This window comes from Salvelinus sp. IW2-2015, linkage group LG35 (assembly GCF_002910315.2).
Source record: "Salvelinus sp. IW2-2015 linkage group LG35, ASM291031v2, whole genome shotgun sequence".
In the NCBI taxonomy this organism is placed as follows: Eukaryota; Metazoa; Chordata; class Actinopteri; order Salmoniformes; family Salmonidae; genus Salvelinus; species Salvelinus sp. IW2-2015.
The window spans coordinates 9,563,947-9,636,035 of record NC_036874.1 but is presented as its reverse complement, the minus strand read 5'-3'; the positions used below and the strand labels follow the sequence as shown (position 1 = coordinate 9,636,035).

The following is a 72,089-nucleotide window of genomic DNA, read 5'->3' as shown; positions in this document are numbered from 1 at the left end:
AGGTGGGCCCGTTAAGGGACAAAACAACTGCACTGCCCATTGGCACAAACATGCTAGGGCCGGTTGTTTTTTTTTCACAGATGAGGGAACTGAAATTAAGGGTGTTTTGTTCACTCACGCTAGGGTCCGAAAAAGATTATGCTGGGACTTGCAGAGACAGCTGGATAGTAAAAAAAAAAAAAGAAAAGAAAAGAGGAAAATCCCCAGAAGGAAGCCTGGTCTTAATTACAAAAGGCTGATGGGAATGGTTGAATAGAGGAGCTTTGGAGAACAGATATTTGCAGCGGGATCAAAGGAGAAATGAAGGATGACAAATAACCCCCGGCCCAAGTCTGCTGGAATCCAACTGGTAGACAGTCTAACCCCAGGGATAGGGAAAGAGAAGGAGAGAGAGTGTGGAAGGGGAGATGCGGATTGCATCCATCTATTTGAGTTTGCCCTTTTCTAGATTTTTTCCAGCAACGTTTTGGCATTATTTGTATTCAGAAAATAAGGAGCAGGTGGACCTTGCCAGTACTATCTTTTAACCAATTGCAATCCCCTCGAGTTATACCAATATGGTACTGTTTTACAACTTTATTTTGCAATCGCAGCATTTCAATGACGTCATCAACAAACGACAGCAGAGTAGGAGAGTTTCTTTCAGCTCTTGTTGTGATGTGTATTCAATGTCCAGTTCAATGTTTCACCAGCGCTGTCAATGGAACTGTCACTTTAGGCAAGCTTTGGTGAATTGAGTGCGGGTTACAAAAACAGGAAATAAAGTCACCCGTTTTTCCTCTCATTCCGAACATGCAATCTCCTCCGGCATTTGGAGAATTCCCAGCCCAGCCACACTATGAGTCCCGATTGTTTACACACTTCCTCTATTCAACACCAGGCCGACTTTATGAGAGGCTTTATTGTGTATTTGTAGGCTGTTCTTAGACCAAGAGTAGGGATCAAGACTAAATGAAAGAGGATTGCCAATAATGTGACAAAAGGCAATCCTTTTTGTTTGACATCTGTTTCCACTGCCGAGTGGTATCTTGAGTCATAGTCGTGGGAAGTAGGGGTGCTGAGGACGCTGCAGCACCCCTGAAAACTGCGAATATTTTTTGTTGTTTCCCACGAAAGTAGTATACTTGGCCTTTAATAGTTCTGTATTAGTGGACTGACATAGCCGTCTGTAGCGCAAACACAATTTAAAAGGATTCCACCTGATCATCTACTGTACATACCTTTGAAATTACTGTAAGATGATTCAAGTACTGAGCTAACGCAGTATATTTTTCTTCCTGTCCTGTTCATGTAACTAACTGAGCCCATTGCTTAAAAATCACCCATACAAAGGATTGCAAAACCGGTGTCAAATTGTTTCAAGGGGTTCGACAGGAAATCACATTCATCTACGGTATATCATTATTGTTACAGGTTTAAAAAAGAACCAAAGTAATCTTCTTCTTCAATAATTCCAGATGTCAGTATGGTGGTAGAAGACATACCCCAGTACCAACCCCATTCTAAAACACACCACAGGAAAGAGAAGAGTAGCATTACAAAACGGTCCGTAGGGAATCTCAAGTTAGTCTATATAAAATAAAGCCGTCTGGTAGGGGAAATGAGCGAGGAACCTGCATTAAGTTACCTAAGAAGTAATACCTTCATCCAGTCCATTGATTTAAAGTGGTGGCTAGTACTCTATGTCACAGTAATTGGCTTTTTAGATAACAAAACAACTTTAATAGGTTTGTGCTGACTGGCTGAGCAAGCTTGTTGTTATCAGTAGTGCAGTGCACTTTGGATGATGGATTAAGTGAGTGGTCTCAGTCACAAGACAACCGGGTCTTTGAAAATTTTACCCTTATCTCGCTGATGTCATCAACGAGAGACTGTTGTCATGACTCATGATACAGCAATCATACATGTCTGGAATGTACAATCACAAGGGCAAGGTAATTACTTTTCCTGCGAGATATTCAGGACTATTTCCTTACTGATTTACTGGAGTAAAGATACTTGACATTGGTTATGAATTTGGAATTCAAATATGCCACTTGTATTACAGGATAGCCATAGTCATTGGTCTTAATTTGGTGTAATTGGGAAAAAAGTTGAAAGCACACAGAGAGATTTTAAGGTGCTAAAACATAATTGCTGCGGTGAAGGAGAACTAATGAATGCCGGCCAAACAGTTTCCACCCTAGAAAAGAACATGGTTAACTGAATCTCTGCGTGCTCCACTGTATCTGAGGCAAATGAAATTCTAGAAGCGCTGTAATGTATTGTGCTGTCTGTTATTGTATTGTGCTTTCAATATCCGCCTCAGCTGGGGCAATACAGCCCTTCTACTCAGTGCCAAAGTTGCCGTTAGCCCAGTGAAAGTAGCCTGTTGCTTCCTCCCTCAGTTTTTTCTTTAAAATTTGATAAAGCCAAAGTTGTCCAAGTTGCTTCAATATGCTGACCCAAAACAACAGAGCAGTAATGGGAAGGCAAGTTTGTCGAAAACACATTGTTATTTGTGTGATTTTTTCATTTTGGGGCGTTTTGCGATCCAGCATGTAAATCCATGTATGTAAAATGAATAACCACTAACCAGTTATGAATATCTATCGCACATCAGATGTTGCCTTAAGTTAATATTATGTCAAGTGGTTATTTAAAGCCCATGTTCCTCAGACACAAAGCAGACCCTTTAATTCAGAAAGTACAAAATGATGTCAAACTACACTTTTAAAACTTCTCTGGGATATGTGGGACGGTAGCGTCCCAACTAAGCAACAGCCAGTGAAATTGCAGGGCGCCAAATTCAAAACAACAGAAATCTCATAATTCCTCAAACATACAAGTATAATACACCATTTTAAAGATAAACTTCTCGTTAATCCAGCCAAAGTGTCTAATTTCAAAAATGATTTACGGCGAAAGCACACCTTGCGATTATGTTAGCTCAGTACATAGCCACATAAAAACACAGCCATTTTTCCAGCCAAAGAGAGGAGTAACAAAAAACAGAAATAGAGTTAAAATGAATCACTAACCTTTGATGATCTTCATCAGATGACACTCAGAGGACTTCATGTTACACAATACATGTATGTTTTGTTCGGTAAAGTTCATATTTATATCCAAAAATCTGAGTTTAGGCGGGACGCTACTGTCTCACTTGGCCAAAAGCCAGAGAAAATGCAGCGCGCCAAATTCAAATAAAATACTATAAAAAATCTAACTTTCATTAAATCACACATGAAAGATACAATATGCATATATTATCTTCTGGGGATGAGTAGCTGGCAGTTGGATTTGGGTATGCTTTTCATCCAAATGTGAAAATGCTGCAGAGTCCTCATACATATTAGGACAAATCATTATCATTGTCTGCTTAATTTTTTATCAACCAGCCAGCGAAAAAGGATTATACATGAAACATACTAAATTGATGTGTGGTCGGGTTTTCAACCCCAGTCAATCCTTTGTGGCTTAGTTATGGAGAGTTTCAATGAACATTATTGGATAAGTTAATTACTTGCCTGTCATCTTTGCTGCATCTTTGCCCAAAAAGAACATTAGTAACATTAAAGAGATTCTCTGGTACTTTTGTTTACTTTTTAGCCAGTAGTCTTGAAAGTAGCACTCACATATGTACAGATATGTGCACCCTGTCATTATTCTCATTCTCACTCTGCTGTGTGTGCATCTTGCTAGCTGTCACTCAAATGGTGAGGGTATGAAGCTCATTGGCTAGAACTCAAATTGCTAGGGGGGTGGCCCACGTGGGAGAAAATGTAAAGAAAATGGCACAGCACAGCTTACAGAAAACAGCCACTTTCAAACTAGGGACTTTGTGGCTAATTGAGGTAATACAGTAATTCTGCTCATAGATTTTGCATGTAGATGAGCTACATACACATTGACCCGTTCAGCCCAAAACAGAATCCTTTAAAAAAGAGTCAGTAGTCGCCAAAGATCCAGAGCATTTCTTTAAATGAAATCTGTGGAAAGGATCAGGGAGTCATCATAACACATTATAAGCCCTACAATAAGACATTATAAAGGCGCATACATGCTTATAACAAGTAATAGCATTATAAGCAGGTGTTAAAGTGGAACTAACAGCATTTTAGCAACATGAAATGTAAATATCTTCATTTACACCCCCAGGAAGAATATGATGCCTTTTTTTATTCTGAGAAGCGAGCACTTAGCTATGACCATTTTCACGTTTTCATACTTCCATAGCATGGTTGGGAATGAAGTAGAGTAAGGGATTTGTGAAAACTCTATAGAGTGTGAAAGCAGCCGTGCGTTTGGACAATTGATAGACACTGCAGTAAATACACACGATACCCGATAATGACAAAGTGAAAACAAGTTTTTAGAAATGTTTGCAAATGTATAAAAAATAAAAAAACAGAAATACCTTATTGACATAAGTATTCAGACACTTTGCTATGAGACTCAAAATTGAGCTCATGTGCATCTTGTTTCCATTGATCATCCTTGAGATGTTTCTGCAACTTGATAGGAGTCCATTTGTTGTACATTCAATTGATTGGACATGATTTGGAAAATAACACATCTGTCTATGTAAGGTCCCACAGTTGGCAGTGCATCTCAGAGCAAAAACCAAGCCATGAGGTCGAAGGAATTGTCCTAGAGCTCCGAGACAGGATTGTGATGAGGCACAGATCTGGGGAAGGGAGCCAAGAAATGTCTGCAGCATTGAAGGTCCCCAAGAACACAGTGGCCTCCGTCATTCTAAAATGGAAGAAGTTTGGAACCACCAAGACTCTTCCAAGAGCTGGCCCGCCCGGCCAAACTGAGCGATCAGGGGAGAAGGGCCTTGGTCAGGGAGGTGACCACAAACCCGATGGTCTCTCTGATAGAGCTTTAGAGTCCCTCTGTGGAGATGGGAGAACCTTCCAGAAGGACAACCATCTCTGCAGCACTCCACCAATCAGGCCTTTATGTTAGAGTGGCTAGACGGAAGCCGGTTTGGAGTTTGCCAAAAGGCACCAGAAGGACTCTCAGACCATGAGAAACAAGATTCTCTGGTCCGATGAAACCAAGATTGAACTCTTTGGCCTGAATGCCAAGTGTCATGTCTGGAGGAAACCTGGCACCATCCCTATGGTAAAGCATGGTGGTGGCAGCATCATGCTGTGGGGATGTTTTTCAGCGGCAGGGACTGGCGAACTATTCAGGATGGAGGGAAAGATGAACGGAGCAAAGTACAAAGAGATCCTTGATGAAAACCTGCTCCAGAGTGCTCAGGACCTCAGACTAGGGTGAAGGTTCACATTCCAACAGGACAACGACCCTAAGCACAGAGCCAAGACAATGCAGGAGTGGATTTAGGACAAGTCTCTGATTGTCTTTGAGTGGTCCAGCCAGAGCACGGTCTTGAACCCGATAGAACATCTCTGGAGAGACCTCAAAATAGCTGTACAGCAGCACTCCAACTTGACAGAGCTTGAGAGGATCTATAGAGAAGAATGGGAGAAACTCCCCAAATACACAAGAAGACTCAAGGCTGTAATCGCTGCCAAATGTGCTTCAAGAAAGTACTGAGTAAATGGTCTGAATACTTGGGGTATTGTGTGTAGATTGATGAGGGAAAAAAACGATTTAATCCATTTTAGAATAAGGCTGTAATTTAGCAAAATGTGGAAAAAGTCAAGGAGTCTGAATACATTTCGAATACACTGTATATGAACAGATTTTAATAAGATTTCATGTTGCTAAAATGCTGTCAGTTCCACTTTAAAGTGTGTTTTTATTTCACTTTGTCAGTCTCTTTGGTCCAGTGGAAAAATAACCACCTTTTAACTTTGATTCTCACAGCTGGCGTCAGTTAGATTTGTTAGGTGTGGTGTGAGCACGGCAACCGATACATATGTAAAAGTGGAATGCATTTTAAGTTCTACATGGTTCATATGCAAGCATGACTTAGGTATATATCAGGTTTCTGTTTGTGTATTCATTGGATGGAAGTCACAGAGTCAACATTGAAGTAGCGATGGTGTTGTTATGCAGTGCTTCCTGTAGTCAGGGAAGTTGAGGGAACCATAGAGGCAATCAACTAGGAGACAGACATCATATTGAGTTCTGGATGCTGGTTGGATGTTTGAAGATACTGAAGTTGAGCAACACTGTTTGGTGTATGTCACTGTGTTAGATAAGGGCTCAATGAATTGCTGGGTTCATCACATTGAAGTGGATGAAATTAGATGTCTCATTGGCCTGCTGGTAAGTGCAGATCTCATCAAAGCAGAAAGGTCTGTGTTCTGAGAGCTTTCGCATATCTACAGCAAGACCCCCCCCCCCCCCCCCCCCCTTCTTCTCTCATCGCTGTGTTAATCTCTTCATACTATGACACAGTCCTGGTGTTTCGTATAATAGATCTCACTATAAAACAGTTAGTCCTGGTTGCAGACATTTAAACATTAGTCCCCATGTTAGTTTTAGGATGGGAAAGGCCTGTGTTTTGGTTCAACTGAAGTTGGTCAGACCCTGAATTATGCACTTAGTTCCTAAGAGTCAATTTAGTATACTGTATGTACCCATTTACAGCCTTCATACAGGTGCACTGTAAATTAAAAAAAAAAAGAAAAAGTGGGATGGCACTGTCATCTGAAGTGCTTTTCTGATCGGTAAGGTTGCTAGATCGAATCCCTGGGCTGATAAGGTAAAAAAATATCGTTCTGCCCCTGAACAAGGCAGTTAACCCACTTTTCCTAGGCTGTCATTGTAAATAAGAATTTGTTCTTAACTGACTTGCCTGGCTAAATAAATACAAATAAGATGACAGCCTTGCAAACTCTTGGCATTCTCAACCAGCTTCATGAGGAATGCTTTTCCAACAGTCTTGAAGGAGTTCCCACATATGCTGAGCACTTGTTGGCTGCTTTTCCTTCACTCTGCGGTCCAACTCATCCCAAACCATCTCAATTGGTTTGAGGTCGGGTGATTGTGGAGACCAGGTCATCTGATGCAGCACTCTATCATTCTAATTCTTGGTAAAATAGCCCTTAAACAGCCTGGAGGTGTGTTGGGTCATTGTCCTGTTGAAAAACAAATTATTGTCCCACTAAGCCCAACCAGATGGGATGGCATATCGCTGCAGAATGCTGTACTAGCCATGCTGTTTGAGTGTGCCTTGAATTCTAAATAAATCACTGACAGTGTCACCAGCAAAGCACCCCCACACCATTACACCTTCTCCTCCATGCTTTACGGTGGGAACCACACATGCGGAAATCATCTGTTCACCTATGCGTCTCAAAAAGACCACGGCGGTTAGAACCAAAAATCTCAAATTTGGACTCATCAGACCAAGGGACTGATGTCCACCAGTCTAAGGTCCATTGCTCGTGTTTCTTGGCCCAAGCAAGTCTCTTCTTATTATTAGTGTTCTTTAGTAGTGGTTTCTTTGCAGCAATTCAATTATGAAGACCTGATTCACGCAGTCTCCTCTGAACAGTTGATGTTGAGATGTGTCTGTTACTTGAACTCTGTGAACCATTTATTTGAATATCCAATAAAGTGCATCTTTCCTCACTAACCTTGACAGAGGCTGGGGGAGGATGGAGGTTGCGTCCATTTATCTTGCAGTGCCTTGGCGGCCGGCACATTTATTAGGATTTACGTGTCACTCGCTGACAAGGTGCACATTCTTTCCGTACATTATGGGCTGGATGATAGCGGTTCTATTTATTGAGTTATATATTGTGTCGAATCTACCGATTGGGACGAGGCCCACAGAGAAAACGACACAACTACAATGTCCAAGGGAGTGTATAAGGATGTGTAGAAAAATATCTGTTTTCCAGGGGGGGTTCTTGTTTGGCTTGTATCATGTCAAATGTTATGAATAAATTCATGCCAATACCTGGACGTGTCAGAACAAATTCATTCTGAGTTAAATTATGTGCACTCACACTGGATTGAAATAGCTAATGTATGTTCACACTATCTATGAATACAATAGTAACGGTATAGCACATTTGAACTCTGTGAACCATTTATTTGGGCTGCAATCTGAGGTGCATTTAATTATCGATTTCTGAGACTGGTAACTCTAATGAACTTATCCTCTGCAGAAGAGGTAACTCTGGGTCTTCCTTTCCTGTGGCGGTCCTCATGAGAGACAGTTTCATCATGGCACTTGATGGTTTTTGCGACTGCACTTGAAGAAACTTTCAAAGTTCTTGAAACTTTCCGTATTGACTGACCTTCATATCTTAAAGTAATGATGGACTGTTGTTTCTCTTTGCTTATTTGAGCTGTTCATGCCATAATATGGACTTGGTCTTTTACCAGATAGGGCTATCTTCTGTATACCACCCCTACCTTGTCCCAACACAACTGATTGGCTCAAACACATGAAGACAGAAAGAAATTCCACAAATTAACCTTTAACAAGGCACACCTGTTAATTGAAATGCATTCCAGGTTACTACCTCATGAAGCTGGTTGAGAGAATGCCAAGAGTGTGAAATTCTGTCATCAAGGCAAAGGTTGGCTACTTTGAAGAATCTCAAATATAAAATATATTTTGATTTGTTTAACACTTTTTTGGTTACTACATGATTCCATATGTGTTATTCCATAGTTTTGATGTCTTCACTATTCTTCTACAATGTACAAAATAGTAAAAATAAAGAAAACCCTTGAATGAGTAGGTGTGTCCAAACTTTTGACTGGTACTGTATTTTCTTAAATATTAGGTTTTATCAAAGAAAAGTAAGTTGTGTGTTGAAGAAGTAGGTTGCAATTTGAAATATAGGTTTGTTAATAATCAAATACAACAGTTGGCATTGAATCATCTTGGTTTCAACAAATGTAGTAATTGTTTTAGATTGAGAAAACCCAGCTCATTTGCTTGTACCAGTTGACACCATTTTTTTAGGTTGACCCAAAGAGTAATTGTTGTATAAAGTGGTTGGTGAACATGTCTTTTTGCAGCTAAGTTTTTTTCCAAATTGTTCGGCGCTGTAGTCACGTTTTTTTCCTTCTCCTCTCTCCATCTGATGTGGAATTTATTTGTTTGCCTGATGCCGATTGGACAGTCTTGGAACCAGGCTCACCTCAAAGCCAAGATGTCAGCACTGTTTCCAACCCTTTGGCATTACTCAACGACGGTCGAGTCAGTGTCGACTACAAGCTCTCCTCCATTCAGCTCCCTGACGGGTAATTACTGCATTGTGATCTGTGTGTCCGCCTAACAAACAGCCCACCGCTCATGATTGGCCAGCTCAAGGGCGACCGGGCGGCCCAACCTGTCTGCTGCCATTGCTCAACTGTCGGTCCCGGTTCACCGCCGTTCATGCACCCTCCCAGATTCCATGATTCGCCTTCCCTGTGCTATCCTCCTTCACCCTGCCAGGGACGACACATCAGGATGTTTCCACACAGATATCTTGGTGATCGAGTTGGAGATGGAAAATAGGTTTGAATATCCAATAAAGTGCATCTTTCCTCACTAACCTTGACAGAGGCTGGGGGAGGATGGAGGTTGCGTCCATTTATCTTGCAGTGCCTTGGCGGGCCGGCACATTTATTAGGATTTACGTGTCACTCGCTGACAAGGTGCACATTCTTTCCGTGCATTATGGGCTGGATGATAGCGGTTCTATTTTATTGAGTTATATATTGTGTCGAATRTACGATTGGGACGAGGCCCACAGAGAAAACGACACAACTACAATGTCCAAGGGAGTGTATAAGGATGTGTAGAAAAATATCTGTTTTCCAGGGGGGGGTTCTTGTTTGGCCTGTATCATGTCAAATGTTATGAATAAATTCATGCCAATACCTGGATGTGTCAGAACAAATTCATTCTGAGTTAAATTATGTGCACTCACACTGGATTGAAATAGCTAATGTATGTTCACGCTATCTATGAATACAATAGTAACGGTATAGCACATTTAGTGATGAGCCGTGCAGCAATTGGATGTGACTATAGCGATAATGAGATATCTGCAGAACTCATTCTTTGTAAGGATATAAATTACCTCATGATTGAATGGTGCACTGGTGTCATCAGGTTAGACAAATATGGTATAATATTTGGGTGTTGCATTACTTCTACATTGGAGCACTCAAATCCAGGAATGATTCAAATGATTTAAATAAGCACAACAACCATTGTCTCACATATTTTACAATAGCAACCTTTATGGACCTGCCTGGAAAGTTTGTATTGGGCTAACAATATTGGGTGTCATCGATGACGTGTTTGACTGGAGAGACTGAATCCTTTAGTTTTGTACGTCCCTCAGCCAATCGGTGTTATGGAAAAATACTAACAGTGGGGGATTCAAGATGGAGATCGATTGTTCAAAGTCCTACTCAAATTACAGTTTTTCATGAGTAAGCAAAACTGGAATCAACGACTTGATTCTATTATAGTTGGCTCTGGTTTCTGATGGGAGGAAAAGTGTAAAGAAGTGTTCCCTGCAGGAGAAGCTAGATAACTCATGCTTGGTTAGGTTCTTCTGATCAAATCCACAATGTCTCTTAAATGAATTGCCTGCACACTCAGCAACCTCAGAATACATCTGTACGTTTCAGCTAAGATCCAACTCATTTCTGTGTTGCACAAATCAAATCCATATTGACCCGGCGTCCTGAAGGCTTGGTGAGCTGAGGAGGCTGCCAATCAATAACCCCCACAGCTCAGATCGGCTTTAGCACCGAGACGCCATCTGTCCGTCACCACACTACCTCTGTGATTCATAGCAGCTAAAACTCCCCACTCATGTCAGCAGCAATTAAGGTCCGGCTGTGCCAGCTGTAATAGAGAAAAATAGATGTTGAGATGAGATCCAATCAGTTAAGGCCGGAGCTTTTTCTTGTAAGACACTTTCCCTGAAATGTCCTTCATGAAGCGACTGTCTGTGTCATTTGACACTGTCATGAGAATGACATAGCTTATGCTATGAGCAGCCATAAAACTGTAATCAGTGTGTGTGACAAATGACGTGGCACTGTTCTCCATTGCAGCAGTACGCAACTGATAACCATGATCAGGTGATTGGCTATATACCTAGCCAATCATAATTCATCATGGGCAACCAACACACAGGACCCATCCAACCAATTTGTCCTGTTTGCGGTACTTGTCCTGAGTAATGTAATGTAAATTTGATCATATTACTCCAGTGCTAGCCTCTACACTGGCTTCCTGTTAAGGCTAGGGCTGATTTCAAGGTTTTACTGCTAACCTACAAAGCATTACATGGGCTTGCTCCTACCTATCTCTCCGATTTGGTCCTGCCGTACATGCCTACACGTACGCTACGGTTGTAAGACGCAGGCCTCCTTACTGTCCCTAGAATTTGTAAGCAAACAGCGTGAGGCAGGGCTTTCTCCTATAGAGCTCCATTTTTATGGAATGGTCTGCCTATCCATGTGAGAGACGCAGACTCGGTCTCTTTATTGAAGACTCATCTCTTCAGTAGGTCCTATGATTGAGTGTCGTCTGGCCCAGGAGTGTGAAGGTGAACGGAAAGGCACTGGAGCAACGAACCACCCTTGCTGTCTCTGCCTGGCTGGTTCCCCTCTCTCCACAGGGATTCTCTGCTTCAAACCCTATTACGGGGGCTGAGTCACTGGCTTACTGGTGCTCTTCCATGCCATCCCTAGGAGGGGTGCATCAGTGGGTTGAGTGACTGACGTGATCTTCCGTTCCGGGTTGGCGCCCCCCCCTCGGGTTCGTGCCGTGGGGGAGATCTTCATGGGCTCTACTCAGCCTTGTCTCAGGATGGTAAGTTGGTGGTTGACGATATCCCTCTAGTGGTGTGGGGGCTGTGGTTTGGCAAAGTGGGTGGGGTTATATCCTGCCTGTTTGGCCCTGTCCGGGGGTATCATCGGACAGCCAACTGACATTTACTCCTGAGGTGCTGACCTGTTGCACCCTCTACAACCACTGTGATTATTATCTGACCCTGCTGGTCATCTATGAACATTTGAACATCTTGGCCATGTTCTGATATAATCTCCACCCGGCACAGCCAGAAGAGGACTGGCCACCCCTCATAGCCTGGTTCCTCTCTAGGTTTCTTCCTAGGTTTTGGTCTTTCTAGGGAGTTTTTCCTATCCACCGTGCTTCTACACCTGCATTGCTTGCTGTTTGGGGTTTTAGATGGGTTTCTGTACAGCACTTTGTGACATCAGCTGATGTAAGAAGGGCTATTTAAATACATTTGATTGAAGTGTGTGTTTTTTGTTTGGTTTCTGGTTCTACCCAACATTTCAAACGTTACTAACTTCCACCCAGTTTATCCCAGTTTACTTTTTCTGGTCTTCATAAAGTCGATGTTTAAATAGCAAAGCCATCTTCCACAGCATGTACTTTGTCTTTTAGGCCGTTCTCTCGGCCCTAGATTTGCGTGGGCTTCTAACAAGAGCTCCCAACTGGCTGGAATCAGACGATGTCGAGTCCACATCAGTATCCAATTAGCAGCTGTTAAAGCTTGGAACCTCTCATGTCGAGTTTGGCTCGGCTAAAGGTTCAGAGACATTGCTTTTTCTCGTCCAGTGTCAGTGGAGAGGGGAGAAGAATGTTCCCCTGGTAGTCCAGCAGTGACAGAGCTGGCAGATGAAGCCAAGACGAGATTAAATTAGTGTGAAACGCCTGTTTTCAGAGATCACATCATCCCCAAACCTCTGGATGTTTAATTCCCATGTTAAAAGGTAACAACAATATGTAAGATGTATTGTTTTGACATGTTTCTCCTGACATGGAGTGACTTCATAACTCTGTATAGTGTTGTACAGTGCCGTGAAAAAGTATTTGCCCCCTTTCTGATTTTCTCTATTTTTGCATATTTTGATATTAGATAAAGGGAACCTGAGTTTACAAATAACCCACAAAAAAATTATACTTTTTTAAATATAATTAACAAAGCTATGTAACACCCAATTCCCCTGGGTGAAAAAGTAATTTTCCCCTTACACTCAATAACTGGTTGTGCCACCTCTAGCTGCAATGACTGCAACCAAATGATTCCTGTAGTTGTTGATCAATCGCTCACATCGCTATGGAGGAATTTTGGCCCGCTCTTGCATGCAGAACTGTTGTAAACTCAGTGACATTTGTGGGTTTTTGGGATTAGGTCCGGATGTTGCCGAGGCCATTCCTTTTAGACATTTTCATGTAGACTTGATTGTGTGTTGCTGCATGACCCAGCTGCGCTTCAGCTTCAGCTCACAGATGGATGGCCAGACATTCTGCTGTAGAATTCTCTGATACCGAGCCGAATTCATGGTTCCTTCAATCAAGGCTTGTCGTCCAGGTCCTGAGGCAGCAAAGCATCCCAAACCATCAGAGTACCACCACCATGCTTGACTGTTGGTATGAGGTTCTTACTGTGGACTGCAGTGTTTGGTTTTCGCCAGGCATAATTTTTTTACATTTTTATTTCACCTTTATTTAACCAGGTAAGCTAGTTGAGAACAAGTTCTCATTTACAACTGCGACCTGGCCAAGATAAAGCAAAGCAGTGCGACAGAAACAACAACACAGAGTTACACATGGAATAAACAAGCGTACAGTCAATAACACAATAGAAAAAAAAGAAAGTATATATATAGCGTGTGCAAATGGCGTGAGGAGGTAAGGCAATAAATAGGCCATAGTAGCAAAGTAATTACAATTTAGCAGATTAACACTGGAGTGATAGATGAGCAGATGATGATGAGCAGATGATGSAGTGTAAGTAGTGATACTGGTGTGCAAAAGATCAGCAAAGTAAATTAAAACAATATGGGGATGAGGTAGGTAGATTGGGTGGGCTATTTACAGATGGACTATGTACAGCTGCAGCGATCGGTTAGCTGCTCAGATAGCTGATGTTTAAAGTTAGTGAGGGAAATYTAAGTCTCCAGCTTCAGCGATTTTTGCAATTCGTTCCAGTCACTGGCAGCAGAGAACTGGAAGGAAAGGCGGCCAAAGGAGGTGTTGGCTTTGGGGATGACCAGTGAGATATACCTGCTGGTGCGCGTGCTACAGGTGGGTGTTGTTATCGTGACCAGTGAACTGAGATAAGGCGGAGCTTTACCTAGCATAGACTTATAGATGACCTGGAGCCAGTGGGTCTGGCGACGAATATGTAGCGAGGGCCAGCCGACTAGAGCATACAGGTCGCAGTGGTGGGTGGTATAAGGGGCTTTGGTATCAAAACGGATGGCACTGTGATAGACTACATCCAATTTGCTGAGTAGAGTATTGGAAGCTATTTTGTAGATGACATCGCCGAAGTCGAGGATCGGTAAGATAGTCAGTTTTACTAGGGTAAGTTTGGCGGCATGAATGAAGGAGGCTTTGTTGCGAAATAGGAAGCCGATTCTAGATTTGATTTTGGATTGGAGATGTTTGATATGAGTCTGGAAGGAGAGTTTACAGTCTAGCCAGACACCTAGGTATTTATAGTTGTCCACATATTCTAGGTCGGAACCGTCCAGGGTGGTGATGCTAGTCGGGCGGAGGGGTGCGGACAGCAATCGGTTGAAAAGCATGCATTTAGTTTTACTAGGGTTTAAGAGGAGTTGGAGGCCACGGAAGGAGTATTGTATGGCGTCGAAGCTCGTTTGGAGGTTAGTTAACATAATGGGACCCATGTGGTCCAAACGAGCAGTTCATGCTTGAAAACCCACAAATGGCGCTGAGTTACAGCAGTTCTGTATGCAAGAGTGGGACAACATTCCTCCACAGCGACATGAGAGACTGATCAACAACTACAGGAAGCATTTGGTTGGAGTCCTTGCAGCTTAAGGTGGCACAACCAGTTATTGAATGTAAGGAGGGGAATTACTTCTTCACAGAGGGGCATTGGGTGTTGCATAAATTTGTTTATGAAATAAAGGAAATAAGTATGTCATTGTGGTGTTATTTGTTCACTCGGGTTGTCTTTATCAAATAGTCGATTTTGGTTGAAGGTCTGATAACATTCAGTATCAAAAGTATGCAAAAGTAGAGAAAATTAGAAAGGGGACAAATACTTTTTCACAGGACTGTATGTCAACTGTCATGTGCCTTTTACTGAGGAGTGGCTTCCGTCTGGCCACTCTACCATAAAGGTCTGATTGGTGGAGTGCTGCAGAGTTGGTTGTCCTTCTGGAAGGTTCTACCATCTCCACAGTGGAACTCTGGAGCTCTGTGAGAGTGACCATCGGGTTCTTGGTCACTTCCCTGACCAAAGGCCCTTCTCCCCCAATTGCTCAGTTTGGCCGGGCGGCCAGCTTTAGGAATAGTCTTGGTGGTTCCAAACTTCTTCCATTTAAGAATGACGGAGGCCACTGTGTTCTTGGGGACCTTCAATGCTGCAGAATTATTTAGGTACCCTTCCCCAGATCTGTGCCTCGACACAATCCAGTCTCGGAGCTCTACAGACAATTTCTTCGACCTCATGGCTTGGTTTTTGCTCTGACATGCACTGTCAACTGTGGGACCTTTATATAGACAGGTGTGTGCCTTTCCAAATCATGTCCAATCAATTGAATGTACCCCAGGTGGACTCCAATCAAGTTGTAGAAACATCTCAAGGATGATCAATGGAAACAGGATGCACCTGAGCTCAATATCGAGGCTCATAACAAAGGGTCTGAATACTTGAATACATTTGCAAACATTTCTAAAAACCTGTTTTTGCATTGTCATTATGGGGTATTTTGTGTAGATTGATAAGGAAATGTTTTTATTGAATCAATTTTATAATAAAGCTGCAACGTAACAAAATGTGGAAAAAGGGAAAGGGTCTGAATACTTTCCCAATGCATTGTATCTTGCTCTTATCTGCACACACAATCATGCCTTTCCCCTTTCCCCTTTGTATATTCCTCTGACAACATCACCCCTGGGTCTCGACCCCGCCCTGTGCAACTGGGTACTGGACTTCCTGATGGGCCATCCCCAGGTGGTGAGGGTAGGTAACAACATCTCCATCCCGCTGATCCTCAACACTGGGGCCCCACAAGGGTGCGTTTTGAGCCCTCTCCTGTACTCCCTGTTCACCCACGACTGCGTGGCCATGCACGCCTCCAACTCAATCATCAAGTTTGCAGACGACACTACAGTGGTAGGCTTGGTTACCAACAACGACGAGACGGCGTAGGTCAGGGGAGGAGGTACAGGGAGGAGGTGAGGGCCCTCGGAGTGTGGTGTCAGGAAAATAACCTCACACTCAACAAAACAAAGGAGATGATCGTGGACTTCAGGAAACAGCAGAGGGAGCACCCCCCTATCCACATCGGCGGGACAGTAGTGGAGAGGGTAGTAAGTTTTAAGTTCCTCGGCGTACACATCACGGACAAACTGAATTGGTCCACCCACACAGACAGCGTGGTGAAGAAGGCGCAGCAGCGCCTCTTCAACCTCAGGAGGCTGAAGAAATTTGGCTTGTCACCAAAAGCACTCACAAACTTCTACAGATGCACAATCGAGAGCATCCTGTAGGGCTGCATCACCGCCTGGTACGGCAACTTCTCCGCCCTCAACCGTAAGTCTCTCCAGAGGGTAGTGAGGTCTGCACAACGCATCACCGGGGGCAAACTACCTGCCCTCCAGGACACCTACACCACCCGATGTCACAGGAAGGCCATAAAGATCATCAAGGACAACAACTACCCGAGCCACTGCCTGTTCACCCCGCTATCATCCAGAAGGCAAGGTCAGTACAGGTGCATCAAAGCAAGGACCGAGAGACTGAAAAGCAGCTTCTATCTCAAGGCCATCAGACTGTTAAACAGCCACCACTAACATTGAGTGGCTGCTGCCAACATACTGACTCAGCCACTTTAATAACGGAAAAATGGATGTAAAAAATGTATCACTAGCCACTTTAAACAATGCCACTTAATATAATGTTTACATACCCTACATTACTCATCTCATATGTGTAACGGATGTGAAATGGCTAGCTAGTTAGCGGGTACGCGCTATACTGTACTCTATACCATCTACTGCATCTTGCCATCTTTATCACTAGCTTTATCACTAGCCACTTTAAACAATGCCACTTTTATATGTTTACATACCCTACATTACCCATCTCATATGTATATACTGTACTCTATACCATCTACTGCATCTTGCACTTGTGTGTATAAGGTAGTTGTTGTGAAATTGTTAGGTTAGATTACTCGTTGGTTATTACTGCATTGTCGGAACTAGAAGCACAAGCATTTCGCTACACTCACATTAACATCTGCTAACCATGTGTATGTGACAAATAAAATGTGATTTGATTTGATTTGAATTTCCATGTCTCTCTATTTATCAAGTTTTCATTGGATTCAAACCAGTGAGATCTATTTGTAGTGGGAAACATTTGTCTGAGGGAATGTTATTTTTAGTGGCATGATAAGCTCTTGACTGCAATGTGTGTGTTAGATTGCAGTACTTCCCTGTTCTCTGGAGATCAATACTTCCCTCCTTTCTTTCCAACTGCTCTTCTTATAAGCAGATAAAGAAGAGAATAAAGGAAAAATAGAGAGAGAAAGAGGGGAATGGAGAGAGAACAAGCACATTAAAGAATCTGGAATTGGTTTTGAATGCCGGAACATGTCTTGACGTTGTTCTTGCCTGTGTTCTGCCTGTGTTCTGCCTATGTTCTTGCCTGTGTTCTTGCCTGTGTTCTGTCTGTTGGCTCTATGATGAGATAAAGTGTGGAGTGGGTGGATGAGGGTACTCTCCTCAAACTCTATCTAACTATGTCCATCAGGGTACTTTATCCCAACAAAGTGATGTGCTTCAAATCCCCCAACTGTGTACAGAGCTATAGTACACTCACCTGATGCAGAGGATGAGGTGTGGTTGCTTTGTTCCTCACTGCTGAGAAACTTAGAATAAATTACTGGATGATAAATTCATTGATTGACAAGTGAAGCAGATTGATTAAATATGATTAGAAAAATAGTTAAAACATGTTGTGCGACAGTTTTGTTTAAATGGCCTCATACTGCTGTTGGTCTTGGCTGAGACTCAAATAGAAAATATGGAGCATATAGGGCCCAAACCATCTCTATTTTGTTAAAGGTGTTTCTGCATATTTGTAGGTGGTTATAAATGCTACTTTGCGAGCGTTCTACCCTCTAGGTATGAATGGTATCTCCCTGCTGTACGCTATTGACCAGATGATGTAAAACACATGGTGAGGAAATGGTGGGAACCCAAGTTTTACTCCCAGAAGACACTGCAGGAGGGAAGCGGGCCAAATCGCCGTCCTCACACATGGAGGGATTGCACACAACTCGTGGTACCGTTTGCATGTAATGTTTCATTTCAGAAACAATGTGTAACTGTCAACTATCATCAGCGTAATACGTAGTTTACCTACCGAGCGTGTGGTTAAGTTAACATGGCCAATGGTGTTAATTTTCCAGTGCTGTGGGTGATATTTTCTGTCTTTGAATGACTCATGTTCTTGAGAAAGAGTTTGACCTAGTACTGTTTCTACTTATTCTACGGTTGTCATGACAGTCCTACTCTGTACCCACAACACAGTTCCAACAGTATGTTACAAAATCTTACATTACACCAAGTTTGTCAGTATAGATAACATCTATTAATATTCACACGATGCCTAGCATACATTTTTTTCTGAGAGAATCTTGGGGTTTGACTAACGCTGAGACGAGGGCTTGAGTACCAAACAGTATGGCCTAATAAAGGACAGAACCAGAATGACATGCCTGTAGGGCATTTCTCTCTGATGGGTTTCTTCACTTGTGGTGTAAAGTACTTAAGTAAAAATACTTTACAATACTACTTCAGTATTTTTGGGGGGTATCTGTACTTTACTTTTGTCACGTTCGTTAGAATAAATATCGGACCAAGGCGCAGCGGATGTTGAGCTCCACATAATTTAATGAATAAAGTGAAACTAAGCAAAGACAAAAACAAATAAACAATAAACTAACAACGAACCGTGACTACAGAGATGCTACGTGCACTAACTCAAAACAATATCCCATAAACACAGGTGGAAAAAAGCTACCTAAGTATGATCCCCAATTAGTGACAACGATTACCAGCTGCCTCTAATTGGGAATCATACACAATCACCAACATAGAAAAACAAACCTAGAACCCCACATAGAAATAATAAACTAGACTAAACCCCAGTCGCGCCCTGACCTACTCTACCATAGAAAATAAGGACTCTCTATGGTCAGGACGTGACAACTTTACTATTTATATTTTTGACAACTTTTACTTGACATTCTTAATGAAAATAAATTTCCCTGACACCCAAAAGTACTCGTTACATTTTGAATGCTTAGCAGGACAGGAAAATGGTCCAATTCACGCACTTATCAAGAGAACATTCCTGTTCATCCCTACTGCCTCTGATCTAGCGAACTCACTAAACACAAATGCTTCGTTTGTAAATGATGTCTGAGTGTTGGAGTGTGTCCCTGGCTATCCATAAATTAAAAAATAAACAAGAAATGTGAAATGTATACATTTACTTTGCATTCTTCAGTATATTTTAACAATTACATTTGCTTTTGATACTTAAGTATATTTAAAACCAAATACCTTTAGACTTTTACTGGGGGACTTCTACTTTCATTTGAGTCATTTTCTATGAATGTATCTTTACTTATACTCAAGTATGACAATTGAGTACCTTTTTCACCACTGTCAAAATGTCTATGTGCACTGTTCACCAGGCGTTTGAAAGGGGTCTGAGTGTGTGATTGACAGCATGGCGGTGCTGAAGGCGACACTGGCCACTGTTCCGTGAAACCATAGTCTTTATGCAACTCTGTCAACCCCCCCCCCCCCCGCTCCCGCACACATCTATATGTGAGTTGGTTTAATCATTAGAAAGGAAATTACGGACTCCTCTTTAAATCTGCGTATTCCTCCAAAGCTCAGTTGTCCTGAGTCTGCACAACTCTGCCAGGACCTAGGATCAAGGGAGACACTCAAGTTTCTTAATACTATATCTCTTGACACATTGATGAAAATAATCATGGCCTCTAAACCTTCAAGCTGCATACTGGACCCTATTCCAACTAAACTACTGAAAGAGCTGCTTCCTGTGCTTGGCCCTCCTATGTTGAACATAATAAACGTCTCTCTATCCACCGGATGTGTACCAAACTCACTAAAAGTGGCAGTAATAAAGCCTCTCTTGAAAAAGTCAAACCTTGACACAGAAAATATAAAAAACTATCGGCCTATATCAAATCTCCCATTCCTCTCAAACATTTTAGAAAAAGCTGTTGCGCAGCAACTCACTGCCTTCCTGAGGACAAACAATGTATACGAAATGCTTCAGTCTGGTTTTAGACCCCATCATAGCACTGAGACTGCACTTGTGAAGGTGGTAAATGACCTTTTAATGGCGTCAGACCGAGGCTCTGCATCTGTCCTCGTGCTCCTAGACCTTAGTGCTTAGTGACCTTAGTGTATTTGATACCATCGATCACCATATTCTTTTGGAGAGATTGGAAACCCAAATTGGTCTACACGGACAAGTTCTGGCCTGGTTTAGATCTTATCTGTCGGAAAGATATCAGTTTGTCTCTGTGGATGATTTGTCCTCTGACAAATCAACTGTACATTTCGGTGTTCCTCAAGGCTCCATTTTAGGACCACTATTGTTTTCACTATATATTTTTACCTCTTGGTGATGTCATTCGGAAACATAATGTTAACTTTCACTGCTATGCGGACGATACACAGCTGTACATTTTGATAAAACATGGTGAAGCCCCAAAATTGCCTACCCTGGAAGCCTGTGTTTCAGACATAAGGAAGTGGATGGCGGCAAATGTTCTACTTTTAAACTCTGACAAAACAGAGATGCTAGTTCTAGGTCCCAAGAAACAAAGAGATCTTCTGTTGAATCTGACAATTAATCTTGATGGTTGTACAGTCGTCTCAAATAAAACGGTGAAGGACCTCAGCGTTAGTCTGGACCCTGATCTCACTTTTGATAAACATAACAAGACTTTTTCAAGGACAGCTTTTTTCCATCTACGTAACATTGCAAAAATCAGGAACTTTCTGTCCAAAAATGATGCAGAAAATGAATCCATGCTTTTGTCACTTCTAGGTTAGACTACTGCAGTGCTCTACTTTCCGGGCTACCCAGATAAAGCAATAAATAACTTCAGTTAGTGCTAAACACGGCTGCTAGAATCTTGACTAGAACCAAAAAATGTGATCATATTACTCCAGTGCTAGCCTCTCTACACTGGCTTCCTGTTAAGGTAAGGGCTGATTTCAAGGTTTTACTGCTAACCTACAAAGCATTACACGGGCTTGCTCCTACCTATCTCTCCGATTTGGTCCTACCGTACATACCTAAACGTACACTACAGTCACAAGACGCAGGCCTCCTTATTGTCCCTAGAATAAGCAAACAGCTTGAGGCAGGGCTTTCTCCTATAGAGCTCCATTTTTATGGAATGGTCTGCCTATCCATGTGAGAGATGCAGATTCGGTCTCAATCTTTAAGTCTTTATTGAAGACTCATCTCTTCATTAGGTCCTATGATTGAGTGTCGTCTGGCCCAGGAGTGTGAAGGTGAACGGAAAGGCACTGGAGCAACGAACCACCCTTGCTGTCTCTGCCTGGCCGGTTCCCCTCTCTCCACAGGGATTCTCGGCCTCTAACCCTATTGCAGGGGCTGAGTCACTGGCTTACTGGTGCTCTTCCATGCCATCCCTAGGAGGGGTGCGTCACTTGAGTGGGTTGAGTCACTGACGTGATCTTCCTGTTCGGGTTGGTGCCCCCCCTCGGGTTGTGCCGTGGGGGAGATCTTTGTGGGCTATACTCTGCCTTGTCTCAGGATGGTAGGTTGGTGGTTGGAGATATCCCTCTAGTGGTGTGAGGGCTGTGCTTTGGCAAAGTGGGTGGGGTTACATCCTGCCTGTTTGGCCCTGTCCGGGGGTATCGTCGGACGGGGCCACTGTGTCTCCCGACCCCTTCTGTCTTAGCCTCCAGTAGTTATGCTGCAATAGTTTATGTGTCGGGGGGCTAGGGTCAGTCTGTTATATCTGGAGTATTTCTCCTGTCTTATCCAGTGTCCTGTGTGAATTCCAGTATGCTCTCTCTATTTCTCTCTCCCCTTTTCTCTCTTTTTCTCTTTTTCTCTCTTTCTTTGTCTTCTTTTTTTCTTTCTTTCTTTCTCTCTCTCGGAGGACCTGAGCCATAGGACCATGCCTCAGGACTACCTGGCCTGATGACTTCTTGCTGTCCCCAGTCCACATGGTCATGCTGCTGCTCCAGTTTCAACTGTTCTGCCTGCGGCTATGGAACCCTGACCTGTTCAACAGACGTGCTACCTGTCCCAGACCTGCTGTTTTCAACTCTCTAGAGACAGCAGGAGCGGTGGAGATACTCTGAATGATCAGCTATGAAAAGCCAACTGACATTTACTCCTGAGGTGCTGACCTGTTGCACCCTTGACAACGACTGTGATTATTATTATTTGACCCTGCTGGTCATCTATGAACATTTGAACATCTTGGCCATGTTCTATTATAATCGGCACAGCCAGAAGAGGACTGACCACCCCTCATAGCCTGGTTCCTCTCTAGGTTTCTTCCTAGGTTCCGTGCTTCTACACCTGCATTGCTTGCTGTTTGGGGTTTTAGGCTGGGTTTCTGTACAGCACTTTGTGACATCAGCTGATGTAAGAAGGGCTTTATAAATACATTTGATTGAATTTGATTGATTGATTGATTGTGGTTAAGAGTGTCGGGCCATTAACCGAAAATTCACTGGTTCGAATCACGGAGTCGACAAGGTGAAAAATCTGTCTGTGCCCTTGAGCAAGGCACTTATCCCACTCCTGTAAGTCACTCTGGATAAGAGTGTCTGCTAAATTACAAAAAAAAAAAAAAAGTACTGTAGTGTTTTTGCGGACTGTATATTACAATAGTATTTACTGTAGTGTTTTTGCGGGCATTACTGTAGTATTTACTATAGTGTTTTTGTTTTATTATCTTTGACATAGAAGTGGAGGCTTTCTCCTTCTGGAAACCTACTTGAGAAATACTAAAATAGCTTATTTTCCATAACCTGTTGGTAGGTAGGACTGGGGTCTGAACGGATAGTTCAGAGCTTCTGCTATTTCTATAACCTGTAGGGAACACAATAATGTTGTATACTTGGCATGTAGGTTTCTCACTTATTGGTGGCATATGGGGGAGAGGAATGGGCAGGGTATATGCAAATTAAATACTTTAGTATTTACTATGGTTAAAGTGTAGTGTTTTTGCGGACTGTAGTGTTTTTGCAGATATTACTGTAGTATTTACTACAGTGTTTTTTTGTGGATAATACTGTAGTATTTACTGTATTTTTCTACCGTATACTAAAACATTCTAAGTACTACACATGATCGAGGGATACTACAGTGTGTAGTATAGTATTCTACAGTATACTTACTACAGTTTTCTATGGAATTCTATAGTAAGTACTGTAATATTCTAGAGTAGGTACTGTAGTATTCTAGAGTAAACTGTAGTATTTGTTCATGTGGGTCTCTCTCTCTCTCCTGGCTCTTTCCCCTCCTCAGCCTCCCTCTCCCAGATAGCAGTTTAAAGGCTTTGAAAAGCCGGAGACTCTGCCTGTTGATCAGATAGCCCCATAACTAATGAAAAGCGTCATGGAAGGGACAGCAAGATGAATGAAGTAGCCCAGGCTGCACTTGCACGTGGTGCAGTGGTGCTCCTCGGGCTGCGTCGCTGCTCTAACCGCTATTCATGGTGACAAGTAATGCACCATCACTGACACCTGCGAGTCGAGGTTAAAAAATACATTCGCCCAGCCACCACAGCCACTGCCAGTGAAAGAGAGAGAGAATGACCAAGAGAGGAGGGAGAGAAGGAGAGGCTGCCGCTTCAGATATGGAATAAACATATTTACTGGAAGTGGGCTCGGGGGTTGGGCGAGACAGAATGGGAATTCAGGATTAATTGAAAACATCTGTGCGACGCGAGATGGCCGCCATAGCGGAGCCTGAGGGGATAGGAGGAGAGAAATCGCAACACTTGAGAACATTGATTTCTTTTTGGGTCTTGAGGAGACAGTTATGATGTCACTAATGGCTGGGCTGGCTATCTCGGGCTGTGTGTGGACAGACATCACTCTGATCAGGACTGTCTCATTTGTAGTCGATAGCGGTGGCCAGACTTTGGAGCGGTCAATGCTGCTGTCTGACCTTCAGAGGCATTACAGTGAACCAATCAAAGTGATTGTGTGAAAACAGAGCCAAGGGCGGTGAAGGTTAAGTGGGTGGATGCTGATACACACACATATATACAGGCGAACCCTTGTTGTGCATCACAAAACCTAGTTGGTATTTGTGGGTAACAGCGACCAGCCGTCTCTGTGTGGCCGGTGGCTGTCCCTTGTGCATGGTGCTGTTCTGTGTTGTGTTGTGCCTGAGGAGCCACCAGAAAGAGACGGAGAAGAGCAGTGGAGGTCACACCAACAGCACTAATATCAGCCCAGCTCCAGGAGTCAGATTACAGAGAGAGAGAGAGAGAGAGAGAGAGAGAGAGAGAGAGAGAGAGAGAGAGAGAGAGAGAGAGAGAGAGAGAGAGAGAGAGAGAGAGAGAGAGAGAGAAGAGAGAGAGAGAGAGAGAGGAGAGAGGAGAGAGAGAGAGAGAGAGAGAGAGAGAGAGAGAGAGAGAGAAGAGAGAGAGAGAGAAGTAAGAAACAGACAGAGAAGGAACAGAGAACAGAGGAAGATAGGTAGTTAAAGAAAGAGTAAAGAAGAAGTTATAAAAGGAGAGAAAAGGAGGGAAAGATATATAGAAAGTGTGACGCGACGGGGAGAGTTTTACACATTTAACAAAGAAGAGACGGACAGAGAAGAAACCCAGAGAGAGAGAGCGAGGCTGTAGCTGGAAAATGTAGATAGACACCTTGGAGAGAAGAGAAGCACGCAGAAGGGCCAGCGCTCAAGTAGAGTAGAGAGGAGATTGTACAGGAGGACGGGAGGAGAAAAGAGGGGAGGAGAGACCGGCAGAACCAGCAAGACGAGAGAGAGAGCAGTGTGTGGAGAGAAAGAGAGAGCGAGAGAGACGAAGGAGGGGGACACAGACCACTGTGAGAGGAGGGTGCCGGCTTTGCACGGTAACGGCTGCAGACACGACACGCAGACAGAGAGACGGACTACAGAGCTGCACACACACACACTCACACAAACACACATAAAGAGTGTGTGAGACATGCCCAGGCTGCTGCCCATGGACACACACAACCTGGCAGGGCATCCGAGAGGACATACAGACCCCTATGTCTAAGGAGTCATGGAGAGCAGCATGTTTTTCGGTGAGTTTGTGTGTGTGCGTGTGTTTGTGTGGCATTAGCAGTGCATACATCATCTTCAGAGATGGAGCGGATGGTTTGGTTAACGTAAAAGGAAGGAAAGTGTGAAGTTCCACACTTACTAGATTTGACACGGTTGGATAAGCCCTAGGCACCGTGTCTATTCCCCCTAGCCATGATCCATCCTGCCAGACTAGATCCATGTGTGGGGTTGAAAGTCCAAGGTTTGGATTTCATCTCACATGTTTTATAGACTCTCGCTGATGTGTTTATAGCGAAGGAATTCAAAGAAGGACAAAGCTAGCTCACGGTCGGCTTTGAGAGCCGCTTGATATGCTGTCTAGAATAGTTTGAGAAATGAAGGAATTAGACTTCTTCCATTAGATTCGTGTTTGATGAGAGGCTTAGGCAGACTTAAAGCAGGAGTGCTTTCCTTTCAAGTGCTCTTCACATCGCTGGCTTACATTCTCACGTTAGATGAATAATTGCATTGATTCTTGCCGCAGCAAATTACACTGCAAACCTTATAGAGTGAGATTCTGACATCATAAGGGGTTCATTATACATCATGCTGATGACAAGACTTATAATGCATTATAACTGCATTACAATGCATTACACCTGCGGGCTTTAAGTAAAGTGTTACAGAGAGTTTTTGTTTTGGAGCCAGGTGACATTGTGAGCAGACTGTTAATGTGTCCTTTAGGAAAGAGGTTATGATGTAGGATGTGTGTCAGGTGTGATGTATTAGCTCTCAGAGACCTGTGACTGCTGGTTGTCTGGCAGGTGTTCAGCCACAGGAGTATTTTTTGTTGTTGTATCTTATTCGGATCACCATTAGCTGTCGCTGAAGCAGCAGCTACTCTTCCTGGGGTCCACACAAAACATAAAACATGACGTAATACAGAATATCAGTAGAAAAGAACAGCTCAAGGACTGAACGACACACTGAGAATAAGAAGAATAGTACACACATTACTGACAGTTACACACACATCAGTACATATACATATGCCTCAAAGCCTAAGTGCTGTGCGTGTTGTTTTATTTGTTTGCTTGAATATTTTGATAGAAGGGAGTTATTGGCTCTATATGATCATGGATCTATATAATACTGTGTTGCCTTGAATTCATTCTGGATTTGGCTACTTTAAAGAGACCCCTGGTGGCATGTCTGCTGGGGTAAGTATGTCTGTCAGAGCTATATGTAAGTTGATTATACAGACCATTTGGAATTTTCTACACAATAATATTTCTCACAGAAACAAGAATTGATGCAGTCAATCTCTCCTGTACTGATATGCATACTGTTGACATTAGCCCTCTGTGTACATTGAAGGGCAAGGAGTTTTGATGTAGTGGGGACGTGACTGGTCTGGTGTCCTTGGTCTGTGGAGTCACCTCCCTGGTGCCGGCTCAGCCTCGTGACTCATCAGCTTTAGTCAACACACAGGCCCACCTAGAGACAGGGGTAGCCTGTCGGTAGTGACGATATGGTGTTGAAACGCAGTTTTGTCACTTTTGTCAAATGTACAAGAAGTGCATTGTGAATAAAATAATCAAAAGTATATTATGTCTGGAATTATTTTGTTCTTGTACTAATGCCTAATGCCATCATCGATAAACAGCAGCCTCTGATTGGGAACCATACCAGGCCAACATAGAAACAAACACCCTAGATACAACACCCCCCCTAGTCACACCCCGACCTAACCAAAATAGAGAATAAAAAGGCTCTCTATGGTCAGGGCGTGACATTACACCCCCCCCCCCCCAAAGGTCTCCGGACTTCGGCCGCAAAACCTGAAACCAACTGGGGAGGGTAGGGGGGGTGACTAGTGTCGGTGGCGGCCGAGACCACGGGTTCGGCCATGGAGCTGGGTTGTACGCTGCACCCGGACTGGGCACCGGCGCCGAAGAAGGCTCCGGCCATGGAGCTGAGTTGACTGCCATGCCTGGACTGGGCACCGGCGCAGAGGAAGGCTCCTCCCATGGAGCGGGACTGGATGCCGTGCCTGTACTGGATATCGGCGCAGAGGAAGGCTCCTGCCATGGAGCTGGACTGGATGCCGTGCCTGGACTGGATATCGGCGCAGAGGAAGGCTCCTGCCATGGAGCTGGACTGGACGCCGTGCTCGGACTGGGCATCGGCACAGAGGAAGGCTCCTGCCCTGGAGCTGGAGGTTCTGGCCTGTGGACTGTCGCAGGAGGTTCCGGACCGTGGACCATCGCAGGAGGTTCCGGACCATGGACGGTCTCAGGAGGTTCCGGACTGTGGACCGTCGTTGGAGGTTCCGGACTGTGAAACGTGGCCGGAAGCTCTGGACTGTGAACCGTCGCCGGAAGCTCTGGACTGGGGACCGTCGCTGGAAGCTCTGGACTGGGGACCGTCGCCTGACGCTCTGGACTGGGGAGGCGCACTGGAGGCCTGATGCGTGGGGCCGGCACAGGTGGCACCGGACTGGTGACACGCACTTCAGGGCGAGTGCGGGGAGCAGGTACAGGACGTACCTGACTGGGAAGGCGCTCTTGAGGGAGAGTGCGAGGAGCAGGCACAGGACATACTGGACTGGGGACACGCACTTCAGGGAGAGTGCGAGGAGGAGGCACAGGACGTACTGGGCTGTGGAGGCGCACTTGAGGCCTGGTGCGTAGAGCTGGCACAGATGGTGCCGGAATGATGACACACTCCGCACGGTGAGAGCGGGGAGCTGGCGCAGGACGTACTGGGCTGTGGAGGCGCACTGGAGACCTCTTGCGTAGGGCCTGCACAAATTGTACCGGAATGGTGACACACACTTCAGGGCGAGTACATGGAGGAAAGACAGGACGTACGGACTGGGGAGGTGCACTGGAGCCCAGATGCGTGAAACTGGTGTAAATGACACCGGACTGGTGTCACGCTCCTCAGCACGCCCACGCTGCAGCACTCTCATCGCCACCACCTCTCGCCGGAATCTTTCATCGAGATCCTCCTTCGACTCCCTGACGGTCTCTGGCTCATTCCTCGGCTCCGCCGACCACCCCATGTGCCACCCCCCCCAAATGTTGTGGGGCTGTTCTCCCTTCTCTCCCTGCGTCTGCTTCCACGGAAGGCTTTCGTCTCCAGCCATAATTTCCTACCAAGTCCAGGATGTCTTCTCCTCCTTTATATATACCTTCTCTTCCCGGGCACGCTGCTAGGTCCTGTTGTGGTGGGATCTTCTGTCACGATCGTTGTACGAACTGGAAATATACTCAGACCAACGTGCAGCGTGATTTGGGTTCCACATGTTTAATAAAGGAAACTCACAAAAATAAAAAACAGCAAACGAAACGTGAAGTCATGGAGTGCTCACAGGCAACTAAACACAAACAAGATCCCACAAAAACCAGTGGTGAAATGGCTGCCTAAATATGATTCCCAATCAGAGACAACGATAAACAGCTGCCTCTGATTGGGAACCATACCAGGCCAACATAGAAACAAACACCCTAGATACAACACCCCCCCCTAGTCACACCCCGACCTAACCAAAATAGAGAATATAAAAGGCTCTCTGTGGTCAGGGCGTGACAGTCATTGCATAATGGAGGAAAAGGGAGGAAGGAAGCTTGTTAGGTTTTGGTTGTGGAGAACGTGCGTTGCTTAAGCATTTGTGGATGAAGATATTAATATAGTTTGCATAATATGTTAAACTATAAACAAAGCTAAATTAGCTGTTGTGTCAGTGATAGAATACTTTTAGAATACAAATCCAAGTTTGTGGTTTTCCTCAAAGATGTTTTTGGTTGAAAACTTTTTGAATATGCATTTTGAATGATATAAATTCTCATGTCACATAATACTTCTACAAATCCCTACGAATTTGATCCCTTAGAATTTCCGATGGGAAAAAAGAAACAAAAATCAAGGGGGAGAATACCCCTGTGCCCCCTATGCAAATAACCCTCTTCATGAACCAAATGGATGAAGAAGGCCAATGAAAAGACAGTAACTCAGCAGGAGTAATGTCTCCTAGTGTGAGCTGTAATCATAAAAGGGATTAGTGTTGAGTTGGAGGCCCAGAGCACGTATCTGGTGTATCTGGCCTGGCGGTTGGAGTTTAAGAGCACGTAAACATCTCTTTGGTTAACCTCAGATTACAGAGCACAGTGGAAGTGATTGTTGGATCAAACTCCGAGACAGCTGTGTTTATTAGAGGTTACACCGCGAAAGTCATGACAACAGAGCGGGTTACGTTGGGAGGGTGGGGTTCTAGTGTTAGCCAGGCTATTCTAGTCTGAGCCCGGAGCTAAATGCTAACTGTTAGCAATGCAGCGGAGAGCTTAGTGAAATGGATACAAACATGTAGCCTAGGGGTATATTGGCATAAATGTGTTTCTAACTGACCAATCTTCAAATGTTATTGATTAATAGGAGATTTCAATGTTTCTACATGCTTTGTTGTTTTTGTAAATGGGGTGAAAGCACTGTAACCCCTGCATCTTAATTACAGTGATTGATCCTGAGTGTAATTATATGGTCATGGAATTACAATCAGACAGCCCCTAAGAACACAATGCTGTGAAACACATCTGAATAGACATCATCAGGATATTAATGTTTTTGACACGCAGTTGAACTCATATTTCCCAATAATTGGATTTATATTTGCTCTGTGAAATAGTAGACCGTTGCATCGTACATTCTATAATCCATGACAGCAGTTTTCCGGCTGTGTGGAATCTCGGCCCTTTGGACAGATCTTATCGGAGAGCAGTCGGGATCAGGACCAGGAGAGGTGGAGGTTGGAGAGTGCAGTGGAAGACGATTAATTATTCACGTTAGTCTGTGTCCTTCAGACATCTTTACTCTCGCTCGACACACTGCCGCAGGATTTTAGTCCCAGATAAAGACATTTTTAAGAGGGCCGATATGCAAGGCGCCCACATGCACAGGCATGTATGAAAAGACGCGTGACGCACAACACGTTGACAGATACACATTAAACAAACTTACGAGTACACGTTTACATGTATTTATGAGCAGCACACATATCTATTTTACACATGTTTCAAAACACACCACATGAAAACACACTTGCACACTCCCCATAGGAGAACCCTTTGGTTCCAGGTAGAACCTATTTTGGGTTTCAATATAGGACCGTTTTCAGAGAGGGTTCTACCTGGAACCCAAAAGGGTTCTACCTGGAACCCAAAAGGGTTCTACCTGGAACCAAAAAGGGTTCTCCTGTGGGAACAGCTGAAGAACCCTTTTTCTAAGAGTGTATTATACACAGCTAGAGAGTCTCATACCTAGAGACAGGACTTGCTCAAGGCTACAAGCTCCACTCTTAATACTACAATGAGCCATGAGCCAATATAATGTTCAGGTCAGGGAGTTGAAACACTAGCCTTACATGAGGCTGTGTTAAAAGATGGAACGTCTCCTTGTGTGTTTGTGCATGTTGGGAGATCAGTGTTGCTTTGTTATCCTTCGGAACGGAGGAAGTGAAAATGAACGCATGAGGTTAAAGTGTCTTGTCTCAGTACGCCATCCTGAAATGGGGAAATTGTTTTTTGAGTTACTGCACTCTGTTAGGGGAGACTAAAAGATTGGCTCAAATATTGACCGATGTAATTTGTTCGCTTTTTGTCATTCAGAAGAGCTGAGATGTTGGACTCCTATGTGCCTCTTGTAAGTGCAAACATTTACTGTATAACAATTCCATCACAACCAGATCCATTCTTTCCTTTTTTCTATGGACACGTTTATATTTGAAACACCACAATGGATACTGTAGCTCACTCCTCACTCCTCAACCAGAGTACAGTTCTGGTTGTTTTAATAGGCTGTTTTAACTGCACGTTACATTTCTGCTCGGCAATCTGGCTTGTATGCAACGTGTTTCCACGGTGACGTCAGGCAACATGTCAGTGGAGGATCCTGCAGGGATGATGGCTGCAGAAGGACATGCTTTGTTAGAGGAGAACTGGGACGTGTCTCCAAATGAGCATCAGCATTTGCTGCTTTCCAACAGATGGCAGTGCTCCTCCGAGCGGAGGGAAAAAAAGACTTGTGGTTTCCCTCCCTCTCTCTCCCTCTTTCCTTTTTACAACTGTTTCTTTTTATTCACCCTTACCATCGCCTGGGGACTTGATGTGGCAAACATCGTTTTTATTTGTCTCAAGCCGGTGTTTTGATATGGTATCTGCGCTTTTAGTCATGCTGGCTCTGAGTTCGTCATGTTGTTAAATGTGCTGTGGTAAAAGTCATCCCTGGTTCTAATTAATGGGTACGGAATGGCTTTCTTTAGTTCCTAATGTTTTGGAAAGCTGCTTTCTAATCCCCTGGTGTTGAAGAAAGGCTCTGATGGTTGTAATTCATGGCTTATAAAGCCCACTCTGGCTTCTCTCATGTAGATGACAATAAAAGTATTTACTTTGGTTTTTCCAGACAGTTTTGCACCCCTTGTTATTGAATCTTCTTAGTTATTGATCTGTCTGGTCCATTGCACTCATTTCATATTTGTAATTAAGAGGATGGTTTCAGCATTAAGACATTTCTCTCTTAAAGATGCACTATGCAGAAAACGCTTCGCCCTTTCCTGGTTGCTAAAATTCGAATAGTTCGCCTAATTTCAGTTTCTCTGGCAAAACAAGCAACTATAGTGTAGAGAATCATTGTACCATCAAAACCGCTGTGAAATGTATTTTCCATGACCAAAAATATTGTATTTTCAGCTGTTTGAAGCTGGTGTACAAAACCGAAAGTAGAAGACTCAAAATCAAAACTTAAGAACGGGAAGCATAGAAATAGTGCACATAGAACATATCTGCCTCTTAGACTTGGTTTCAATAAGAATGACAGATTTATAACTTACATTTATTTCTATGTGAATTTGGTCGGGTCACCCAAAAAGCTCCATATATTGATTGCAGCTTTAAACAGTGCTGATGAGAAGGATTATTAAAGAGTCAAATACAACTGGATAAGGCTGACATGGCATTCCCATGATCCAATTAACATCATACTGTATTTGTCTCTGTAGGCTATGTCTGAATTGTCTCGGTTTATCTATAACTTGTTCAGACTCAGTCCAGAGGCCTTGTTTTCATTAGAAGAGAGGTCACCATAGTTAGAGAAGGCAGACCAATATCAGATTTTTTAAATATTTTATTTAACTAGGCAAGACAGTTAAGAACAAATTCTTATTTACAATGACGGCCTACCCCGGACGACGCTGGGCCAATTGTGCGCCGCCCTATGGGACTCCCAATCACGGCCAGATGTGATACAACCTGGATTCAAACCAGGGACTGTAGTGATGCCTCTTGCACTGAGATGCAGTGCCTTAGACCGCTGTGCCACTCGGGAGCCTCCCAAATACAGTCGGGAGCCCCCCAGATACAAGTGCTCTCATATTTAATCTCATTTGAATCTTACTTTTTTGGTGGTTTGGTCTATGAGACATTTTAAATTTTGCTCATAATATCATACTCTTGTTTAACTGAGAACCACCACAGCACAGACCATCGAACAAGGCCCATTCTCTTTCTTCTCCTCTACAGGTAATGCATGTCAAAATGTCCTCCTGTCGACGCTGATACGTCCTGCTCTACCCACCATCCAGCAGTCTCTGGGCATGAAGCAGTTCCAGCTCCCGTTTCCCCTGGATACGGCCTCAGCAGTCAGCCTCTTCCCCGGCTTCGGCACGGTAAGTCCCGGGTCATGTAATAAGGGTCAGCTCAGGTCATTGGGCATTACGATCCTGGTTAGGTCTGGCTAAGGTCATAAAGTATGGTATCTGATATCGTTGGTGCAATGATTTAGATTTAGTGTGATGACATTCATGTTAGAGGGCATGTGATTTGTCTTTTGAAGTGTGAGCCTCTTTCAAACATTTGACCATACATTTCCAATAATTTCAGCTGCTGATGTAAACAATGATATAGGACAGTCGTAAATGTGTGCACTAAACCAGAGCAGGCAGTCAACCAGGGTAATTTAAAAGAATATATTGGAATTGGGACTCGTTAAATACATTGTATATGAACAGACTTCACACATATCCAATGTGCACTTATTGTAGAAGTTGACTGTATTCTCTTGTACTGTTTTCTTTGTACGCAGATATAAATTACAGGCAAATACTGTATGTGGCCTCATCAGGTTTGAATTTAGCAAAATCATCACAAAATGATGACTAGTGGAAAATATTTGACAGATAAAAGTCTACGGCTTGAGCTTTTTGCCTTTGAATTACGGGGGATAGCTCAATTTAAAGTCTGCTTGAAACAGAACCAGAAATATGGAGCACAGCTGCAGGAAAGCACAGGAGACAAGTGGGGACATCATTACGGAACAAGGCTTGGGTAGTCCAGTTGAAAGCCAGATAGTATCAGGAATGGATTTCGTGAGAAAGTTCAAATTTTGCCTCCATTCCTCTTCTCACCCTCTAATCTGCATTTAACAGACCTTTCAGCATATAATGAGTAATGTACTGGGAAGCCTCCAAATCACGGAAAGCTGATACTGGATTAACATGGGGTAATCACCTCTCCCATGCACTCTCCATTTCTCTCTCTCACACTCTCTCTCGCACTCTCTCTCTCTCTTCTTTCTCTGTGCCCTTGACGTTTAATCACTGGCAGAATGAATGTAGGGTGATTGTAAAAGCTAGCGTTGGCACGATCAACAGCGCTATAAAAGTGTTTATGCACAAGTTATTGTTCCATGTTTGGTTGTGCTGCTTACACTTGCATATATTTTGTATTGGTTTGGTTTCAGGGACATAACAAAGTGGTGATGTCTGTTTCTTGCATGTGGGATGGAACGCTTTTTTATGTGTGTGTCCATTTGAAATGATCCATGGTTAGTTTTGTGTGAAGAGGTTTCACAGCATTGTTGCGAGTGGGATCAATTCAATGTTTTGAAGGAAGAGGCGCGACTCTAACTCACAATTGAAAACTCAATGCTTTATTGGTTTAATTTGAGTTCAAATCGTGACGTTTCGACCGTTAATGCCCTTCATCAGAAAGAAGGGATCAATTCAATCAAATGATTGATGAAGTGGGTCAATAACATGTGTGCTAATCATGCAATGATTTCCAGTGTAAATAGAGAGGTATTGGATGTTATTAAATGTACTATACAAGGTTTAGCTGAAGCTACTTACCATCATCAGCTATTGGAAAGGTAGCAGTTTTATCAGATATAATGTCAGTTTTGCTTATGCGCCTCTAGGGCACAATAAACATTTATGCACTCTGATTCGCAAAGTACAAAAGAATCATATAGACTACGATGATGACTACAGTTTTCCGTTAATCTACTCCGGTGTAATAAAGTGTCAGTGTTCTGGCATGATATTCAGCAGATACATTTTCCACCTTCTTTCCAGACCCGGGGAGTTACGTCCATGACCACACCTGCATCTGATGAGATAGATTCCAGTCTCCTTGCAGCTCTCAGTCAATGTTGTTTTGTAATACAGTATGTGACTGACATCATCAGGATACGTTTCCCCTGAAGGGATAGCAGGAATCTTTTCTCGATGTTTTGTTATACTCCTCCTTGGTTGCTATTCCTTCTTCCTGGGCTGTGATACTTCTCATAATATAGAAATGTGTCCTTGTGTAATATGACAGTGTATATATAATATATGACATAATACACGTTTTTTGACTCATTTGCTGTATAGAAGCTGTGCAACACCCCGCTAATTTCCTTTGCATATTAAATTCTGGGCATTGTGCTGCAGTATTTTATGTTAGAAAGAATTTGTTTGTAGAATCTCCTCTCTGCATTTCCTAGAAAACATTAGGTTTATTTGTCAGGATGAGAAATATTGTTTTTGTAGACAAAGAAACAACAGAGCAGGAAGGCCGTTCACGGCTAAGGTGAAACCAACTGTGAAATAGGTGTAGAACTTTAGATTACAGCAACTGCAGTAGTGATATTGAGCTGGCCAGAGTGAAAGAACAGAAACAAACCAAATAAAAAGAGTTAGAGCTCAACACTCAGCACAGACAGGTGTTGGTTTGGGGGTGTAATGAAAGGAGTGAATGGGAAAAGTAGTTTCCAGTTAAGGGGGCTTTCTTCACCGCTGAAAATACCATGTATCTTGCCAGGGGCCTACATTTGTCTTGAAGAAACAATACAAACTATATTTCCTCTGTAGAGTAATCAGGAATGTGAGTTATTGATTCCTTCTTACCGATCTGCAGGTTGGAAAATTGCTTTGTAGTCCCGGACTGAGAATGACACATGGGTTTCAGCCAGGAGTCCCTCAAGCATCACAACCCATTTCAACCCCCCCTCTAAAAGTAAATTATTCTATCAATACCAGTAATGGAAATGTAGGTTTCAAATGCACTTGCGTATAAGCATACGGCTTTATCTGTTCTTGCTTTGGATGATAAATGATAGCGGAGGAGCGCTGCGTGATTTCAAAAAAGAACAAAGGGCGGAGACTATTTGAAGATTTTTATTTGATTTACGCAAGTCTCGTAACAGCTGATAGATTCTGTAAATTGTATTCCCAGAAGGATAGCAGCTGAAACACCAAAGAGGAGAACACAGTGGGGATAAGGACCACCCTGGTGGTGCGCCCTTGCAAATTCCACCTGATGTAAATACAGACTATATGGTTATTGCAATGGTTGCTATCAGTTAGCACTCGGTGCTTTTTAACCTCTGCCCCTAACAGTAGCTTTATGTGGCGAGTGCTCTCTTGACGGTTTCTCCCACGATAACATTTCACTCCCCTGGGTAGCGGCCAGCAGAGCTCTCTCAGTAGGAATGCAGAGATAAACTGTGGAGCTAAAGCCAATTCTTTATGGGGATGCTCTGTGCCAGCAGCTTGCCTGGCAAAGTATTGTTCATAATTGTTCACTTATTTTGTAGTGCTTTCTCTCGTCTCAAGATTTCTCCAAAGTAGGATATTCACAAAATTGATTTAGATGGGACAATTATGTACGTTGTAAAATGTTGTGTGAAAAAGTTGACAAGAAATCCTACTGTACTGTATGTGTTATAGTGCATTCAAGGGTCTATGTAGCCCCAATAGTCTATGATACACAGGTTGATTTATAGTGGATCAACCAATGAACTCTTGAGTTCAAAGTCTTTCATAAGAAGGAAACGTGATTCTGTTGCATTATTAGTTGCTCTTAAAGTGGGCCAAGATGAATAAGAAAAGGTGACAATATATCAATCTTAAACTGTTCATCTGGCAATTTTAAGATGTTCAGCTGTTTTCTGTGTATTACCCAACTGCTCTTTCTCACACCCCAGGTAGAGGCATCTGTCCATTGTGGGGATGTGTGCGTGAGGTTCAGGTCTGCACGGTACCATGTTTCACTGCTAAACCAGAAACAGCTGGGGAGTCACGCAAGCAGTTTGCACCTGCGACACTGATTGTTCCCTAATGTTAAGCACACTTGCCATGTACGGTCCCCGGGAAAGATTTAGCAGAGGAAATATTTTCACACCGAGACAAGGTTGACCCAGTGGATTTACGAGACTGACAATCTTTCAAGACTACATCATCGTTTAGATTGTTAGCCTAGAGCGGCTAGAGGGCTGAACGTGCCTATCGTAGGAGATGTTTTGTGGTCTTTTGCCACACCCTACTTCGAGCTGGGATTCTGTGAACATTTATACTTCTCTTCCGCTGTTATGTGAAATGTTTATGATATGTATTTAAATCTTCCTCCACGGTTATCCCTCTGAGACTCTGAAACATCCTCTGATTTGTACACAAACTACAATATCTAGAGCTCAGTAGTATTACAAACTTCAAAAGATATAATTCCTTGCATTCACAGAAAAAAAATGACCATATCACTTCAGGGCCGGCCTTAACCTTTTGAGGGCCATAGGCGAGAATCTGTTGGGAGGCCCCTCCACCTCGCGGGCAAAAGTAGTTTTAGAATTAGATTTAGTTTTAAAGTAAATTTCCTGCAATTCTACACATTTTGCCATGGAGCTGAGAGAAAACTTAGGAATTTTATAGCACATTTCATGCAATTCTACTCGTTTTGCCATGAGGCGGAGAGAAAAATGTGCAGTTCTACAGATAATTTCCTGCAATTCTATATATTTTGCCATGGGGTGGAAAGAAATTTGTGCAGTTTTGAAGCTAATTGAAATCCATGTCTTAAACATTGCTACGTTTCTGAAATAGCAACAAAAAAACTTGTAATCTGCTTGACACAATGTTACTTACCTTACAGATAACAAAGTCAGCTAATTTACACTCCATTCATATGCAAATATGTTTGATTCATACACTGGCTTGTCTGGTTGGCATGTTTTTATTTTAAGCTGCCCGTCCCTTATCCACACTGAAATAATATTATTTCAGTAGTCCTCTATTATGATAAAAATATATCTATCTATCTCGCATAGTTCATTAGTACACCCTTGTGGTTGAATATATATGTACCTATTGTAGGTCCCAGGATACAACAATGAATAATGTTGAACTAGGGATACCTTAAAATTTACAACAACAAACACCTTGTGAAACAGCTGTGAAAACCAACCTGGCAATATTTTAAGATTTAAATATATAAACTTTAATCTTTTTTTGGTTCAGTTGTGTCATTCATTTATTTTCACCAGATTTTTTGGAACACTCACATGGCAGTCATAGACTGAAATACTGAATTCTCATGTGTGTGGAATAGAGAGGAAGTGGGTGCTGTGTGGATGGGAGGTTCTACCTGTCACTTGTTCTCAACAGGCAGCCAATCTCGGAAGGGGGACTTGAAGAGGGAGACTTCAAAGTCCAGGCACTGCTGCTCTCTTTGTTCTGAGTGTTTGCAGTGCTAGTGTATTATGTGCCCAGTATGATGAAGCAAGAACACTTTCTTAACAGATAATGACAACAACAGTAGCCATAGATGTAATGAAAAGTTGGAGGGTGGTTGGTAAGGGAGGACATCCGGTAAATCCACGTTTGGGTGTTAGGCAGAACCCCTAGGTCCTGGAGAACAGGAGCAGAGTAAAGGGAACAGGGTCGGAGACAGAGACATAAACAAGCAAACACACAGGTTACATTTAATGTGATGGATTAGTGCAGTGTTATAAATAGAAGAAATTTAATTTTAAACAGTTTTTGAAGGTATAACCTACCTCAAGCTGGTCCCCCTCAAGCTGGTCCCCCTCCGACTCAGAGCACAGAGAATCAGACTGATACAAACTCAATGGCTCTGTTGGGTGAGATACCTCCTGGGTATCGATAATCGATAGTTGTATAGTCATTCGGAGAGGTAAATGAAGGAGGTACATTTTTATAAGCTTTCTCAAATGTCAACCAAAGCTTAACATACTTTGTCTCATGGGCTTCACCAAAGTGTAGGCTTTCAGTGGTCGACCGTCCAACCACTCCAACTGGAGAAGATTGTTGGCTTCCACCGAGGTAACTCTAGGAAGACAAAGAGAAAAAATCTGCGTCAGGTTATTTTGTGTGCAAATGCAAATAGTTATTATCTGAGATTTTTATATTCACCTTAACAGATGGTGACCCCAGCTAGGAGCGAAAGAGCAGCGAGGTTTCCCAGGTCTCGTCTTCCTTCCGTCCTTCTTCCGAACCAAGTCATTTGCCTCCACATCCTTCTCAGCCCGTGCCTGAAGGTGGTCCTCGAAGGCGTTCTGATCTGGTTCGACAACTTCCACCACATCAGGTGGAGTTTCAGTGATCTGAAAGTATGTTATACAAAAATAGCAATAGACAAATAACACTAAGTCAATCACAAATTTTAAAGACTACAGTATATGCAATAATTGTATATACAGTACTATTGCATTGTTTACCTCAGTCAACAGCTGCCGCTACCGTCCGTACATCAGGCGATCGGCGAGTACTCTGTGGAGGCCTGGACGCTGCTGTTGTGTGCAAAGAGAATTACCTTCAGGTTGTCCTCCCACCGTTCCTGGTACCGTCAAGGGATTTGCCCATGGCAATCTTGAGGGTCTGGTTGGTCCGTTCATCCAAAACCTGAAGAAGGGGGTAGGAAAGGGATATCTATTGACAATGTAAGATATTGAAATATGTCTTATGTACCATCAAATACAATTAAAAAAAACAGAATATAACCAATAACATCCGTACCTTGTTTCACTCAAGATGGCCTCAGGAGAACTGTGGGTGTTGAAGATGTCCATCATCACCTTGAGGTGGCCTCGCCAGTCTAGTTCTTGATTGGTATCATACAAAACAAAAATCTATTTTTGGTTCCAAGCACCGTTTTTAATAGGTTACAGAAGGAATTTAGAGTTAAGCACATTCTCTTCCTTTACTGACCTTAATGGATATTGCTTCCACCCACTTGGTGAAGTGATCGGTCGCTGTCAGACAACAGCTGTTGCCATTCCTGGATTTTGTGAAGAGTCCGATTAAGTACACCCCTAACATTTAGAGTGTTAGAGAGAAGATAATTTTATTCTTACCCGTATCTGTGTAATGCAGTATGCAGATTTTCATATTTGTAAGAATACTAACACACACACACACACACACGCACACGCACACGCACACGCACACGCACACGCACACGCACACACACACACACACACACACACACACACACAACACCACTATAATAAATAAAGCAAGCATTACAAAACAACTTATCAGGGCAAAAATTGTATTGTTACACTTACTGATCATGGTGAAACAACTTTGATGGGCTTGTCGTGTCTCTGACTTCTTTAATGAGATGACATGCTATTTTCAAATTGATTACCTAACGTGTAATTGATTTTGTGATTGAATTAAACCATGCAACAGTTAAACCATTAATAACCTGGGGCACCACAGAAGCATTCGTTTATATAGAGTGTCTATCTCCCGAATCCACTCCTAAAGATCTGAAGATCTTTTATATCAATAGCAGTCAATCAGTCATGAATTATTCTTTACCAAATATCAGTCTCATCTGAACGTCATAAAATTCTTGGTTATCTGCACAAACCCAGCCTTTACTTATGAGTAATCCGTACACAAATTGGCTCAATTATTTATTTACTAAGTAATTAAACAATTACAGAATATACAATACATAATAACATTATACAGTAAATACCGTCCCTAGTGGACTAAACAAAAACAGTTTGGTTATAACACAATAGATTCAGAGAGAAGAGAAGGGGGTTTTGGAAGGAAAACTAAGGACCATGGGTCTCTATCAGACCTGGGAAGCTATTCTCACATAAATACATATGTCGCTAACGATCGCTCATTCGGAAAAGCAATGCATTGTATTTACGTGAAGCTGGCTTCAAGAGTTGAGCTGGTGATGTGAGGCTCTGGTTTTCCCAGTCAATGTCGCCATCTTCCTTTGAGGAATCTTCCGTTTCATCGTTTGAGAGGTTCACGTGGTCTGAGAGGTTCATCTCACTCTGGAGATGCTTCCTCGTCGGTCAGTGTTCTCGTACTGGATTTGTGCATACGTTCAGCTGCAGTCTGATATATGCTAGTTTAGTATGTGCTTCTTCTTTAGGTGATCAATAGTTCAGAGTTCATACCATTTCACGTGTGGAGCAAGCTCTCACGTTTCCTGGCCTATATAGTTATACAAATTCAAAAAGGCACTCGCACATCTGAGCAATCTTATTTGCAGGTGCATGGCAACAATTGAACAAGATGAAGGAAAAAGGAAACCGCACACTGCTCTTGATAGTATCACCGATATTAAATAAGCTTACGTATCGGCCACACGGCCTTCGTCAGAGCTTTTGGGATTTTTTGAAAGTTGCACCCTTATGTAGACCTGGCCCCACCCACATCCGTTCTACACATCGAAGGGGGTTGGAGGCAAAGGAAAATAAATAAGTGCTACCAAATATAACAATGTGCATTTCATAAATATTACAAAGTGTATAAATAAGGCGTATTGAACACTTCTGTATAATCTAATGAGGACATAGCAAGTTCATTAGTCATTGGGTACATCATATGAAAAACGTCAGAATAATCTACAAGAGACACACATTTCATGTTCCAATTCACAGCATACATACAAAGGCATTTCATCATTAAGTCCTTTTGGAAACAATGTCTGGAGGGTGAAAATCCAAAAACATTCTCTTTTATCAGAGTATTATTAATATCACCTCCTGTCTGATATCTTAACTTTTCTCTATGCCACAAAATCTAAAGGTGGATGTCATGCTTCATGTCATTGAAATGTACAGCGACTGGATAATCCCTGTCGTTTCTCCTGATTGAACTTTTATGTCCTAATTCTCTGTTGAGAGAGCGGGTGGTTTTACCGACATAACAGAGCCACATGGACATTTAATATGTAAATAACATGGGTGGTGGAACACGTAATAATGTCATTTATTTGGAACTTTTTTGGTGGTGGGTGACAGAAATTTGACATTATCATATTGTTGCATGTGCGCATCCTCTGCATTTATAGCTACCATTTGGTGAAGGGCGTAAAAGTGCTTGGCTAATTTTCTTAAGTGGCTGGAGTTGGCATGAACCAATTTATCGGTAAATTGCGACCTCTCCTATACACATAACGTGGTGGATATTTAAATTCAGCCGGCAAAGCTGGGTCGATGATAAAATATGCCAGTGTTTCTTGACCACCTTCTCCACTTTTCGCGAATTCAAAGTATATGTAGTTGTGAACATTACAGGAGTGTTCTGTAGCTTTAGCGGGTCTTTTTTGTAGCAGTTCATCTCCTGTTTTTTCCAATGCCAAGTTATGACTTCATCCACACATTGTGACGAATAGCCTCTTTTTAGAAACCTCATGCGCATCTCGCGCTGCTTTTTCTAGATAATCATTCTGTGGAGTGGCATATACGGTGCAGTCTCTAAAATTGGCTTCTTGGAAGTCCTCTTTTTAATGGCTCAGGGTGGAAGCTGTCACCCTGTAATAGAGTATTTCTGTCCGTTTCTTTTCTATATAGACTTGTAAACAAGGTTCCATTTGATTTCTCAATCACATATCGAGATAATGAACACGTTTAGTGTCACGTTCAATAGTGAATTTGAGATTGGGGTCAATGTCATTGAGTAGTGCCATAAAGTCTGACAGTTCTTCTTCAGTTCCTACCCATATACAAAAAATGTCATCAATATATCGATACCACTTAAGGACTTTATTCAAAAATGGATTCTCGTTTTCATTATTAACAAAACGTTTTCAAAAGACCATATAGAGGTTGGCATAGCTCGGAGCAAATGTAGAGCCCATCGATGTTCCATTAGTTTGGAGATAGTATTCATCATCAAACCTGAATAGTTGTACGTCAAAACATATTCAGCCAACTCTAGAATGAAGTTTGTTGGTGGATATTCATTGTATCTCTGTCTCCCAAATAGTGTGCTAGTGTGCCAGCCCCCCACATGGGGAATGCTGGTATAAAAGTCTCGACATCTAATGTGACCAAAATAAAGTCTTCTTTAAACCCGTTATTGGTGAGATCTTGTTTATGAAGTCTATAGAGTCTTACATATGATGGCAATGATTGCACATGAGATTTAATAAAAGAGTCTACAAAGTTTGACAATGGCTCTAGCATTGAGCCTATTCCTGCAACCACTGGTCTGCCTGGATAGTTGCCTTGTTGTGTTTTAGGTTTGTGTAATTTCGGTAAAATGTATAAGCATGGACGTATGGCACATTTGCAACAAAGATATTCATATTCAGGTTTTGAGATAAGGTTGTTTAATAGGGCTTGCTCCAAATTAGAGCAAATATCCCTTTGGAAACACCTGTGTGGGATCAACACTCAGTTTTCTATAGAAACGTTCATTGCTGAGTTGTCTCTGAATTTCTCTTATATTTGTCATAGTCTAAAACACACACAGCACCACCCTTGTCTGCAGGTTTTATACCCAGATGAATCTTTCATTAATTCTTTGAGTGCCAGTTCTTCTGTTCTAGTGAGATTCTTCTGAATATGTTTTGTTTGTCTTGTATATACTAGATGGCTTCTTGTTCGACTAACCTACAATAGGTATTAATCGAGGAGTTGTTAACCATAGGACAGAATTTGCTTTTGGGCTTAAAATGGGTGCCAGTTCCTTGATGTGTTACTAGGCCGAATCAGTGTTTTGCGAAAACACATGCTTAAGTTTAATTTGCGAAAGAATTTAAACAGATCTACTTTCGTATCGAATGGTTTATCTGTACATGTAGGTACAAAAGAGAGGCCTTAGATAAGACTGAGACTTGAGCGTCAGTAAGGTCTTTTTTGGAGAGGTTAATTACCGCGTCCGCTGTAGCTCTGTGTCCACGGCTTATTTAATATCGGTGATACTATCAAGAGCAGTGTGTGGTTTCCTTTTTCCTTCATCTGGCCTATATAGTTGAAATTAGCCGTCTTCAACGTGGAGATATGTCCTCCCATTATTTGTAACTGAGGTGACTTTTTGTCAAGGAGGTTTTATTCAAGAGTGGAAAAGGGGTTGATTCATAATTTCCAACCAATGTCTATTCACTTGGGCGTGGCTACTGACTTAGCTAAACTTTATGTGGAAGGCCAATTCTCTCATTTTAAAGGTTAACATCACATTTCATCATTTCGCTAATAGTTTCATCTTTACTCATTCATTTTATACAAGAATTAGATGCAAGCCTCGTAACTGAGGAACCCGTATAAACAGAGTTAGGGTAATGTGGCTGTATTGTCTTTCATGAGGTCACAAACATGAAACAAAACGACCGGGTTGTAGCTGGCTTCTCCACCAACCGCTTACACATTCTCCAAATAAAAATATTTATTGTTTAATTCTCAAATTCTGGGATGTAGTAGAATTTGGCAAGAGAGTTTCTTGTTCTACTGTGACCCTCTCTCTCCCATATTGCATGGTCAGGGAGACAAGAGTCTCTGCATGAGAATTTAGAACGTGGTTGTAAAGTTGTAAAACTGCCCCCCACCCCCCCCCCCCCCCACCCTCCCCTCCTAACAAGAGAAGGGGGGTTGTTCACATCTCTGCTAGACAATTCACTGAAAGGGCTAGCGTCATGACAGGCTTCAACTCTGGCGCCACAGTCTTCACCCTCTCAAACTTCTGGCAGGCTAGACAGGTACTGACCTTTTAGCACAAAGTCACAAATTGAAACACTGTGTGCTCTCTGATATGACATTCATTGAAATCACAATAATTTCAGATATAATCAAATGTGATTGATAAACAAAAGGTTATTTCACTTGCCCAGCTGTCTGTCTGTATGTGTCTGTCTAGCAAAGACACCTAGTTAAGTGCAGTTGTAATTATCATAATTGCTTACACCTATCCATTTGATTGATCAGGGTTAATTATAGCTAGATACATCAATATGACAGATATATAACTACATGTTTTGCTAGCAACATGTAGATGACCAAATAATTAGATGGAAATGGTTTTTGAAAAAGTTAGCTGCTTAACATTCACCCGGAATTGTGAATTTGTGAATTTCTTTGCCCCCTGCGAATGTTGCGCCTCTTGTCGAGATCAGTAGTGCCTTCATAGTGCTTTGCCTGGTTGGAAAGATAAAATAAAATCTCTTTGAGGGATGCCATTGAAGTGCAAGCTACATACAAACAGACTGCTACAATACCAGGCCTCCTGGAGGTCAGTGCCCCTGGACACCCTAGGCCCTTCGTGCTGTTGGTAATTCAGCCATGATTACTACAAGTTTAGATAGCTGGGTCGACTGACTTACCAATCTAAAAAATATTAGCTAACGTGGGCTAACGAAACGGTCACTGAGTTTATCAAGAAGTGTATAGGAGATGTTATACCCACTGTGACTATTAAAACCTACCCTAACCAGAAACCATGAATAGATGGCAGCATCTGCATAAAACTGAAAGCACGAACCACCGCATTTAACCACGGCAAGGTGACGGGGAATATGGCAGAATACTAAACAGAGTAGTCGATCCCTCCACAAGGCAATCAAACAGGCAAAATGTCAATATCGGGACAAAGTGAAGTCGCAATTCAACGGCTCAGACACGAGACGCATGTGGCAGGGTCTACAGACAATCACGGACCACAAAAGGAAAACCAGCCACGTCGCCGAGACCGCCGTCTTGCTGCCAGACAAGCTAAACACGTTCTTTGCCCGCTTTTAGGATAACACAGTGCCAACGACGCGGCCAGCTACCAAGGACTGTGGGCTCTCCTTCTCTATGGCCGACGTGAGTAAGACATTTAAACGTGTTAACCCCCGCAAGGCTGTCGGCCCAGACGTCCTCAGAGCATGCGCAGGCCAGCTGGCTGGTGTGTTTACGGACATATTCAATTAACCCCTATCCCAGTCTGCTGTCCCCACATGCTTCAAGATGGCCACCATTGTTCCTGTACCCAAGAATGCAAAGGTAACTGAACTAAATGACTATTGCCACGTAGCACTCACTTCTGTCATCATGAAGTGCTTTGAGAGACTAGTCAAGGATCATATCACCGCCACCTTACCTGTCACCCTAGACCCAGAATTTGCGTTCCGCCCCAATACGTCCACAGACGATGCAATCGCCATCACACTGCACACTGCCCTATCCCATCTGGGCAAGAGGAACACCTATGTAAGAATGCTGTTCATTGACTATAGCATAAGCATTCAACACCATAGTACCCTCCAAGCTCATCATTAAGCTTGAGGCCCTGGGTCTCAACCCCGCCCTGTGCAATTGGGTCCTGGACTTCCTGACGGGCCGCCACCAGGTGGTGAAGGTAGGAAACAACATCTCCACTTGATCCTCAACACTGGGGCCCCACAAAGGTGCGTGCTCATGTAACCGATGTGAAATGGCTAGCTAGTTAGCGGTGGTGCGCGCTAATTGCGTTTCAATCGGTGACGTCACTCGCTTTGAGACCTTGAAGTAGTGGTTCCCATTGCTCTGCAAAGGCCGCGGCTTTTGTGGAGCGATGGGTAACGATACTTTGTGGGTGACTGTTGTTGATGTGTGCAGAGGGTCCCTGGTTCGCGTCGGGGCGAGGGACGGAATAAAGTTAAACTGTTACACTCAGCCCCCTCCTGTACTCCCTGTTCACCCATGACTGCGTGGACATGCACGCCTCCAACTCAATCATCAAGTTTGCAGATGACACAACAGTAGTAAGCTTGATTACCAACAACGATGAGACAGCCTACAGGGAGGAGGTGAGGACTCTCGGAGTGTGGTGTCAGGAAAATAACCCCTCACTCAACGTCAACAAAACACAGGAGATGATCGTGGACTTCAGGAAACAGTTTTAAGTTCCTCTGCGTACATATCACTGACAAACTGAAATGGTCCACCCACACAGACAGTGTGGTGAAGAAGGCACAACAACGCCTCTTCAACCTCAGGAGTTTGAAGAATTTTGGCTTGTCGCCTAAAACCTTCACAAACTTTTACAGATGCACAATTGAGAGGATCCTGTCGGGCTGTATCACCGCCTGGTACGGAAAATGCACCGCCCACAAACGCAGGGCTCTCCAGAGGGGGGTTCGGTCTGCACAACGCATCATCGGGGGCAAACTATCTGCCCTCCAGGACACCTACAGCACCCGATGTCACAGGAAGGCCAAAAAGATAACCAAGGACAACAACCACCCGAGCCATTGCATGTTCACCCCTCTATCATCCAAAAGGCGAGGTCAGCACAGGTGCATCGAAGCTGGGAGCGAGAGACTGAAAACAGCTTCTGGCTCAAGGCCATCAGACTGTTAAACAGCCATCACTAGCACAGAGAGGCTGCTGTCTATATACAGACTTGACATCATTGGCCACTTTAATAATAATAAATGGAACACTTTAATAATGCCACTTTAACAATGTTTACATATCTTGCATTACTCATCTCGTTTGTATAGATTGTATTCTATACTATCTATTGCATCTTGGCCTATGCCCCTCTGACATTGCTCATCCATATATTTATACATTCTTATTCCATTCCTTACTTAGATGTGTGTGTATTAGGTTTTTGTTGCTGAATTGTTAGATTTCACTTGTTAGATATTGCTGCACGGTCGGAACTAGAAGCACAAGCATTTCGCCACACTCGCAATAACATCTGCTAACCATGTGTATGTGACCAATAACATTTGATTTGATTTGACTGTCAGTAAGAAGAGGAAAACTGCTTGATGCACCACTAAACTTAGAAATGGTGTATTCCACTATTCTAACTCTCAACAGTAAGGGCCTAGGCCAGAGTCGCCTAAGCAGGGTTTCCCAAACTCGGTCCTGGGGCCCTCTCTGGGTGCACGTTTTGGTTTCTGCCCTAGCACTACATAGCTGATTCAAATAACCATCTCACCATCAAGCTTTGATTATTTGAATTAGATGTGTAGTGCTAGGGAAAAAAACAATGCGTGCACCCAGAGGGGGCCCCGGGACCGAGTTTGGGAAACCTTTGCTTAGGCGACCGCCTATGTAGCTTACAGTATGCCAAGGGCCAGCACTGCTTCAATCAGTGTAGGCATGTGTGTAAAACGCTTGAATTCATTGGTATTAAAGTGTTCACCATTATTATATTCTGTGTTTGCAGGTAAGCCATGCATTTCTCTATTTCAGGGCATTGATTTGGAAAAGAGGAATTCAAATGCAATGTCGGTTTTTCTTTCATTATCATGAATATTGTCCTTGTTTGATATTCATAGTATAATATTATGAGAAGATACATTGTTTCATCTTAGATTTCATTGTACCATGTCACGAGAGAATAACTCCCCTCGATCCAGTGGGGTGTTGCCAGAGAGGTTTGATAGATTGATCGATTAGAAATCGGGTTATGGAAGAAATTAGCAAAACACGATCGAACCACATCAACTTGACCTCTACGGTACACAGATGAATTGTGATGTATATTGGAATGTATACACCTTTTTATTGTGGTGAGTTTGGCTCAAGACCTGTGAAGACATTGCATTGCTGTTGTAGATGGATTCATTCAAATAAGATGTGTGTGGGGGGGTGCAGTTAAATGTATTCAACCCCTATCTAAGCGTTGTTTCATAACGTTTGAAGTAACTTTTTTTTAGGTGTTATGGCTTTTATATCATGTCACGCGTGACAGCACTACGGATAAGGACAATTTGATGGAGCTCAGATGTGCTTTGTTCTGAGGCAAGGGGTGGGTGGGGCAGGGGTTAAGTGTTAAGGTGTTACATTTTCATCTGAGCAGGTCGGGGACAGTGTGAGGCAGCCAGGTGGCTCTGGAGAGCAGAGGAGACACCGTAGTTCAATATTTCATCCTAACAGATCTTGATGGTGTGAGAGGGGTCAGCGGTGGAGACCGATGGGAAAATGCTAAAGTACCACTCATACTGGAGAAAATACAATCTGAGACAAGAAGCAGAAAGCAGGGGGATAGATAAGTGGAACGAGAGGCACATTGGAGAAAAAGAGCAGAGAGAGGGGGGGAGAAAGAAGGGGTTATAAGGAGAGAGGAGAAATAGAGGGAGAGATAGAATTGTCCTTGTGCTTGCTCTGTGTTCGTCGAAAGTAGTCCATTCAGTCTCTCTCTCTCTCTCTCTCTCTCTCACTCTCGCGCTAACTACTTACATTTTAATCATTTAGCACTCTTATTTAGCGTTACTGACTAAGTGCCTGCATCAAGGGGAACAACAGCATGAAACTTAAATCATTTTATAGAATCCCAAACCCCTTATAACCCTTTAAAAAGCAGCAATATCCACAGGAGCAATATGCATAATGAACCCCCACTCCAGCCTTCTGTGTGGTATATTGAATAAGAAGCCCAATTGAAGAGCTCAGTAGTGCTACTGCCCCTTTGCATAGTAATGATAAACACACACACACACACACACACACACACACGTACAGAACACACACAAATTCCACTGAGATCCACTAGACCTATTTTCCTCTATACATGATGAAGAAACACACGTGAATCCCTTTCAGTTTGGGATGCTTCAACCCCAAGGAGGAGAGATAAACAAGTGCAGCAATAGAAAGAAAACAGACTGTTCCCTGGGGCTTTTTGAGCCAAGTTAACACTTTGAAGAAGATCAAATAGATCTGTACTAACGGAATAATAATCCTATTAGAATATTAAATTGAATCAAGATTCTATGAGTTTCATTCTACTCACGGTCACTGTGAATTTTCCTATCCAGTGACCCACTCAAGTACACTATGGGGAAATTCCTTCTCGTCTCTCTCTTTTCTCTCTCATTCTCCCTCTCTCTCCTCCTGTTGCAAACAAATCCATATCACACCAAACATATTCACTTCTCACAGTATGTGATTACGAAAAAGAACTCAAAGTTTAACAGTTGTACTGAGACAGGGGGGAAAATGGATTGATCTTTCTCTATCTCAGTCTATCTCTTTCAGCATCTTTAGGGGATAAAACCACTAGTAGTGCACTCAGTTTACAGCAGACACTCTGCTCACCCCTCAGACATCATTGCTTCCTCTCTTCCCCTCTCAACTTCCTCTCATGTGATAAGGGTCTGCGTTTTTATTAACACCTGGGAAGCTTGTTGTTTCTCATTATAAGTTATGAGCGTCCCCCGCATTTGACTTGCAAATGTTTTGGTGTGGCAACAATCTATAGCGGCATGTCTGCTGATAACTGACTGGCCTAGGCAGCGAGGTAATTGGGAAACGCATAGGAGGGAGGATTAATTTTGACAGGTCATTCATCCCACTTTAGTTAATGGTAAGCGTGCGTGGCGGCCGTGAATGGAACATTCAGACCACACGGTGGGGGCTGGCTCCGTGTGTTGACCAGTCATTCCCTCTCGCTCTCTCCCACTCTCTCTCATTCTCATTCTCTCTCTCTCTGATGCCGTCACATTACTGCAGTGGTGGAATCCTAAACAGTAAACTACGAGACCACATAAAGAATATGTAACTGGGCAGCATTTGAGCTGCTGGCCACAATCTTTTACTAAATGTATAAGAACACAAAATACTATAATTCTTATTATAATTGTGACACTTTGCAAAAAGGCTGATCTATGGATTCATTTGACCTCATGTTTTATGCAGTGATGTGTGGGCGTTGTATGGGCATATAGAAAATATCATGTTGATAAATTAACAAAAATAGTGCTCAGTGTTGTGTTTGTCCAGTTTATCACAGTTGGGAAGTGAAAGTCACCCACCCATACACTGCCACCTCGTCTCATCACTGTCTAGTCTTGTTGCATTATCTTCTGCTCTGAGTGAACCGGTCTCACGGCCGGCGCACTGAACTGTCCGACAGACAGGCTGTTGTCGGCTGTCAGATAGTATCCATTAAACAGCCTGGTTATTCCTCTATTGTCAGGGGTGATGGTCCCCCGACATCTCCCCAACACATCAGCATGAATCACAGAGGACACATGAATGAAAGGAGACACTCGCTCGGAGAGAATAAAATAGGGAAAACTACACTTCCGTGGGCTTTGATAGCAGGCGTGTGACTTAGCATGAAGACGTGTGTGTGGATGGGGAGATATCTCAATTGGAGCCGGCTCCCAGCAGGAGGTTCTCTGTGGAGTATGTGGCGCAGTGGGTGGCTGATGGGAGAGTCTGATGGAGGAATGATGTGTCGCTAGGAATCCAGCTGTGCCGGCTAAGGCCCTGTTCACACTCAAGTGTGAACTGATTTACAACACATTTGTTTAAACGGTTGTGATACAACAGAGATAAACGGTTGTGATACAATCAAAATAATTACACAAGCGCTGTGGAGACACCGTAAAAAATGTTTTGCAGACAAACTCTATCAGGTTGTATCACCATTGTGCAAATACGTTGTACATCAGTTGTACAACCGGAGTGTGTACGGAGCCTTAGACTGCAGCTGAGTGTGCAGCTGAGTGGTGGAGGACTGTGTAATGGACAGATTTTATACAGTAGATCGAGAAGAGAGTTCTGTGAACGTTATGTGATGAGGCTATGTGAACATACACTGAATATACACCGAAACACACCAAGGTTACTTGTGTGAAGTACTTCCCTAGTAACCTTGGTGTATTGTGTATTATTCTAAGTCTACATAGCCTAATATTCATTTGACACTGACTGTGATGGTATTTCTGACACTCAAGCCCAGTGCGTGTTTTAAGTAGAAGGTCATCCTTTTTCCGTGGCACAGATGTTTCTCACACTCGATACGTTTCCAGTCCTCCATATTAGCCTATTTCCCAGCAGGCTGTAGCTAATGTATCCGTACTGAAGCTTTCAATGCCAGGGACCTGTGCCAGGTTCATGTGTCATCTTCTCTCCAAAACTTGGGTGAGATTTACAATGGAAGAATGTTGCATAACACACCTGTTTCTTCAATGCACCCACAGTATAGCTCTACTCACAAACTTGTGTAAACGTTTTATGATTGCGTTAATCCAATTATGTTCTTATAGAATGTTCCCTTTTAACAGTATGGTTACAGCCCTATAGATCTAGATCTATAGACAGGTGGGATACTTAGCAATAAACCGATGCGTGCGTAACTGTGGAGCACAACAGGCAGGGTTGGCTTAAAATCAAAGGAGTGTTGACAACATGAAAACTATATTTCCTCTCCAAATCTTTATTGAAAACATATTGTCACTTATTGTCACTCGTTGTACACTCAAATACATCGTTACAGTAGTTGGTTAGCTAGCTAGCAAATTTTTGCAGCTTCTTGTCATTGTTGCTAGCTATCTGACGGTCCAGAATCAATACAACACACAGACTTCTGCTGTGGACGCGCGTGCATCGTTTTTGTGACATTGTCAGCTAACCCGTCTATATACACTATCGTTCAAAAGTTTGGGGTCACTTAGAAATGTCCTTGTTTTTGAAAGAAAAGCAAATTTTTTGTCCATTTAAATAACATCAAATTGATCAGAAATACAGTGTAGACATGGTTAATGTTGTAAATGACCATTGTAGCTGGAAACGGCTGATTTTGAATGGAATATCTACATAGGCGTACAGAGGCCCATTATCAGCAACCATCACTCTTATGTTCCAATGGCACGTTGTGTTAGCTAATCCAAGTTTATCATTTTAAAAGGCTAATTAATCATTAGAAAACCCTTTTGCAATTATGTTAGCACAGCTAAAAACTGTTGTGCTGATTAAAGAAGCAATAAAACTGGCCTTCTTTAGACTAGTTGAGTATCTAGAGCATCAGCATTTGTGGGTTCGATTACAGGCTCAAAATGGCCAGAAACAAATAACTTTCTTCTGAAACTCGTTAGTCTATTCTTGTTCTGAGAAATGGCTATTCCATGCGAGAAATTACCAAGAAACTGAAGATCTCGTACAACGCTGTGTATTACTCCCTTCACAGAACAGCGCAAACTGGCTCTAACCAGAATAGAAAGAGGAGTGGGAGGCCCCCGGGAGGCCCCGGTGCACAACTGAGCAAGAGGACAAGTACATTAGAGTGTCTAGTTTGAGAAACAGACGCCTCACAAGTCCTCAACTGGCAGCTTCATTAAATAGTACCTGCAAAACACCAGTCTCAACGTCAACAGTGAAGAGGTGACTCCGGGATGCTGGCCTTCTAGGCAGAGTTCCTCCGGTCAGTGTCTGTGTTCTTTTGCCTATCTTAATATTTTCGTTTTATTGGCCAGTCTGAGATATGGCTTTTTCTTTGCAACTCTGCCTAGACGGCCAGAATCGCAGAGTCGCCTCTTCACTGTTGACATTGAGACTGGTGTCTCAACGTCTAACCCCTGAAGAAGCTCTAAAGCAGGGCTCATCAACTATATTCAGCCGCAGGCCAATCTTTTCTTGAGCAGATGGTCAGGGGGGCGGGAACATAATTACAAATCATTTGTAGACAGCAAATTTGCCGCAAGAAGCCCAAACAGATATAATATTTGACTAAAACATAATCATTTTAAACATGGCCTTGTATGCGATCACATATACTGTATCTCTCTACTATGCGTGGGAATACTTTGGAACAGATTTCCAAAATTAAAATCACTTGGAGCTGATGATTTGCTGGTGTTTTTACAGTCTTTTGTGTCCAGCAATAGAAGAACATTTTAAAAATCCATATAAAAAAAATCACCTGCCTGAGTTAGGGAACCCTGCTCTAAAGAAAATCATTTTCTCTTTCCACCACACCAAAGGATGTAAGGAGGTTGATTTAGAGGTCCGCTCTAACACTGTATCTCACTTAGATTCTATACTCTCCTCTCTACCCCCAGATGGACCCAGTTCAGAAAGCTGTTATGCATCACACGTTTGGAGTTCCTCCCTTGACGAAGAGAAGACACGTCTCGTGCAGCGTGTGCCAACTGAGATTCAACTCACAGGTGAGTGAGCTTCTGGAGATCACACGGGTCCAAATGCCCACGATGAACCTGTGTTGTGTTGAGTCGGATTAGACTGAATAACAAAGTACAAAGGTCCACTCCTACTTGTTCAACCCATATTTACAGGATCCCAGAAGATGTTGATGAGGTCATACTTCAAACAAAGTCTTGCTTGAAACATAAGACATAACGGGCTCATGAATCTTCAAAAGTATATGTAATTTGTTATAAAAGGGGACACATTGCATTCTTATATAAGATGTCAGTTGTGAAATAGCACATGATGTCACTTGTCTCATATGGGGATGTGTCCTGAATAATATATCCAGCACAACATGCCGTCTTTGTAATCTAGGGCAACTTTCTTGTAAAGACTTTAAAGTTGGAGTAAGCAACTGTTATCTTGCAATACATGACAGCAGTTGTTTAATAATAAACAAAGTAGTTCTTATATAACCCTCATTACTAAAATGCATGGAATCTGACTGTTCAATTTCCTTGTTCTTACCATCAAATCATATTTTCCTACAATTTAAAACACATTTTTGAGCCAGGGGTAGTTAATCCAGTAGCATTACAAAATGGCATTGTCATACTTCCTCCTCTAAGGAAGCTAGCTATCTATTCAGGGCCCCAATGTGCTAGTGATTACTCAATGCGGCAGTTATTATTTCTTCAACATTGAGGTCTAGCTCAGGATAATCATCATCCATCCCAGCCATCAATCACAGCTCCTGAGCAAACAGATAAAGATGGTGTTTACCTATCAAATCTCCGTGGTACCGAGATAGGGAGAAGACATTTCAGTTTGATGTCACTTAGACATCAAAAATACTTTATCATCTTTGCAGATTGACTATATAGGAGTTTAAGTTGGATGGAGAAACCTGGTGGACTTGGAGGTTGTTTGGGTGGTGGATGGTGTGTGTAGCTTAACTTACTTTAGTGAAGAACAGAATACCTGGACTTTTGAGTGGTGAAAAAAAACTAAAATACATGCAATATGATTTAATTAAAGGGGTCTTTCCATTGTACCATATTATTGGGATATTCCCACACAGTTTTCCTCTGCACTAAGTCAAAAGTGCCTCAATAAGCTCACAGCTCTCAAATTTCTTGCTCAAACAGTAAAACAATTTTTACCTCAAGAGTCATTCTTCAGAGGAGGATGTCTCCTCCCATTTCAACCTGAGGAGATAACTACTGATGTTCTGATTGGTGACCAGTAAAACACAAGCCACAAACACACTCACTACCACCAAACCAGTCTCACGCTGTGGAGAACTTCACACTGATTCTCTCCACCTCTTGCTTGGCTGTTGACAGGAAATGTCAGTCTATAAAAAGGGCCTGAAGTATCTGCTTTTCTTCGTCTTCAACTTGCTGCCCTGGATCGATGAATGCTTCCTTATGAGTGTCTCCATCTACCAAAGTGAATAGGGATGGAAGCAGTATTGCAGATGAAGCAGTCCCAGCTCTAAACCTGAGTCATCATCATGGTGTTTGGCTTCCTGGGTTGTGTTGGAGCTGTTGTTACAAGGTAGGGGTGGTATACAGAAGATAGCCCTATTTTGTAAAAGACCAAGTCCATATTATGGCAAGAACAGCTCAAATAAGCAAAAAGAAACGACAGTCCATCATTACTTTAAGACATGAAGGTTAGCCAATCCTGAAAATTTCAAGAACTTTAAACGTTTCTTGAAGTGCAGTCGCAAAAACCATCAAGCGCTATGATGAAACTGTCTCTCATGAGGACCGCCACAGGAATGGAAGACCCAGAGTTACTTCTGCTGCAGATGATAAGTTCAATAGTTGCCAGCCTCAGAAATTGCAGCCCAAATAAATGGTTCACAGAGTTCAAGTAACAGACACATCTTAACATCAACTGTTCAGAGGAAACTGTGCGAATCAGGCCTTCATGGTCGAATTGCTGCAAAGAAATCACTACTAAAGGACACCAATAAGAAGAAGAGACTTGCTTGGGCCAAGAAACACGAGTAATGGACATTTGACCGGTCCTTTGGTCTGATGAGTCCAAATTTGAGATTTTTGGTTCCAGTTTTGATGTCTTTACTATTATTCTACAATGTAGAAAATAGTAAAAACAAAGAAAAACCCTTGAAAGTGTAGGTGTGTCCAAACTGTTGTCTGGTACTGTATATATAGAAATAATTCCAATGCAAGTCATTGGAGAGTGAGGCCTGCTACAGCATTCTCCCTCTTTCTCTCCCTCTCACAAGCACACATAACTCTGTTATGCCTTTGTTTGGACTTCTTTGTCCAGATTGGAATCTTTTTCCTTACACATAGTTTTATTGATCTAATTACACCGCCAGCAAGATATTTCCATACATCCACCCATATACTGTAACATAGTGACTACAACCCAACCAAAAAATGTCATATTTTGTATATTTTAAGCAGGATTTAAAGAATGCACAGAACATTAAATACCACGTGGGAATGCACTTTAATTTTCTGTGTGTTGATTGACTGACTAAATGGCTATTTGCCAGTCTTTTTCCATAAGATGTCTTTCTCACTTATAGACCATCCAAAAACGAATTGCCTCCTTCCCCACCTTAATCAGGTCTGTGTCAAACCGCAAGTATCATTAAGGCAATTTTTCCACATCATTGCTCTAATGAAAGATGAATTATGGTCTTGATTAGACTAAACACACATCCATATCACTTGTGTCTTCTGGCAAAAATCTCCTGATGGCTTGGATACCTGGAGCATGATATAAGGAAGCAATATATTGGTGTAAAGATAACATAGACATTAACCAGATTTCCATCCAACCTTTTTATGCGTGTGAAGAACATGTCGGATAAAAAATGTCATGACAGGCCTGATGGAAACAGCACATTTGTCGGTAAACTATCCAAATGTCAAACAATCAAAATACGCTCGACAAAGTGGGATATTTTTGTTTCTGTAAAATATATAATGCGAGAAATGGCGGTGGAAACGGCTTTATGCGCAAATATTGATATAATAACCATCATATCGAAGTAAATTTGAAGTCACGCGATGATATTGTGTGGTCCTTCCACTACGACTCGTTACAGCAGGCTGTATATTAGGCTACAGATTAAATAAGTGATGATGAACTTTACAGGGTGGTAAAAGTGCAAGTTGATGAGCTTGATGCTCCTTTCCAATAAATATCTACCGTCTTATTCTGATGACATGATAATCGATGCTTGGCTGCCGTTTGAAAAACAAAAATAATCGTGCTCTCATCGTATAGGTAGCCTACCCGCACCGCACGTGCCAAGACCAAAGATTCGCTATAAAACGCAAAATGTCTTTTGAACAAACGATCCGTAGAGTTGAAAATGCGATGGAAATCCATTTAATTTATATTTAACAGCAATAGTATAACAAAATATGTTTATATGTACTATGTCATCACACACAGATCTTTGGTGGGAAAATATCTTAATGCAGATTTTAGAATATTTGCATGAAAATCTGTTGCCAATTGGATGGAAAACTAGCTAGTGCCATGCTTGGCTTTTTTTTGGTTCCTTGCAGCAGAGGATTAGTATTGTATGCATTTTCCAATGCCAATAATTGTCTATGACCTCCACAGACTAAATCAATTTAGGTTGAGTGCAGAGAAAAGAGGTTTTATCTGGAAATTTCCATTTGGTTGATTTGCTCTAATTGGCATGGAGAAAGCAAATTTTCTCCTAAAAATTGCAAACAGCAAGTAAGAATTCTTTGTCTCAATGGTTTTGATTGAAACTTCCCTCGTAGCCCATACAGATGCTAACAATGCCCTGCTGGGGATGCGGTTGGCACAAAAGGCAATAGCATTTTTCCTAATACCTTCCTTTCCTGCCACGGGCAAAGTCAGCCAGGAAGTATGTGGAGGTAAACAAGGACGACTGAAAGTTTTTGCATGTGGTCCAGTCCACGAGTCCGGGTAAATCCGTTGTGTGAAGGTGAATCTTGGACGAATCGTGTCTGGACTCTAAATTCAAACAGCTACATAAATAATACATCAGACTATTACAGATTCACCCATCACAAGGCCACTGATACTATACTGAGATGTGAGATAAAGAAAAAAATCACATAACAGGCAAAGGAGCATGGATAACATTGTATATATTATTGGACTAAACTCTGCAGCGCATGGTCCTTGTTAATGTCATGGATGTTCTTTTGATGCTGAAGCCCTTTAAAGTTTGTGTTTACTCAGCACTATAAAAGGCAATGCTTTGTGATGCCTGCTCACTGTGTTGTATATTTCATGAGTCACTGATTTGAGTTAGTTTTTGGTCATAATTTGGCCTGGTTTAAATTGAGCCCGCTATTTGTTCTTCTCACAGAGCCAAGCCTTAGCCCACTACAAAGGAACAAAACATGCCAAGAAGCTGAAATCTCTGGACGCTACCAAATGTAAGCTCAAAGGTACAGTGGTCACCAAGGAAACCACTAACCAGGAAGTCCCTAAGAGCATCAACCCTCCAGCAATGTGCTACGGCACTGACAGGAAAGGTTGGTAATTTTCCTTTACTTTCCTTCCGTATCCGCTGTTTTTTCCAATCCCCATCCACTCTCTCTGTCTGTCACTCTTCTTTGTCACATCCATCCAACAAATTTCAAAAGGTGCCGAGTCTGCCGAAATACCTTGACCAGGTCCCTTTGGTGTAAAGGTTACAAAAGAAAACTGTGGGAGTACAGAAACTGTGTGTTGATAGTTCTCTTTCTGCACATCCATTTGTTTTCACCTGGATAACATTACTGTAAATGTTGTATATCTGATCATGGTGTCACACTAGAGGAAGTTGGGAGCAGGAGGAAGTAGATACAGGAGACGTCTTGATGATGTACATTTACTACAGGAGACAGGCACCAGGACCAGATAAGCTTGACTCTCTTTTATTTTTCTAAAATGTAGTCAGTAGAGGCCTGGAGGATGACCTCTGTCAATTCCATTAGTCTTACAGCTAAACCCATAGGACCTGGAGAACCAGAGTGCTCTCTGGGTTACCTCTGTCCACTACTAAAGTCTTCCTGTATCCATCTTTAATTGCCTCATAAAATGGCACCAATGAAACCTTGGACCATGGCTTTCCAGGATTAGGTCTGAGTGCCTCAGTCTAGGACCTACAATCCAATGTTCCATGAGTAAGCGATTTTAAACCAGGAGCACATTTCTGGAGCACATACAAGCATCCATAATTGAGCTCAGGTTCCGCGATTCCTGTTCACACTCTGAAGGCACTGTATTGTGAACCCTCTGGTCCCACATGCTCACACCTGCAGAATAGGATAATTCACAATTTACAGAGAGAGTATCAACATATTTCATAAGTTATTTATTCCAATGGGATAATGTTTTGTCCCCAAATTCTAGTCACTTTACCCCTACCTACATATACAAATTACCTCGACTAACCTGTACCCCTGCACATTGACTCGGTACCGGTACCCCCTGTATATAGCCTTGTTATTGTTATTTTATTGTGTTACTTTTTAGTATTTTTTACTTTCGTTTATTTGGTAAATATATATTTATGCATGTGTTAGAGAAATGCAGTCCAGAGCTCACTCATAGGTGTGTCTCAAGAACAAGCCCACGTCTCACTATGTGGAAAATATTGTTCGCAAAATAATGTTTCAAAATAAGACCCTGAAAGGCCTCAAAGACAGACCATTAAACACTGTATCGGGAAAAGGAACAAATAGCCATAAATCATTTTCATCACTGACCTCCCAAAACACAACAAGCAGGTTTCTCCTCCACCTCACTATCGTGTCTACAAAGCGTGGGAGCGTCCGTTTGTCAAAAGTGGTGTTGGGTAATGAATATTAATGGGCTCAGATGTCAGGGAAATTAATTGGCGAGGCGGGTAAACGCCACATTATCTTTGGGGCTGAAGTATTTAGCGGTATATCAGTGCCCGTGAGCTCCTCTAATGAAAAGCGGAGGTCAGGGAAGAGGAATGGCTACGGAGAGCAGATATGAGGAATGGGGAGAAGAACTGCAGTCTCTTTTGATAGTGGGCTCTCAGTGTTGATGCAAAACTTCTGCCAAATAGCCATTATAACACACATTCTGTGTACATGTGAGTTCATGTATTTTCTGTATGCATTTTGAGGATGTGTGCGTGTGTGTGTGTGTGTGTTTTAAACTTGTGAACTTGTGTGTGGCTTCGAATGGACAGCCGGCCACAGTGAGATTGTATAGATTAGCCAATGGCTTAGCCACTGCTTGTCAAGCTGTGTGTCTGTGTGTGTGTCTGCGTGTGTGTCTGTGTGCGTGTGTGCGCATGCACGTGGCTAAGAAAGAGAAGAGTCGCCCATAACACAGTCGCCATCTCTCAGTTCCAGTCCAGTGCCTGAGGAAATGTACCCTGATATTAGCTATTAAAGAGCAGATTGTCAGGGGAGCTATGCCTGCACTGGCAGCAGCTGCACAATAGAACAGGCATGGGGCATGGGGGCGTGCTTAGGCTTGTTCAGCCATCAGTTAACCACTAAAGCTCCCCATGCACGTCTCCTAACCAACAAGGAATTCAAAGATCCAAATCTGTATGTACTGGGTTGGAAAAAGCCCTTAAACACAGACATGCATCACAAAGTGGCAAAGCTGATGACTCTGTGCATTAAACCTGCTTTTCACTTGCGTGGAACTAGGATTTCCTGTAAATGCCCTCATTTGTGAGAAGTTCTGAGGAGGTTTAAAGCTGTATAAACTTTCCAAAAGGATTTTGTCTGGAGAATGAATTCCAATGAGGAAGGAGGGGCTGAATGAGTCAACGTAAGTTCAATGACCCCTGCTGTGAAATATCTCAAAGATAATTTTGCTCTGTTATCCGAATGATAATCAAGACCATTATAAATACACTTCTGTATCCAAGCTACTTTATCAAGATCCTAATCACAGTAGATTCAAAACTGCCTCTGTAGTTGGCCTCACAACTGCAGGGCCTTGAGGAGTTTCTGTCCTTTAAGTCATGGTGGCATATAATGGGGCCCAATCATTTTAATTAAAGAGCTTAATCCAGCATCATTGAGAAAGGTAATCAGATCTCAGGGGGAGCTCTGTGATTGCCTGGAAGCCTAACGAGAGTGGAAGGATTTGAGAAGAGCATTTCTGCTCTATCGCCAAAGGAAATCTCCTGGGAAAACTGAGAGCTATAGAGGTATAGAAACAGGCAACGTGGGCCTCCCGAATGGCGCACCGGTCTAGGGCACTGCATCGCAGTGATAGAGGCGTTACTACAGACCCTGGTCCATTCCCGGACTGTGCCACAACAGAGTCCCATAGGACGGTGCACAGCGTCATCCTGGGTTAGAGGAGGGTTTGGCCGGGGGGCCTTTACTTGGCTCATCGCTCCCTAGCGACTCCTTGTGGTGGGGCCGAGTGCCTGCATGCTGACGCCGGTCGCCAGTTGAGCGGTGTTTCCTCCGACACATTGGTGCGGCTGGCTTCCGGGTTAAGCTGGCGGGTGTTAAGGAGCGGATGACTCTACCTTCGCCTCTCCCAAGCCCATTGGGGAGTTGCAGCGATGAGACAAGATCGAAATTGGGGAGAAAAGGGGGGTAAAAAAGAAACAGACGACAAAAAGGACGGGAAGCTCTCCAAGAGGGTCATGATAGCTGTCTCTTTTTCCCAATCGAATTCCCTCTTTCTTTGTGGCATCCTCTCTCTCTCTCTCTCTCTCCCTCTCTCTCTAATTGTCTCCCTCTCTTTTGATTTAATTTCTTCTCTTCCCCCTTTCCTTCTGGAGTCCCTGCACTTCCTCATCTTTCTTTCACTTACTGTATTTTTCATTCCCTCTTTCTCTTTCATTGTTACTTCCTCTCCCTGCTCTCTTTCCCTCTCCAATCTCTCTTTCTCGTTCCATCTCCTTAATCCTTTGCTTATTTACTCTATTACCCCTTATATCCCTGTTTCTCTCTCTCCCTCACTACCCCCCCCCCCCCTCCCTCTTAGCCCATAACTGTCAGTCCCCACCCGCTGCCTCTCTAGATTGATCACAGTCATTACCTTCATTAATGAGAGGTGATTGAGTTCTTAACAGAGCCAGTTAGGTCACAGCAAGTGGGGATATGGATTACTGGAGCCTTCCCAGAGTAGAGGGCGTTTTAGGCCAGCCAAAGTACACTATAATCACCTGCTCGCGAAAGGCAAATGGCTCTTTAATGGCATTATGGAAGATGAGTGCACTGCAATGCAAGAACAGACACATGTATGTGCCTACATTGCCTTTTGAACAGGTCGCCCTTGATTGAAATAGAGGTGGGTCACTGAAATGGGATTTCCTGTTTAAAAGATGAAGCAACGAAGAGTCACATCCATGCTTGTGTGTGAACAGTACACAACCACACACATACTGTATATACTCACCACAAAAACACAGTGTACATAGAGAGAGTACATACTCAAAAGCACATGTATAGAGACACGCATGTGCGCATGCAAGCACAATACATGTATGTTGTCAGACAAACTACAAAAACACATTTAACCCTGCTTTTCAAGGACAAATCAAATCATTATCTTGTGCTGAAAACCTGCCCACAGAAGGAGGTAGGTTGACAGCTCTTGGTCTCTAGTGAGTTGGCTTTGATTGAGGGGTTGGCATAGTGTGACTGCGGGATGTTTTGATACCTGGCACTCAAAAGAAGGCTGGGAGTAGCTGGATAATAATTGCAGGGGGGTGAGGGGCACTGTTATTGTTTTCCTCTTAGCATAAATAGTATTCATCAGTGACAAGGTGAGGCCCACCATCAATTGCCATCCAATTAGGGATTCACATGGTGGCTTTATGCGATTTAACAGAAATATCAAGTATCAAAGGTGTCAACTAGAGTTAATGGTGTATACTGTAATTTGGATATTGTAGAGTATTATAAATTAAATTAATTCACTATTGATTCGCTCTCTTGGTTGGCGATCTTCACTCTGTGTCATTGCAGAGAACTGAGAGGAATTGACATCGATCAGGGGATGCTGCCGAGACTAACATTTTATTTTGGTAAATAAGGAGCCAGTTCACAGTATTTTTTATACCGACTTGTGCTGTTTCTCTCATCAGATCTTATTGATCCATAGATGCCTTTGATCTCCATACATGAGACAATTATCTTTGGTGCAGTAGTCGTCTTGTAACAGGTTTTTTCATCGGGGAAGGTAAATGAACATATCTATCGCCCTCTGCAGATGGCTTTCCAGGTGCATCGCCACTACCACTATCTCCTGTGCTCACACTGGCTCCAACCCTGGGATCCCTGGCATCAACCCTGGCACCCATGACATCAATGTTACCACCCCTGACACCTACGCTGGCATCGAGTCCCAACTCATCCACAGGGACAGAGACTACCTCAGCTACAGGATGGGATGACATGGCCTCGCCCAAACCCAGCTCACCTTTAGAACCAGACATGGAGGTGGAGCAAGAGGCTGAGACAGACCCGGAGACAGAGGAAGAGAAAGCCAGGCGTCTGCTCTACTGCTCGCTCTGCAAGATGGCCGTCAACTCAGCATCCCAACTGGAGGCTCATAACAGCGGTGAGAGACCTGCCCTCCTCTCAGTCCCTCCTGTCCCTGGGGGCTCAATCACTAACCCTGAATAGTAGCTCTTAAATAGAGTTCACTCTTCTGTCAATGTGAAGAACACAGCCAATCATGTCCATCATTTGATTGGTAGGGTCTATTCATTGGCAAATAATGTCAGTGCCTCTCAATGCTGTTTACATAATAGTGGCAAAGGACTGTGGATGCAAATGCCTGATAGACCTTATTGTGACTCACTTTTTCCTATTTTATCGTCCAGGTACGAAGCACAAGACCATGCTAGAGGCCAGGAGTGGTGTGGGATCCATCAAGTCCTTCCCCCGGCCAGGGGTCAAGAGTAAGCTAGCTCCGCCCACCAAGGCAGCCACGGGCCTGCAGAACAAAACATTTCACTGTGAGATCTGCAATGTGCATGTCAACTCCGAGACACAGCTAAAACAGGTGAGAAACACCAAGGTGTTACATGAACATTAGCCATTGTATATTATCACAGTTCCATGAGTGAAAATTGTGAATTTTGTTAATGGAAATTGTTTGAATTCACTATATTTAAATGTCATGTTCTTATCAGTGGTATAACTGTGTCTGTCTCTCTTGGGTTTGTTGAAGTAGTGTCTTATGAGAAATTATTACTAAGCCTACGTAATATAACCTTGAAATTACAGAGAACATTTTTCAGGCATTGATTACACTAAATGAATAGAAACAAATTAGTAGATAGGCTTTCAAAACTGGATGAATGGAACATGTCTTAAAATTGAATTGGCAAGTTTTTTTATATATATATTTGGACTTTTAGAGTGCTGCATTGATCATGCAATTTTGACATATTGCATTTACTGGCAATTTTCTTGTTTTAATTTGTACCTCTATGGCTGACAACCCTTCCCGAATCAATTAGTGGTGTTCTGTCCTCCTTGGTCTTTTTGAGCCCCCTTAACTCTTAAGGATGCGCCCCTTTTTTCAATTCTTGCCTAAAATGACATACCCAAATCTAACTGCCTGTAGCTCAGGACCTGAAGCAAGGATATGCATATTCTTGATAACATTTGAAAGGAAACACTTTGCAGTTTGTGGAAATCTTAAATTAATGTAGGAGAATATAACACATTAGATCTGGTAAAAGATAATACAAAAAAAAGCGTATTTATATATATATATTTTGTACTGTTATCTTTGGAATGCAAGAGAAAGGCCATAAATGTATTATTCCAGCCCAGGCACAATTTAGATTTTGGACACTAGATAGCAGATAGCAGCAGTGTCTGTGCAATGGATCCAATGAACCATTGCATTTCTGTTCAACATTTTGTATAAAGACTGCCCAAATATGCCTAATTGGTTTATTAATACATTTTCAAGTTCATAACTGTGCACTCTCCTCAAACAATAGCATGGTATTCTTTCACTGTAATAGCTACTGTAAATTGGACAGTGCAGTTGTATTAACAAGAATTTAAGCTTTCTGCCAATATCAGATATGTCTATGTCCTGGGAAATGTTCTTGTTACTTACAATCTCATGCTAATCACATTAGCCTACGTTAGCTCAACCATGCCGCGGGGGACCCACCGATCCTGTAGAGGTGGGTCCCCCTCTACACACAACCAGTAAGTCCCTCCTTGTCTCAATACTGACAAAATACAGAATCATAGGAATCACCTAAACAATCAGAAAGTCTCTACACCACAAATCTCTGTCACCAAGATGTGAGAGACACGATTGAGGGTATCTCTTTCTTGTTTTGTAATCTAAAACGGTGTTCTTCATTATTCGTTTATTCAATAACCCCTAGATATGAAGTTGATACGGTTTGTGACTTTAATACAGAAGACGATTTCAAAGGGCTCCATTGACCTTCAAACCCACACTCTCAGACACTGATTGAGTTTTTTGTTCTGTCTTTCTCTCCCTCTTTCTCTCTCTCTGTCTCTCTCTCTCACTCTATCTCTCTCGCTCTCTCTCTGTCTCTCTCTTTCTCTCTTGCTCTCACTCTAAACAATCACTTGTGGTCTCTCTCTTTCTTATTATATAACATTACGGTCCTCTCCATCTCTCCTCCCTGTCTCTTATACACATCTAGATGTGTATAAGAGACAGTTATTCAATAACCCCTAGATATGAAGTTGATACGGTTTGTGACTTTACAGGCCTAGTAAAAATGAAGGTCTGAGACCGACATGCTAAAGGTGGAATGTATTGGGGATTCATCTGGGGCCAAATGGCAGAAAAAAATGAAAGTCAAGTTTCCATCATGGGTCTCATAAAGTGGCAGACAGAGATAACTTGCGACCAGGCCCAGGGGTTGACAATCTGTGGGAAATGACACGTCTAAATCCCATCATCAACTGTATTAACCCAGAGGAGACACTTATATATGGAAAGAGCAAAGCTTCCTCCCAGTAGGTTAGAATACATGAGTCAGTTGATTGACAGCACATAACAATTTCCATCTTGGTGTTCAGAGGAAGCTCCATTTCCTTATCACTAATACATGAGACGATTTCAAAGGGCTCCATTGACCTTCAAACCCACACTCACAGACACTGATTGAGTTTTTTGTTCTGTCTTTCTCTCCCTCTTTCTCTCTCTCTGTCTCTCTCTCTCACTCTGTCTCTCTCGCTCTCTCTCTGTCTCTGTCTCTCTCTTTCTCTCTTGCTCTCACTCTCCAGGTGAAGCTGACAGTGGGGAAGGAGTTGTGCCAACCTCAGATCACTCAGATAATGCCCGCTCACCTGGCAGCATTGGCATCAGCAGCAGCAGCCATGGGCTCGGCCTTCCCCGGCCTCCGCTCCACCCACGCTCCGTCCCATGGCCTCACCCTTTTTCAGAAACACACCCTCCCTGCTGCCCTGCTCCGCCCCGCCCCCGGGCCTGTCAGGACCTCCCATACACAGTTACTGTTTGCCCCCTACTGACTCACAACCCCACCCTATAGACTCCATGGACTCCCCATGACGGCCGTGCCACGGAGGTTGTTATGAACCAGAGTCCCCTTCCCTCTGCTTATCCCTTTATAGATTTGGACCACAGGCCACCTTCACCAGAATATGGGGATAATAGGCACACAGGTATTGTTTAACCCATACTGCCAGATAAACCCTACTGGGCTGGCCAGACCTCCCGTTATGGATTTCCCAAGGAACCCATCAATGGCCTAGAATTGATCAGTGTCCCCCTTCCCTCTGCTGTTCCCCCTACATTCAGAGAAGAACCACACCGGAACGAATAACGGCTCAAATAAACAGATGGACGCGGTGTGTTAGCCATCACCTGCTGGGTGTGAACGATCCAACATGTTTAATCATGTGGAAATAACCTAAAATAATAGCCGATATTCTGGTCAGTGGCGATAGGACGGCCACACACGGCTTTTAACCGTTTGTCGTCCTGGTGTGTTTCCTCTGAAGACTACGATCTTCACCAAAACATATGGACTACAGACAACCTGAAGCATTACATCTGGACTACTGCCCACTCTATTCCATTTGGATTACTACTGCTCTACAGTATTAACCCTGCATTTCCCGTTCCACTTGACTACAGGCCAGTCTCGTCATTACTGTAGGACCACCCTGTCGAATCTACTCGTTCATCTTCACAGAGTCATTGACTCATCACAATTCCCTCCAATAGTAGCTAGTACTTAGTAGTACCCACACAGCCACCCCTTCTAGTATTACAGGGCTACTTAGCCCCAAACATTCCTGTGCCATTCTCTTGCCCTTGAATCATACCCAAGGACAGGACTTGGAGTTATATTGTACTGCAATAATGTATAAGACAAACCAGTGAACTATGCAGTGTCAATTCTGTCTAATGCAAGGCACAGTTTGAGCTATAAATGTGCTATAGGGATATCATGTTTGTAAAGATAGTGTCGTACTAAGATCATTGCTTCAGTGGAGGTAGCTATCGCTCACGACTGATACGGATCTCATCTTTTGCTCTATGCACTTTAAGTCCCCCCTCTGTTGACGTCTGCAGTGCATTAGATGGCTAGAGTATGTGTTGTAGTTTCTCTTGCATTTACGTGTCTGTGTCTGTTAGTGTGTGAGTGTTTGTTTCTTTGTGTGCGTGCGTATGTGTGTGTGTGTATATGGGTGTTTGTGTGTGACCTTGCCCTCCACCTTAAAGCCATCCCAGCTGACACCCAATAACCATTCTGAATGACCACGTCATGGTTTAAAGGGACCACTAATGCTTGTGTATAATATCTGTTAATGTGTAAAAGATGAACAATTTCAAATAAAAGAGTCTTACTTTGTTAACTTTGTTGATGCTACAATTCACCAATGGGACTGTACAGTTGCACATGCATGTGCAAAAATGTATGCACTACTGTAAGTCACTCTGGATAAGAGCCTCTGCTAAATGACTAAAACGTCAAATGCACACGTTATAGTGTCATATAGACATACAACACAATTGAAGGCTCTCAGCTTGCTTGACGGTTAGCGTTTTTTGTCATGAGTCTTATTCTGGAGGCAGCGCAGCAGAGTGATCACTAGCTGGCACAGCCACAAAGTCATAAAATCTGATGTTTTACCAAACCCTAATGCCTAACCCTAACATTTAAATTAAGACCTAAAAGCAACAAAAGAAATGAAAAAAATGAAAAAACATGATTTTTTTTTACAATATAGTCAATTTAAGGGGATTAAGGGGAAATCATCCTGTTCTGCCTCCAGGACAAGACTCATTACAATAAACGTCAACCTGCAGATGTCTTCCCCTCAAGAAGTAAAATCATTGATAAACAGGTTTCGGCGCCAGCAATTTGAGCTAACCAAAACACTATAAGTCATCAGGTACATATTGTAGACATTTTTTCAGTCTGTCTGTGGTCCAGTCCATGATCCCATAAGGCTGTGCGTCAATCCCCAGTCTGAAGTATATCTGCCCAAAAGACTCCTGACAACATTCCTGACACACACAACTCCCCTCTTCAGCCAGAGGGAGCTTACTTCCAACCCTAATCCGACTCCAAAAACAACAAAGCAGGCCGCCTGATGACCAGAGAGCAAGACATTGAGTGTGTGACAAATGGGTATTGAGGTTCCTTGGTACCACACAGTAACATACAGAGGGGTTTATTTCCAAAARATTAGCACCTTACATTTATCACCTGTTTATTAGGACTCCTGAGAAAACCACAGATTGGATTGATGACCACAGAAAACATTCATTTTATGAMTGTGAAGAATTGATCTGGTGGACTGTGGATGTGTGACAGCAGGCGTGTTTATATGCAGTAGCACACACTGCTGAACTAATAGCTGGTTGTTTTCTGTCATCTTAAAAAAAGACACAAGTTCATTGCGCTATTGCTTCTATTGAGTAGGTCTTCCCTTTCTATCCTGTAGGCTGTAGAAAACGGTGTCGTGCTGGAGGACTAWTGTACAGGCAGGGGGATGCTTAGTAACACAGTAGGAACAGGCTCTGAAGTCGGATACCCTTGGGACACAAGGGCAGATTCAGACAGCGTGTCTGTCCATGTTCACCTCGGATTCCACATTATGATAAATGCCTCAATTAACATTCCACGTCCATTAGAACTTCATATTTCTTCCATCAGGTTTTATACAGTTTTGAAACCTGCTGCTGTTATCTTAGACTGAACACCTGCATCACATGCCAGTTGGTTTTTACAGTCTCATGTCTCAGCAGACCGCTTTCATGCCTCTCATGGTTCAAGTTAGGATAGGGATTTGATTAGAAGTCCCAGTCAAATATTTTTGTGAGAAGGTAGAAATATTGGAGTGCTCAAAACAACAAATGAAATCCTAATGTAATCCTAATGTAATCCTAATGTAATCCTAATCCAAACATAGGTCAGAACACAGAGTTTTTGAGGTTTGGTTTCGAAATTCCACAGAGTAATGTGTGTAAAAATGTACCGTTTACCTTTTCTTTTTCTCAATCTTAAAGAGCTATACAGTACCTTTGACCTTGGCAATAACGTTGGCCTTAATGATGAGAGCAAAGCCCACAAGCTTCGGCTTGTTTAGGAGTCTATGGTTACCATGCAGTTCAGATCGACCAAGACACAACAACATTACAAACATGTTTCCCCAAATGTATTGGGATGAGTTTGTTTGAATGGAACTGAGATCCAAACATAAATTAAGGAAAGCATTTACATGCAAACAAATAGCCCAACTAAGTTCTCTGCTCTCCACATTGTACAGTATAGCTYTTGTTGACATCTCCCATTGGCTCCAAATCCACCTTCATTCCGAGGCTTTGTCATGTCCAATATCAACATGMGGAATCACTGAGTCAGAGGGAAAAGAAATTGGCACAAATAGTATACAAATAAATAAATAATACTAGCCTACATGATTACTAATGTTGTCATGGATTCATTGCATGCATACATAAACCCTTACTCTCTTAGCTCAGATTACTACTGGCTGACCCCTCATACTAAATTAGTATTTTCAGTTATATGACCCGCCCTTGCCTTGCTCTCCTTGGCCACATCAATTATTGAGCCATTAATTATTGGCTCAAACAGATGTCACTCAAGTGAGACGGAGACTGTGACCCTAATGAATAACCTGCCGCCATAYACACACAGAGAGCGTGTTGGACGAGTCTGAACGGACCTGAGAGGTACTATAAATTACAAGGACAGAGAACTAGTAAAAGGCAATGGTTCCATGTCAGTGACTGGCCAATATATCAGCCAGTATGATGTTATAAATGTTTATACTGCTCCATGTCTCTTCTAGGAACCAAATAAGCGTTCCAATAGAACATATTAATATATCTAACTGAGGCAATATGGGAGGAGTAGCCTACCTATAAAAGGACACTGGGTGTGCAGTAACTACTCAGCTAGCGCACAACATTCTGAGAACCATATGTTTCTTTGAGCTTGGTGAGAGCGTGGTTGTCTTATGATTATTTTGCATACAACATTCTAGGAAAGGTGCAGGATACCCAGCTAGAGCGAAACATTCTGAGAACCATATGTTTCTTAGGGGGGAATTTCAGTACTTCAGCATAACATTTCCTAAGGTTTCCTCATGGTTCTATTTAAAATAATGTTCTCAAATTGTTCCCGAGAACGTTAAGAAACAACGTTCTTCTGTGGGAATTTAAGTACTTCGACATAACGTTTTCTGCAGGTTTCCTCGTGGTTCTATTTAAAGTCATGTTCTCAGAACATTAAGAGAACTTTCCATAAAAACCACAAGAAAACACAACGTTCAAAGAACATAATAAGAATTTACACTCCGTTCTCTGGGTCAACAAAACTCTCTCCATCCTCTGTCTTGTTAAGTGTGTTCAGATGTGTTGGCCGCACACACTAATTGGCCACACCTGATCTTAATGAGTGAGTGTTTTCTTTGAAATGGGGTTTGTTTGAATAGACAAATATGTACAACTTTGTATGAGTAAACAGGAACATTCTTTATTTTAACCAGTAAGTTGACTGAGAACACATTCTCATGTAGAGCAACGACCTGGGGAATAGTTACAGCGGAGAGGATGAATGAGCCAATTGGAAGCTGGGGATAATTACATGTCTAGGATTTGGAATTTAGGCAGGACACTGGGATTAACACCCCTACTCTTATGATAAGTGCAATGTGAGCTTTGGTGACCACGTCGTCCCATCCGAAAGATGGCACCCTATACAGGGCAATCCTCAATCACTGCCCTGGGATATTTGCTTTTTTTTCAGACCAGAGGAAAGAGTGCCTCCTACTGGCCCTCCAACACCACTTCCAGCAGCATCTGGTCTCCAATCTAGGGAGCGACCATGATCAACCCTGCTTAGTTTCAGAGGCAAGCCAGCAGTGGGATGCAGGGTGGTATGCTGCCCACTTCTGTTCTCAGAATGTTTAAAAAACGTTCAGTTTTACCGGCCAGGAAACTTACAGCTTAATTCCCAGAACCAATGGGAAACCAAAAATGTACATTCCCACAGCTTCCAAAGGATCTCCAAAGAACCAAATGTCAAAATAACCATGCTGGGTATGATCTAGAAGGCAAGGTTATACACTTTATAGAGTGCTTAAGAAAATGAAAGTGCCCCTGGGCTGAGTGTAAGGTTGTGTAAGGTCTGCGGAAAGGTTGTATAATTGTGCGTGCGTGTGTGTGTTCAGTGTTCTCTATCAATGTCAAGTGCCTATCAAGATTTAGCTGACAGGAAATATTCAAGCTATTATTAAAAGTGGAGATGGAGATAATGTGAACTGTTTACCAATGACACATTTTGTTTAGTCATTTTTTGAAACAACTTACTGTAGATGACATATCCCTGCATGCAACTGCCTGGTTCTGATAGTTGGGAATTTGTGTTAGTTTCAGTGTCGCTGTCTCCTTCTCATCACCTGCTATAGAAATGTAGCAGTAATGTATGCAGGGCCAGGAGAGTTATCATGGTAATAGAACTGTCAGGGAAGTGACATCTCAGGGTTACGGTGATGACATCTAGGATAGGTGATGCAGGTCGCCAGCTAAGGAGATCACACCAGGTAGCAGCTGTGACTTTCAGGAAGTGTCACCTTGTGTTTCATGTCAARTGTAGGTTTTATTTTTTAGAATTTTTCATTTAACCTTTATTTAACTAGGCAAGTCAGTTAAGAACAAATTGTTATTTACAATGATGGCCTACCCTGGCCAATTGTGCCTTGCCCTATGGGACTCCCAATCACGGCCGGTTGTGATACAGCCTGGAACCGAACCCAGGTCTGTAGTGKCACCTCTAGCACTGAGATGCAGTGCCTTAGACCGCTGCACCACTCAGGAGCCCCTGAAGGTAAGAAGGAAGTGAACACATTCTTGCATCCCACTGCTTCCCTAATGCTCTATTGACTGTGTGTCATGCAGTAATGTCTGTACATTGCAGCAGWATGWTATAGCAACATTTTCACAAATGTTCTGTAAGGTACACTATATATACAAAAGTTAGTGGATTCGGCTATTATTGTGAAGTGGAAACGTCTAGGAGCAARAACGGCTCAGCCGTGAAGTGGTAGGCCGCACAAGCTCACAGAACGGGACCGCCAAGTACTGAAGCACGTAGCGTGT

At 42.8% G+C, this 72,089-nt stretch overlaps 1 protein-coding gene across 1 annotated transcript; it reads left to right on the top strand.

Annotated features, from left to right (window-relative positions):
* The first annotated feature begins 24,814 nt into the window (after positions 1 to 24,814).
* Positions 24,815 to 67,312, top strand: LOC111958831 (zinc finger protein 385D-like). The gene is made up of 7 exons (XM_023980118.2): positions 24,815 to 25,291; positions 32,825 to 32,970; positions 53,384 to 53,491; positions 57,838 to 58,006; positions 62,685 to 63,035; positions 63,301 to 63,500; positions 65,714 to 67,312. The coding sequence occupies exons 1-7, from the start codon at positions 25,270 to 25,272 to the stop codon at positions 65,957 to 65,959; spliced, it is 1,242 nt and encodes a 413-aa protein (XP_023835886.2). The 5' UTR covers positions 24,815 to 25,269; the 3' UTR covers positions 65,960 to 67,312.
* Positions 67,313 to 72,089: the final 4,777 nt, after the last annotated feature.

What these genes read in the sequence shown, in the direction of transcription:
- LOC111958831 (XM_023980118.2), top strand. Translation starts at nt 25,270, where the DNA reads ATGGAGAGCAGCATGTTTTTCG. An exon ending in AACTGAGATTCAACTCACAG is followed by an intron (nt 53,492 to 57,837) that starts GTGAGTGAGCTT and finishes TTCTTCTCACAG; the next exon opens with AGCCAAGCCTTAGCCCACTA. An exon ending in ACTGGAGGCTCATAACAGCG is followed by an intron (nt 63,036 to 63,300) that starts GTGAGAGACCTG and finishes TTTATCGTCCAG; the next exon opens with GTACGAAGCACAAGACCATG.